Genomic DNA, 72089 nt, shown 5'->3' with positions numbered 1-72089 from the left:
AGACATGAGTCCCTTGCTCACTGCTCCATCAGGATTCAAGCAAGCCGGGCCGTCAATGGCTGAAATGCCAGAAACCGGTCCCCGGAAGCTTGTCTCCTTTCTGGTGAAAAATTGGCTTGGTAGTTTGGTCTGCCCTGTTCCCATGATGCACTGGGCCAGGGACAGACTAATTTGCATATAGCCAGGTTCTGAGCTGGGATGGGGCAGTGAGCTAAATAACGGTGATGGATCAAGCCCTGATCTTTGGACTGGGTAAGAGTGGTCTGCTTAATTCAGACACTCTGTTCATCACCACCCCCTTTTCTGAATCGTCTGCTAGACAGCACAGCAGAGGTTACCATAGTGCGGGAGGCTCTGCGTCCCTGTCTGGAGGCGACAGCTACTGATACATTCATTACAGTAGAGACTGCAGACACCCAGGTTGCCCCCCCCCCCGGATAGGCTCTATGAAATTATTTTCCAAATTGGAAGTGAAATACCTCATCCAATCAAGGTGGTTTTCAGGGAAAATCTAACCTTCTCGTATGACATGTTAGCGGAGGCGGATTGGCCTCCACCCTTTGTGTTAGACGCTTCTAGAGGGGAGGACGGGATACTTCCGAGTTTTTCGCGTTACATCCCTGAGAAACATGCAGCAGAGTGGGCTTTGGCCCTTGCCCCAGTGGTGTATCATAATCAGGTGGGTTGGGATGTTGATTCACCGGCTCATAAAATACCTGTACTCTCCCACAGCCACAACAGCAATATCCAATCAGACGTGAAGCAAAGGTTCACGTTTGTGACATTCTGACACAGAGTATCAAGGAGTGATTGAATTGTGTACATCAATGATGAATAATCCTCTCTTTACTGTATCAAAACCTGACGGTTCATATCGGATTGTACTGGATTCCTGAAATTTGAATAGTTATTGTCGCACTTTTGCAATGCAAAACACACACAGATCTGCGCTGGTGAACAATCTTGTTCGTAAAAAATACAAAACTACACTTCATATTTCCAATGGTTTCTACAGTCACAATCTCGCTTCCGTGACTTGACAGCATTTACTGCCGTCGGGAATCAGAAAAATGTACGCGTTTGCCTATTGGGTATAAGAATAGCCCTGGGGCATTTGCGGCACTTATTGAGTCCTTGTTAAACGACATAGACCCAGATGTGTTCTCGTACGTGGATGACATTTATCTGACAGACCATGAACTTATGCCGCATCTTGTCCGAGTCAACAGGATTATCTTGCCCTTTGCCGACTATGGATATAAATGTAATTTTGCAAAATCGCACATCGCCCATTTGGCAGTACTCTTTTTGAGCTACAAGCTCACTAATGAAGGAAAGGGCTTAGCACCACACTTCTTAGAGAAATGTGCACAGTTGCAACCCCCTTCTACACTGAAGAAATTTCAGCCCTTGCTGGGATTTTTGAATTTCAGGAGGACATACATTTCCAATTATGCCCAGCGTATCAAAACGCTTTATGCATTGATACAACCTACTTATTCTTCAGACAGCTTGCTTCCGGAACATACCTCTATCCTACATTCTTTGCAATCAGACTTGCTTGCAACAAACAACTTATTGATGTGTTATAACACCACCAGCCTGGTAATACGCATAGTTTCGGGGACAGTCGGTTTCACTTACTTGACGTTCAATGCGAGAGACAATACCAATTGCATACAAATCACATTTATAAGATCAGGGTAACCAGGGTGTGCAAAAATGGGATTCACGCTCTCGTCTTTGAGACCCAATTTGTTGCTTGAACGTGGTTTTTGACATTATCTGATAGACTTTTGCCTTGAAAAAGCCTCTGGACGATTGGCCTTTTGGGCGAAACACGTGTCGGCTGTTGCTGTGTTTTTCAACATTAACATGTGCATACAAGACAATAATGAAATTATTTATTGTTCAACACAACCTATTTCTTGGATACAATAATTTTTCCTAAAAATCATTGCAGAAATTTAAAGGTTACGAACCTCCACCAACTCCCCACAAAATCACATTTATACACTGCAGCTGAAATGTGTTTTTTATCTGTTGAAAAAATCTCGAGGGCACTACAAATGGAGATTCTGAAGGAACGCTCACTGGCGCAAGGCAAACGCATTCTTATGGTTACGCCCTTTCCTGCTTTGAAAGCTGTGACTAAGGCGAGTGTACCAAACGCGAAGGCACTACACCCCCGTTGGATATAATGGGCTACTTCTTTGACATCAGCTGATGGCACGTTTATCTTTGAGCCTGCTCTTCAGACACAGGAGTTTTTACAGTATGATACTAAGTACAGTACAGTACAGTAGGATACTCAGGAGTAGTTGTGCGCGTAATAAATACACATATAACATAACATAACATGAACACGTTCATCCTCCTCCCTTGTCTCTGCTTCCTCTACTTGAGTACGAATGCATCATTTATATCGATGGCTCGGCTCAACCGGCCACGGATTCCAAAAAAGCTTATTCTGCGGCTTGCGCAATTGCTGCTGGCAAAATTGTTAATGGAGAGTTTAAGTCTTCCATTGTGCACACTCAGACACTTGGGGACTGTACGGCACAATTGGCGGAGCTGCGTGCTCTTGTTCTTGCTCTCAAGTTTGCTGATCCAAATGTGAATACTCTTATTGTGTGTGATCCCTATTACTGTGTCCAGTCTTTAAATGACAACTTATTCTTTTGGTCTCGGAATGACTATCGAGACTCTAAAGGCAGCGTTATTAAGCATAAAACGCAGTGGGTTTTAGTGGCAGACCTTAAAAAACATCTGCCCCTCACACATGTTATACATACTCTTGGCCATCAGCGTGTGGGAGCGCATGATCTTGGTAATTCTTTGGCTGATGAAGCAGCCAAATCTGCAGTAGCCACGTGTTCCGTAGCAGCAGTCACAAGATCCATGACTAAAGTAGATAATGATGTTCATGTCAGCGGTAGCTGGTACGAGGGAGGGAACTGCTTGTCCTCAGGGTTTCCCTTCAAAATACTCTTATCACATAACTCCCGAACAGGTTCCTTATGCTATGATACTTGCAGTTGGGGATCGTCTGATTCCCAACTTGGACCGCAGAAAAGCGCTGATCAAAGCCGCTTACAAAGGCATTGCATCAGCACATACCGGTGTGTCGGCGACCATCTCTATTTTAAAGCAATGCTACTGGTGGCGTGGTTTGTATAGACAAACCCATAATTATGTACTTTCTTGTGACATTTGTCAGCAAATCAAGCCATCTACGGTCTCACGTCCACCACAAACACAGCGGTGCATTTCTAATCACCCTTTTGGCTGTGTATATCTTGATCACTGCGGTCCACTCTCTTCTGATACAACGTCTAAATATATATTTGTTGCAGTTGATTCGTGCACTAGATTCCTTTGGGTTTGGCCACAACACAGGACTGACGCTCGAAATGTCATCAGGGATTTGCTTGTCTTTGTCGGGATGTTTGCCTGTGGCACCTTCCATTCTGACCAAGGTCCAGCGTTCGCCTCTTAAGGCGTACAAGGGTGTGATGTAGTCTCTGGGGTGCTGGTGCAGTTTTCGTCTCCATACAGGCCTGAGGGCAATTCAATTGTGGAGCAAATGAACTGTGACTTAAAGCAATCCTTAACAGCAAGAGTCTTAAGTACTGGCAGGAACTGACTGGCCCACTTGTATGCGGTTGAACATGCACTTAATAATCTCCCTAGAAGATCTCTGGGTGGGCGGAATGCTCTTAGCAATTAAAATGTTTGTGCCAGACCTTGATGGTCTAGACGTTGTGGCGGGTGCCGCAACCTTTGACGAAGATAATCAGTCTACTGTGACCTACAAAAGACATGTGACAGCTATGCAACTGAACATTTACCCTCTTCCACTGATGCAGCACTGCGGATTCCAGTTGCCGGTTGGCTTACTATAGTCGGAGATCTGGTACGAGAAAAGTTGGAGAACAAAAAATAATTTGGTCCCTCGTTATCGTGCACTAGTTCCAGTGCTTGGACTGAAGGGGTCTTGTACAGTCATTTTACCACCATTATCTGGTCGCAAAGACAACAGATACATTTCAGTGGACAATGGCATGTTACACAGTGCGGCTGATTCTGAATAGTGTCACACCTGCTGTTTCGTGCAATGCAATTTCATTGGATCTGCTGACTTTGTTGTCTTCCGCTGATCCTCTTGTGGCTAAGGAACTGATGGACCCTGTAACTGACCTTTCACCTGTCCGACCTCTATCTTCCACTATGGATGTCGAGTATACATATCATTATGATGACTCCATGAGTGAGGTGCCAATCAGTCCTCGACAACATCTTGCGGACCCGCGCATCCACCTCCAATTAATCGCCCAACGAGTGGTTACTTCGGAGATCAGGCCAGCCTCTCTTCTGCCTCGTTCTCCTCGCCATCCAGTTTGGCAGTCCCACCGCCTAAACAGAGTATTTTCTTTTCTTGTTTTGAAAAGACTTACCTGGTCCCTACATTGGGTTGATACTCATCCTGATTTTCCTCTTCACGTTCACTGGATTTGTGACAGTATTCTTTTTACTCATCAATGGTCACTATTTGCCAGAACGCTCTGGTGTGAACTTGGCCGATGGAATTCTGGCCCCTCACACATCGTCCCATATCATGAAATGTGATCAGACACTTGTGAACATTTCAGCATTCCCGGCTGTAGATGGCATAGTTTGGGACAAAGTAGCCTTCGAAATACACGGTCTGACCGAGGTACTTAGGGTACCATACGTGTTTCGCGTCTCATTAGATGTGGTAACATGGGACATATATTCTGACGATAGGGATGTGCAAGCAGTACATGCATTGTTTTCAGATTTAAAATATTATGCTGCTTTTAATGCTGAAGATTTGTATTTAAAATCCGCCAATTATTTTGCTATCAACATATGGGCATAATTTTTTACACAAAACAAACATGTTAAGAGCTGTGTGAACATTGCTCTACTCCCGTGCAAGGGAGTTCTAAAACTCCTGGAGATAAATGCACTTATTTTACAGATTATGACACGTGTAATCCGGAATCTTATTTCTTTAAACTTTAATTGTCTTCACAATCCAAATTTATAATGCCCCACACTAAATTGATTTATGCCAACTTGTTTAGAACTACATTGGCAACACAGGGTTATGATCACTGGAAAGAAACCATGGATTCAAAATCGATCTGGGGCACGAAGCTTTAGAAGGTTCAGAGAACTGAGGCTTTACGTTGTGCCTGCCTCATCCCAGCTCAAATTTTATTTCTAAATGATAAAGTGTACCAGAGCACTTGTTTTAGCCTGGCAACTGTCAAAAATGTAAATACCCCATCCATTCCATCCTTAGTGGAATATGACGATTGGCTCACTCAAACAAATTATACTATTGAGACATTGCAATCTTTGCTTCGAATTGACACTTTCAATGTCTCTGAACTTGATTCTTTCGGGTGGTTGGTGTGGCAAACAAATTAATATGCATGCCAATTGCATTTTTATAATGTTACACGGGGCTTCATTCAGACTAGACCTGATCCTCGCTATCCCCTCACACATTCGGTCACCACATACTCGGTGGGTAAATTACGCCAACAATGGTTGGAACATTCCACATTAACATCAGTGATGCAACATCTTTCACTCTTGTCGAATGACATCAATCTGGCTGATTTCATCTTAGGTCCTAGGAGTCCTAGAGCTAAGAGATTTATTTCTGCCAAATACAATGAAATTTGGAAACTTTGGCAAATGGAAGCCACCTTTCGTCTGCGCCAAATTGATCAAGCCAATTTAGAAAAAGTCCTTGCGTGTTCGACAAGAGTATCAATACACTTTCATCACGCATTTATACATTGGATGACATTGTTTCATCTGTTATTGATATTGTTCAAAGTGATGTATCTGTGTTATATCATGGTCAAAATCAGTTAAGGTCTGTTATGCAATTTGCTTGCACATTGCAAACTCTTAAAATGGGAAAAGTACCTTGGGATTATTTGAATGCCACTGACTTGTTTTTGCCTTTTAATCTAACGGATAAAGATTTATTTCCATGAAAGATGCTGCATATACAATCTTGCATTTTGAACAATTAGAGCCCTTGCCATTCTCGGTTGGACTCTGCTGTTTGGTTAATTCATGGCGTTATCTCTCTCCCTTTCTCGCTGTTTCACTTTAAATCATGCCTGCAACATTTTCCACTTGGCCGTTTGAACCACTGGTTAGTGCATTTCTATATGAATTGTGGTCTCTACCTTTCACTTACAGATGTCAGAGGGAAGGTAAGGACGTTTTTCTTACAGGGGAGGACTGCGATTCCACAGTAGGAAATCCCCTGGTTTGCAAACACGTTAAATTGCACGGCGCTTATAATGTGTCAGCGCCCAATCTTGCTTGTTTTTTAAAAGGAACCCCAGTACCATCAATAATTCACACTTTTACATTGCTCACTAACGGCAGCTATCTTATATTGAACAACCAAGACTGCTGTGGTTGACGGGCAGGAATCCCGTATTTAGTAACGGTTTCCCAGCGTGTAACTTGCTGTAGCAATGTGCTTCTCCACCCCCGCATAGGAGTCTATATAGTTCCATTTGGCCTTTCATTCCGACTTTGAAAACAGATTTCAACAAGTTGAGGAGGCTCCAAGCGATATTATTCCAACAAGTGGTAACTCTCACTTCGGCCCAAGAGACCTTGGAGTTACAGGTGGCTAGGAATTCTAGTGAGACACAGTCCATTCTTTACACTAACCTCCCACTTCATTTTGGGAAGCTTATACATCAAATATTTAATGCGTCTGACACTAAAGGCCTTGCACATTTTTTTAAACGTGTGGGATCCGGCCTTGTGACTTCTTTTCATATTTAGAGTAATACCGGCTTTTATTCATTCTATTTTTTCCAGCATCTTTGGAGGGTTCCCCTTAATATTGCCGTTAGGTGGTGGAATCCTGCTTCTTCTCTTCCTGCAACGCAATGGCTACTCATCTTGTGGTAATACACAGACCAAGCCAATTGCAGCTGTACTGTGATCGAACTCAGAAGGTTTTTGGATGCTTGCCATTAGCAACGCATGGCGTCAGTTATGGATTAACTTTTGCTTTGCCTACTTTACTTGCGTGCAACCAGTGTTTTACTGTCAGCGATGCCCCTTCTATTGGGCAATGGATATATGCCTCTTCAGCACATCATGTCCAGTCCCGGATTTTATAAAGTTGATGGGTCCCTTAGAGACTCATGACCAGGCTTGTCCTGGGGATGGCCGTATGGCGCGTGCCGCTGCACTTGGAGTATTAGCTGAATGGGATGTCTGTGCAGCTGCGCAGAACGTCCTGCACCGAAGTTTCATCGAATATCACACAAGTTGCCCCCTTATGCTTTTAGAGGCATCTCATTATGAGGAGCACTTTTGTTCCTTCAACTTACTTAATTGGATGGCATCCCTTTTTCAACAAACAATAGGGATGATCTTTTGGAGGGAATTGCATTCCTCGGTTTACACACCTTGATGGATTGACCACCTCCTTCATAATAACTCCTTCATAATAACTTTATTATCCCGGAGACAGCTCTCTTTCAATTAGCAATAATGACAATATTGAATTATTATTTTTTTATTCCAATTGGTTTTTTTTTCTCTCTCAAACGCTTTGAGCTCTGCTTGACTTATGAACTCTGTTTAGGTCTTTTGTCTATGTCCTATGACCTTACCAAGGGGAGGGTGTTATATGGCCAGTAGGGACATTGTCGTCATTGCTAAGTTAGCATGAGCTTTGCTGCCATGATGCTGCTTTTGCGCACGTTACTACATGACTTTGTTTTCGCAAGACTCGGTTTGTGCCTCTCACATGAGAACGGGCTGTTTTTCGCGTTCTCTGCTTTTCCTGGAGTTTAGTCTGAACACAATGTGAAAGGTCGATAAACAATGCTCCTTGTTATTCTGTTCTGGTCAGTCCTTAGTACCTAGACATAACATGCTACATACAGCTGCAATACGGAAGACTCGTGCTTTGCTATTCCTGGGTTGCATGTTGTTTTAACAAACTTGGAGAAAGTCATTCCATGGAGAAGAGCTCCGCTGTTCCTATGATGTAGACCTTACATTCAGGCTTTAAGGTATGGAGTCTGCTGTCAAAGTCCAGAGATCTGCCTTTATATAAAATAAACTTCTTCTAGTCAAGGGGAGGGTGGTTAGGCTTAATTGTCCTTTATCCACAGCCTTTATATAATGACTTACCCCTTTGTACTCTATGGTATTGTAACAACGCTAACTGTGCTGAGTTTATGCTTTTTGCTGCTGGTAGTGGCTTGTATACTGTATTGTAGATCACGATAGTTAAAATAAACATTTTGAACTATTTCGGTGACTGCCTATTCTTATTGTGGATGAGTGAGTGAGCGAAAGAATACGTCTTGCTCTTGCGATTCCCGAGAGAGTTGGGAGTGTTGTGTTCTAGGTGGTCTATTCATTTGTAGCTTTGTGATATTTGGAGGAGAATGAATGAGACACAATAGCTAGTCTGTTTGGGGATTTTGTGTACTAATGTGGTAGGTTGGTACACCACTATACACTGAGGTCCTGTTTTCCTGCACATAGTTCTGTGTATGTGCAGAATCCCTGCAACAGATACAGCCCCAGTAATAAAAACACACCACTGTTAGAAAAATCTGACAGCCAGAGAGGACAAACTGCACAACCTATTGTGTTTCCTGTCCACAGAATCAGAAGCAGGAATGCTGAGGTTATTACATGGCTACGGACATCCTACGCGTAGGAAAGGTTTCTCTCTCTGCAGGGCTTTGGAATAACCTTCTTCCTTTGAGGGTGCAATGTGCATCGGGAGTACTGGGGAGGGATCTCTGGCAAATACAAGCAAATTGTGTGCGCTTATTTGTAGCAACACGTTACAATGCTGCCTTAGTTTTTGAGAAATACATTTTTAGGCACATACCAGGAGTGTCGCTTGGAGTTGAGGAAATGGAGTATTATTGGAATCTACTGTCAGTAACTGCATTTGTCTTAATCTTAATATCATTTTTGTTCAAGGAAAGCCTGATTTGTTTTACTTTATTGTAATGTTGAATACAATGGATAAACACACCCATAAGAAGAGGCATTGTTCTCATCCTCAACTTCTTAAGGTAGCAGATCGGGTTCTACTCCTCCCCTGCGTCCAAAAAAGAAGTGGGAATTCATTTAGGAGGACTATTAGAGGAAGTTAATTTTGGAGCCTCTTTGAAGAAAAAAGGCAATACCTCTGAATGAGGGACCCGGGAAATCATTTCTTCTTATCTCTCGGATCAGATTTATGAAGTGATTCATCAACTTCTCCCCCTGAACACAAAAGAAGAAACATGTTTTTTTACCCTAAAGCATCTGTTTCTTGCATATAATGCTGTAGATTCATATGCTCTGCATACTCCTGCCATTTAGTGCTGGGCTCGGATGTGAACAACGTGTTTTTCTTTGAAGAAGTCTTTCAAGTCACAAGGTGTTGTGACTCCTCTTATGACTAGTAATGCGCATGATCATCAGTTCCACTGTTAGATTGATGACCATGCAAAAGTGTGTATGAAAGGTAAAGAAAGTAGAGGAAACATATACATATCTAAACATATATCTGCAACAGACCAAGGCTTTCCGAGAGGAGGGTGGGCGCTTCTGAATCTATAGTACTACATGCCACAGATGCTTGCAGGCTAAGTAACATTTTCAGTTTGTGGCACGTGTAGCTGTACATATACATGCTCTGCATAGACTGTAAATCAGTTGTCTCCTAAAGCGGTGGCTAGCCAGAGGATGTTGCAGAAAACTGAAAGACTGTACATGGCATAGCCCATTTGTAGCTGCTGATGAGCTGGGACAGCCATACAGTAGTGGTTAGTGAACTGATGTTTTGTGGAATAGGTAGCAGCCTAACAGATGTTAGCTGATGGGATGTTTCCCAGAAAAGCCTACATGCCGCTTTCTTGCAAGTAGAATGCGGCCTGGGTGGAACAGACAGTTGACATTTGGTTTTGGCATAGCAGGTTTGGATACACCTGCCTAGCCAGCACACCACTCCTGCTTTAGAAATAGCCCTACCTTTGTGCAGCTTAGTGTGGAGGACAGACAGCTACTGAGTAGTGCGAAAAACTTTGTCTTATAGATGTAGTACGAGGGCCCTCAACATCTAGCGTGTGAAAATCTCCCTCAGCTACAGAATCTGGGTTATGAAGGAAAAACACCAGCAGTTCAATGGTTTTGTTGGGGTGAATGGGGGAGTCTATCTTGGGCAAAAAGTTAGGGTTAGTCCTGAGGACTACCCTGTCTGCATGAGGCTTGAAAAAGTTCTTCCAGGGTGAGTGCTTGAATCTAATTGACTGACATAAGGAAAGTAATAGCGACTAGAAATGCTAGGAAGAAACCGATGAGGGCAGGAGTGGAGGGCCTCGAACGAAGACACCGATGAGTCTCGCAAGAACTACACTGAGGTTCCAGGATGGGGCTGGAGGTAACGTAGGAGGTATAACCTTTTTCAGTCCCTCCACAAAGGGCTTTAGTGACGGGGATTCTAAATAGTGACGTCTGGCCCCTGTTCTGCAGATGTGCAACCACTGCCGTCAAATGTAAGCAAATAAAGGTGTAAGTATGAGTGTTGTAAATGCAGAAGATAGCAGACAATGTCCTGCAATGCAGGCTTAAGAGGACCAAGTGCTTGGGTAGGAATTAGTGAACGAACATCTCCACTTTGAAGCATAGCAGGTTCAGATGCGAGGACGCCAAACTTCTTCAAGTATGGACATGTACTCATATGGCAAATTGAGATACCCAGGCTTTAAGAACTCAGCAGTCAGATTGCTTGGTTGAGCTGCATGGGGTTGTGATACCTGACGGTACCCTGGTGCGGAGTTAGAAGGCCTGGCCTGTTGGGGAGCTTCTTGTGTGGGACTACTGATAACTCAAATAGGGTTGTGAACCACGGCTGCCTGGCCCACGTGGGAAATACCAGGATGAGGTTGAGAGGGGGGCTCTCTTTGCCTTTGGACCACGTACGTAAGTGAGAGGCGGAAAGCGTAGGCAAATATCCCTGACCAGTTCATCCATAGCGCATAGCCTATTGGTCTGAAGGTATGGTGACCTGGAGGCAAGGCTTGGGTATTTGGAGTTTTCTGCAGTTGTCAAGAGATCTATGCCGGGGAAACCCAAATGTTGGAAGTACAGTAGTATGACTTGGGGGTGGAATTTCCACTTCTGGACTTATTACCGCATCCTGCTGAGCAGGTCTGCAATCTAGTGGTCTGCTCCCAGAAGGTACTCCGCTAGCAGGTGAACCCTATGGTGGATCGCCCAGTGCCAAATACTATGCACCAACTTGGGAGAGTGTGTGCCCCCATTTTAGAAGCTAAAACATGGCAGTCATGTTGTCTTTTCTGATCAGGACTGTTTTGCAATATACATGGCAGTAAAAAGCTTTGAAGAGGGAATGAACTGCCAGCAACTCCAGGTGGTTGAAATGGAAGAACTGCTGAATGGACTTCCATTGACCCTGGACAGTCACATCCAGCAGATCCCCCCAGCCCGTGAGAAAGGTGTCTGTGGTAATGGTCATCTGTGGTATTAGGTCTATAAAGGGCCTACCCTGCAGTAGGTTGGTGCTGTTCCACCACTCCAGAGAGCAATGGATGCTGGCCCAAGTGAACACTAGATCCTCCCATAGATCTCCCTTCCCATTACATATGATCATTGAGTACTTAGGCACTCCTGGTGCGGACAAAGATGTAATTGTGCGTGGCGATGCTGGAGGCCATTATGCCAAGGAGGCGCATCAGCTCCCTGACCATTAACTGGCAATTTGGCTGAAAAAGAGGCAGCAGGTGTTGGAAGGCTTGGACCCTCGCAAAGGTATAGCCAGGGATAGCTTTCCCAGTGACTGGATTGAGGATCATACCTTAAAAAGGGGAGATTTGCCCACATTGATAGTGGAGACAAAATTGTGGAGGAGATCTGATTCCCGAATGCAATCTATCGGCCAATCGTCAATGTATGGAAATACATGGTCACTGCTCCTCCTGAGATGAGTGGCTACCACTACAAGGCATTTGGTTTAGACTCTGGGTGCTGCAGTTACTCCGAGTGGGCTGGGGATGCTCAGACGTGAGTCCCAGGCTCTCCACACCACTGGAGTCAAGCTATTCAGGCTGATAGCCAGAAACCGGTCCTTGGATGCTTGATTCCGGTCTGGGAAAGACATGGCTTGGTAGTTCGGACTGGACTGTTCCCATGAGGCACAGGGTCAGAGCTGATTTGCATATAGCCAGTGTCTAACCCAGGGTGGTGTGGAGAGCAAAAAAATGATGGATTTAGGCCCAGATCCTTGTATTGGGGTGAATGTATGACATTGTTCTACATTCTGTCCATCAACTGTGTTTTTTGCAATTTCACCCCGAGTGGGCTGGGGATGCTCAGATGTGAGTCCCAGGCTCTCCACACCACTGGAGTCAAGCTATCCAGGCTGATAGTCAGAAACCGGTCCTTGGATGCTTGATTCCGGTCTGGGAAAGACATGGCTTGGTAGTTCGGACTGGACTGTTCCCATGAGGCACAGGGTCAGAGCTGATTTGCATATAGCCAGTGTCTAACCCAGGGTGGTGTGGAGAGCAAAAAAATGATGGATTTAGGCCCAGATCCTTGTACTGGGGTGAATGTATGACATTGTTCTACATTCTGTCCATCAACTGTGTTTTTTGCAATTTCACCCCGAGTGGGCTGGGGATGCTCAGACGTGAGTCCCAGGATCTCCACACCACTGGAGTCAAGCTATCCAGGCTGATGAAGGCTGATAGCCAGAAACCGGTCCTTGGATGCTTGATTCCGGTCTGGGAAAGACATGGCTTGGTAGTTCGGACTGGACTGTTCCCATGAGGCACAGGGTCAGAGCTGATTTGCATATAGCCAGTGTCTAACCCAGGGTGGTGTGGAGAGCAAAAAAAATTATGGATTTAGGCCCAGATCCTTGTACTGGGGTGAGTGTATGACATTGTTCTACATTCTGTCCATCAACTGTGTTTTTTGCAGTTACTCCAAAGGGCAGAATTTTTAATTGAAAGTGTTGTCCACTTCCACAAATCTCAAGTAGCGGCGATGGGCAGGGTGGATTGGGATGTGGAAATAGGGGTACTTCAGGTCGAGGGTGATCATGAAGTTACCTTGCTGGAGCAATGGGTTGACATCCTGGAGAGGGACCATGTGTAAGTAGTCTGACAGAATGTACTTATTGATGGGCCCGAGATCAAGGAGGGACCCATCTTTCTTGGGGACGAGAAAGTATAGGGTGTATATCCCTTACTCGTGATGGTGGCAGTGAACAGGACCTACAGCACCTTTGATCAGTGAGTGGCATGTTTACTTCCTCCTTGAGGAGGCACTGATGGTCACTCAGGAGGGAGTGTCTGCGGTGGTGTGATTAGCCGTGGAGCAGTGAGCTCTATGCAACAGCAGTATTGCACAATGGACAGGACCAGTTGGTTGGAGATGATTTGTTGCCATTGAGCAAGGAGCCCAAGTATGTGGATCCTGACTACTGTGATCAGGGGGATGGGAGAGGGAGTTAATCCTTGTTGGCAGCAGTTCCCTTTGTTGCAACACCTCTACCCTTGCCTTTTGAGTTGTTCCCCCTTTAGGCACCCCTGAAATAACAATTTTGAGGTTTACTCCTGCTGCTGTTGTCTATGGTAGGAGGAGGAGGAGGCCTTCGGAGAGGTGGTTTTGGTCCCATCCCGAAACTGTTTGTGGGGAAAGAGCCCACCTGTTGATGGGGTCTGGAGAGCTCCCATCGCCTTGGCAGTGTCCATGTCTTACCTTTATCTTATACTAGCAGCCCGTCCCGACGTTGTCCGGGTATGAATTTCTGCCGGCCAGTAGTATATTGTTTTGTAGGATTTCGTTTTGATAGCATGTCTTATCTGTGACAGGCCTGTGAAACGCTCCGATTCACAGTGCACTGCTGATGCACGTAAGAGTGCGCGTTCAGTAGTTTATGAACTCGAGTTTCCCTACTTTAGTTTTCCTTGCAATATTATATAGCGCGAACTTGACAACATGGCATGAGCACAATTTACATTACAGAAGAACACATTCATTTGTGGTAGGCACGGGGAGACAAAGCGATTTGCCTGGAATCACAGGATGTTGAGCTGATGCCGAGATTCGAACGTAGCTCCCCAGCTCTAAAGTTCGCAATTATAGAACCTGTGGCGGGAGGTGTGTCTAAAAGTGTATGTCGGTGCTGGCCATCAATGAGAGAGTCCTGTGCATTTTTCAAATCGGTGGTGAAAAAATATGAGTATGTTGCTGGAGATGTGGGCCGCCGTGGCACCAATGTACTTACCGGGGGAGGGTAAACACCCATTATTCCGCAACTTTCTTTCCCCATGCCATCACTCCGCATACTTTCATTACGAAAGTACCATGACTCCGCAATGCCATTATAACGCATGGCATTACATTTTATATGCTTTTACCACGCATACATTTACAACGAAATTCGTTGTAAATGCATGAATGGTAAAAGCATGTTTTTTTAAATATTTGGATAAGGTAAGTATGGGTATAGGGGTATATGTTTTGGGGTACTGAGGTATATGTTTTGGGGTGTTTGGGTATTTTAAGGGTTCAGATATAGTTTTGGGTTATGGGGTACAAGGGTAGTTTTAGGGTTTAGGGATAGATATGGGTTTTGGGGTACAGGGGTATTTTTAGGGTTCAGGGCTAGGTTTGGGTTTTGGGGTATAGGGGTATTTTTAGGGTTCAAAGGTAGGTTTGGGTTTTGGGGTACAGTGGTATTTTAAGGGTTCAGGGCTATGTTTGGGTTTTGGGGTACAGGGGTATTTTTAGGGTTCAGGGCTAGGTTTGGGTTTTGGGGTACATGGGTATTTTAGGGTTCAGGGGTAGGTTTGGGTTTTGGGGGTACAGGGTAATTTATATGGTTCAGGGGTAGGTTTGGGTTTTGGGATACAGGGGTATTTTAAGGGTTCAGGGCTAGGTTTGGGTTTTGGGGTACAGTGGTATTTTAAGGGTTCAGGGCTAGGTTTGGGTTTTGGGGTACAGGGTATTTTAGGGTTCAGGGGTAGGTTTGGGTTTTGGGGTACAGGGGTATTTTTAGGGTTCAGGGGTAGGTTTGGGTTTTGAGGTACAGGGGTATTTATAGGGTTCAGGGCTAGGTTTGGGTTTTGGGGTACAGGGGTATTTTTAGGGTTTAGGGATAGGTTTTGGGGTACAGGGTATATTTATAAGGTTAAGATGGGTTAGTGTTTAAGGATGTTGGGGTATTTTAAGGTGTAAGGGTGGGTTATGATTATGGGGTGCAGGGGTATTTAAAGGGAGCAGGGTGGACACCCGGAGCTGGAATGTACAGAACCCGGTAAGAAAAAACAATTAAATATTGGGCACATCGCTCGGTTTTTTCCGTAATCCCGCCCCCCGCCCCCAGCACACGATATGAGACATGGCATGAAGGGCAGAACGTACCACACGCCCCCAGCATTTGTCACGCCCCCAGCACACGCCCACAGCACAACGCAGACACGCCCACAAGGGACTACTTTGCTGGCACGGTTCTTTTACCTTTTAAATGTATATGGTGGGCGTCTGCATAGCCTATGTCTTTCGGCTGCAACTGCCCTTTCCAACGCTGTATTGGGTGTTGTGATTGGTGCTGTGGTTCCCGAGATTACCCGCCTCAAAGGTTTGGCCTCCCTCTTTAATATATTAGTATAGATATAGATAGAATCTAGTATCTGATCCACGTAAGGCCCAAAGTGGTGTTCCCCATCAAAGGGCATGTTGATCAGATGTTGTTGGAGTTCTGGCTTAACGCCAGAGACATGGAGCCAGCAGATTAGGATGCAGGAGTTAATACCCCTGGCAGCAGTGTTGGCCGCATCCAGGGAACACTTGATGGTGGTATTGGAGATGGTCTGGCCCTCAGGTACCAGCTCCTGAGCTCTTTGCCTATACTGTTCTGGTAGATGTTGCATTAGTTCTCCCAACTCATTCCACTAAGCTTGGTAATACCTCGAAACTGCAGACTCCGAAGTGCCTTCTTCTTCTTCGATGTCTGTACCGAAGATGCCGGGTGTCGTTATCTTATAGATAAGACAGGAGTATAACCCATAAACCAAGCCAGGACTGGGTAGGTAAGATACAATTATCACACAATGTCCTGAAAGGTAAAAGTCAATAGACAGTTATAACTAGCATGCACATAGCATTGCTTCGGTGGACAAGAAGGAGATTACTCATTTTTTTGAATCCAAAGATAATTATTCATCTTTTTATTGTAACATTCATTTCATGGTTGGAAATACACAGTAAGGAACAGCACTGCATAGAATGTACTGACAACCATACGACACTTGGTGCAACAAACGTGGGTGTCGTTATCTTGGCGTTGCGCCATCTTGCTCCGAGCAAGTCGCTGGTCACGTTGGTACCCGAGGCACATCTTGGACCAGAATGCGAGGCAGGCGGAAAAACATATCTTCGTACATACAGCGGTAGTAGTGTATACAGGAGTCGCACATCAATGATTATACATGTAAACTGGGCTACCAAGTATAAAAAACAATCCAAATGTATCAGAGAGTAAGAAAATATCTAGCGGTGCCACGCAGGGTAAGTTGTACCCACTACCTTAGATACATAAACACACAGGGAGCTAAAAGATCACCGTGAAATAGAATACGACAAACATGAACCTCGGCACTCAGGAAAATTTAGACTTTCAAATATATGACCGTAATAAGTTATTTTCAGCAAATCTAAAGTACAATGTGTCACAGGAAAACAACAGAGATAATTATACGGAAATGGCTTTCATTTATTTTGTACAAAACGTTTTTTGCAGGAAAAACATATGCAAGACAGGAAGGAAAGGATATCTTGTCGTGCTCCGATGATGAGCAAAGGTTTGAGACGAGTGGTGAACTTTTCATGAGTATTTGGAGTGGCACTGTAGACAATACTGAAAGGGGGCCCTTTCCATCACAGCATGTGCATTCTCGAAGCGGGTGGCTGAGGAGAAAGGCTAAATGGGCCAAAGACCCAATGAAGCATCAACATATATCCCGGGACAAACCTGACAGGACCGAGAATGATAACTGCAAAAGTGACTGTTTCATGCCAACGGGAGTGGACGCACAGGAAGGCACGGATGACAAAAGCTGCGCGGCACGGACTCAAAGCTTCAGCGACACAGAGCCAAACCCAATGGCAGAATAAAACAATCTAACAATAGAACTGATGGTCATGCCTAAAATAGCAGTCATTGGAAGAGTCACAACACCTCATGACTCGAAAAACTTCTTAGAAGAAAAACAAGTTGTACATGACTCACCCAACAATGGATGGCAGGTGGCAACACAGCTATATTAAACGGGCATTTGCATGGCCGGTGGGTCTCGCCTTTGGGACCTTGTAGGTGTTTTGCCATGCAACAGTTGATGTTGTTGCACCAGGAATATTTTGCTGGATAACTAAACGCTTGTGGGGTCCCAGGGACGAGACCTGTTGGCGGTGACAAGGCTTGTTTGTTTTGTTTTAAAATTCACTATACTTGGTCTTCCTGGTCAGTTCTAGTAGTATATTTTCTTATATGCAATGCCCAGTTATTTATATAGCGTTCCGTGCAGCCATTTAGCCGATTTTTAAGCGCTTTAAACAGATTCATGGAGTAATAAATTCATTTGCCCAGAATATCACAATGCAGTTAAGAGGGGAAGCCGGGATTTGGAAGTACATTTTCGGAACTGAGAGTCAGAAATGTACTCATTGGTTGAGTCCTTTCCACACAGACCTCTAAACTTTTGGCTTCTGAAAATCAAGGAAAGGCTGTCCATAATTCCAAAAAGATGACAAGAAAGTAAGTTAAACAAATGTTTCCAAGGTCATGGGTATCGCATTCCAAGGAGGGGTCAGGGATACTGGGATCTTGGGCTGTGTAAGCTTGTGGAGAAGTGTGGTTCACCGATTAGAGCGGCAGACCCTGAGGCAGAGGTCTGGCCCGGGACCAGGGTTCGATTCCCGCCTCGGCAGGGTCTTGGGCTCAATGTCCACGGACTCGATAATTCTCATCTCGGTGCCTACTCTAATCATGGGTCCCACTCTGCAACTCTGGGCAATAGCTTGCTTAATCTCCACAATGGCCCTGAAAGCGCTAGGATGCCTGGCCTCACCTTGGGGGTGCCCAGTAAGGGGCATCTCACAGGGAAAGCCAGGAAGGGTTCCACAGCGGTATACAGCGCCAGGATGCCTAAAAGGTGATAGTGCTCTTTACAAGTATACATACATTTACATTTGTGCAAGCTTGTGCCTTCCTTTGGCCAGTTACATTACATTCATTTATTTACAGGGCACTCTATAAACAATAACAGCAAAAAGGCAATTGAAGTGAAAAAAAATTAAAGGCGTTGGTTCAGGTGGCAGAGGAGGTAACATTCCTTGAACACTGTTACTCTGAGTTTAGTTGGCACTACCTACAGACTGTCATTAGCATCATACCTGGTAAAGAACAACAATGGTATATTTTGGCTGTTTGCTTTCACATGTTTAATATTTCAGACACCCCTGCCTCCTGCTACAGGTCACGGTTATGTTACTCGAGTGTATGTGTCTCTAGACTTGTCCCGAAGTGTCTTTTTTTGTGGGTGGTCTGGACGAATAGCTGGAAATAAAAAAAAATCAACTCAGTGGAAAAAAAAATGTATGGCAGGAGTATGCAGAGCGTGTGTATCTACAGCTACACATGCCATGAACAATATGTTTCGGAGTTATTGGCTCACATTAAAGGCAATGTGGGTTTTCTAGCAGAGGATGCTGCGGCATCTTCTAAAGACAGTGTTAAGACAGGTTTAAAGAGGTCACACGGTGTTGGTGTGCCGATCCATCAAGTAGTTTTGGATGTTGTGTTAAATGAATGGAAGGATCCAAATAGGATTCATCTCCATAGAACCATTGCAAAGTTATTTCCATTGGAGGATATGAAGGAGAAGTTGCCTAACTCAGTACATATCCCCTCAGTTTTGGCCAGTTTGGTGGCGAGACCATCTATGGCTGAAAAAAACATTCTCAGGGAACCAGCTTAAAAAGGTGTTGCAGATTTAAAAGAAAGCACATTTTGGTGCCCATTTGGCCCTTCGTTCTGGAATTCATGGGGATTATATGACCCAGTCACCACATATTTAAAGCCATGCAGGATGGAAATCAGTGTCCTGATTGGCTGCAGCAAACGGAAGAACAAGTTGAGCTGCTGTCAGACATTTCTTTTGATGCAGTCAGAGCTTCAACATTTGGATTTGGGGCAACTGTGGCGGCTGCTGCCTTAAGAATGCTTTTCCAAGGCTCTCATCTCTTTGGAATGGAGTTAAAAGACAAGCGTCAGAGAACATTTAGGGAAAGAAAGCATTCATTTTCATTGCATAAGCAAGTTTGTTTGGAAAATTTCTTTCTAAATGGAGACTGCAGAGAATCATTCCATTGGTGCAGAAGGATTTATTCTTAGCAACATTGGACCTAATGGATGCATACCTGCATGTTGCCTTATTGAGAGCTCATCAGAAGTTCCAGAGGTGTGGTGTTCAAGCCCATCATGGACAATACAGCTGTTCCGCTCGGCCTATGATCCTCACCAAGGGTGTTCCCCAGAGTTGTGACTCCGACTGTAGCATACCTTCGTCTGCAGGGATCTCTAGATTCTACTACTTGGACAGCTGGCTACCCGGGCAACATCAGAACAGATGTGGCATCAGCAGGTACAGAACTACTCAAACCAGCATGGTTTCTTGCCTTCTGAAGTGTCAGTTACAGCTGACAATGGAACCCATCTTCAACGGAGCATAGGTTCAATACTTACCAAGACAGTTTGTCTTCCCAAGGAAAACATCCTTCTTTTTCAGAATCCAATAACTCCTTTGTCTCTAAACTAAGCTCCACTCTCCAGGTGGATAGATTTCCTTTTTTCAATTGGATTTTATTCCCCTTTTTATGCTAGCAAAACAGAATACATATTACAGCATGAGGCGGAAAAAAGAAAGCCATTATATCGCACACAAAAGCAAATATCATACAACATTTCTCAGAAATAAACAAATAATCATGACATAGTAATATTCTTTTTTCCTAATCAATAACAAAGAACACGGACAGGGAAAGAGGGTCAAAGCTAGTTCAAACAGAAAATTTCAATTACCCCAAAGAAGACATCTATAATCAGTCGAGCTTCCACTGAATCCTCTGCCGAACAGGTGCCCAAATTTTCATGCCTTGAGCTCTTTTTTTAAGACCCTTCGTTCTATATATAGCTGCTTTTATTTATATGAAGCTAAGAGGCGAGCTCTCCAGGTATCGAAAGAAGGGGGAACTGGATTGATCCATTCTTGGGTGATACATGCTCGAATTATTGCCATACATATAAATAATTTTAAAAAATTCGCAATCGGTAAGGTATCAACAGTTACCCCAATTAAGACTAGTTCCCCTGTTAAAGTAACTGTGGACCGGAACAATAGTGCCAAAAATGTCTGAATTGCAGCCAAGAATGGTGATAACTGAGGGCAAAAAAAGAACATATGTGGTGCATCGGCTGCAAATAGCCCACATCTGCTGCCCGATGTACCCACAGTCGATCCCCATTTAGAAATTTTTGAGGGCGTATAAGTCAAATAAAACCATATAATGCTGTGTACGTGATCTGCCTGTAATCAGAATGGAATTCGCCAATGCAATGGATTCCTCTATCTGGATATCATTGCTGCCCAGCTTTTCTGCCCATCTCATGCAATGAAACTCTAAATCATCTAAACATGCAGTGATAAGCAGGTTATAATAATAACCTATCGATTTTTTAGAGAACATGCTATCGATAAGAGGAATCCTACACAGCCCAGAGCAAACCTGCGGTTGTAGAGTATTAAAGAAACTATGAATCTGGAGATACTTAAAGTAATTCTGGGTTGTTAAATTATACTTATCTATAAGCTCCGAGAAAGAGATTAATTGATCATTGTGCCACAAATCACCCACGGAGTAAATTCCGTAGTTACGCCATTTTGTCATAACATAATCTTGAAAGACTGGGGGACAGATGCTAGAGGATGTTAAGGGTGTATATAACAGGATTTTCTGAATCCCTAATTGACGTTTGATTATCTTCCATACCCCGTATGCAGCTTTCAAGGTCTTAAATTTAGTTTTTTTATAGTAGCTTGGCTCTATATTTTTAAGAAGACAACCACGGCATTCCTATCCCAGTGCGAATTCATAAATTGATGGTGAGTGACTCACTGGAATATGTGCCTTTCCACCGATTATCAGGGGACAAATGAACTGTACTATGGCTGCAAAATAATAATACAAAAATTGCGGGATTCCCCATCCACCTCTGGCCTTTGGTAGAATCATCTTCTTATGTGATCTACATTGATGTTTATAGCCCCACAAGAATCTGGCTGCCATTCTTTCTAATTGTTTGAAACAACTCAAAGGAAATTCAAGAGGAATTGTCCGAAACATATAGAGACATTTTGGGAGTATGATCATTTTTAAAACGTTGTTCCGACCAAATAAGGATAGATGAAGGTGATCAATGCGCTCAAGCGAGGAATTTGCTTTTTGAAGGTCTGTATTTAAATTTAACTCTGGGATAGCAGAGACTGGAGATGTGAATTTGATGCCCAGATATGTCGCTACTGCCACTGTCTTAAGATGTGCGGGAGGGTTCTGACCCACAAATAGGATTTGGGTTTTAGATATGTTCAGTTTGTACCCTGAAAAAACACCAAACTGAAGTGCCAGATCCTCTATTGTTGGCAGTGCCCTCTGGATATTGGTTGTAGTCACTACTATGTTATCCGCATAAGCGAGAGCTCTATAACTGGTACGGGCGACTTGTACAGGAGCTATATCCTCTGCTTGGTTCAGTTTGTTAAAAAAAATATCGATATAAAGGGCAAACAGAAGTGGTGAAGACGGACATCCCTGTCGAGTACCTCGTAAGATAGAAAAAGAGGCATATTTTTTAATTCCAATTTTAATACATGAAGTAGGTACAACTTGTGAACGAAAAACTGCCACCTGTTCAGCTAGCCTCGTGGCAAAGATCTCATACAGCCTGGATTTGTGTATGGCGAGACTAGATTTGATCAGTGTCTTGCAAGGAGTTAAAAGCTATAGCAAGTTTGGCTTCCCACTCCTGCACTGCCTTATAATAGGAAACGAGTTTATCCCGGGAAGTTCTTTGCTTATTAATAGAGAAAGACAGAGTCTCCCCGCATACAGCAGCTTTAAAAGCGTCCCATACCATTTGGATTGATGCCGACCCTCGATTGAATTAAAAAAATTCCTTTATCCAGTTAACCCCTTCGACGCTCATGACGAGCTGGGCTCGTCATGAGGTAGCCTCCTCGCACGCTCATGACGAGCCCAGCTCGTCATGAATAATGGGCTTTACAAATTTTCAGCGTGCGGGCGGAAATCATGCCGCACGCATGCGGTTAACCATGTGCTCGATATATACAGGGTCTGCCAACAATTTACGCTCAAATGACCATGGAGTCGCATTAGGTAAAGTGGCCATCTCTGTCTTAATCTCTATCAATATAGGATTGTGATCCGATGTTATTCTGGGGTAGATCTCATACCTGATATTACTAATGAATGTAGAGGTGACAAAAAAATAGTCCAAGCGTACAAATTTATGATGAGGGGCTGAGAAGAAAGTATAGCCCAATAGAGTAGTACTTTTTGCAAACCCAACATCAGAAAGCCCGAATTCGTTTACTAAACCTCTTAATGCTTTATAGGTCTTTTTCTTTAACCCAACCTACGTCAAATCAGGCCGGATATCGAAGTCTCCCTCAAGATGGATATTGAGATCTCCACTAACTATTAAGGGAGCAGGCCAGCCAGCTAATTCTATACTAAGAAAAGTTATAATGTCCGGATCATCCGAATTTGGACCATAAATCGAACAAATAGTCCAAAGATTGCTCTCTATAGAAATTTCCATTACAATCCATCTGCCATACTGATCAGTTTTTATACGTTTACAGCACCCCAAGCCTCTTTTCATGAGAATTGCCACCCCCTTTGTAGTAGTACCTTGACGAGTGCACCCTAGCACTTGCATACCCAGATCATTAAGCCATTGTCTATCATTCCATGTCAGGTGTGTCTCCTGTAAACAGAGTAGATCTAACCTCATGCTCTGAATTATTTGTGAACATATGCCTCTTTTTTTCTTATTATTCAATCCACAGATGTTCCACAAACATATCCTTAGTTTACCCATAATTAAATTTTAATTGATTAGTAAGCAGTAACTCAAAAACATCACCTCTCACTAAATTGACCTGAAAAGTCCCTGTCACACAAGAAATAAAAATACTAATCACTTCACATGCAGTGCTTGTATTAGAACAAATGATTCTGTAATTGCTTGTCCCACCACCATACCCCCCCAACCTCCCTTTAGAACCTTCCCTCCCCTCCCTCCCCTCCCCACCCACCCTGAACCCCACCCACAAAAGGCAAAGGGACTGAAAAGTCCCTAAAGATGATGGCCAGAGAAGCATAGTGCGTCTCACTGTTCGCTTCCCACCTTCTTACAAATCACGTTGGTCCACCTCAAGAGCTAAATAATACTGGCGCAAATACAGAAGAATACAGAATAAAACCCCCCTGAAAAAATGCATTCACTGATTCAATGCCCAGTCACTAGGTCAGTTCAGGATCTAAACAAAAAGAAGGAAAGAATTACATAGCAGCCAATAAGCCCTTTGCTGCACTCTCCGTGGTTGGAAAATATGTTCTCTCCCTATGTATTATTTTGAGTTTTGTGGGGTTATGAGTAAAAGCTTGAGCTCCCTTGGCTTGGCTGTTGGACTGTGGCATGGCAGTAGTCCGGACGGACAAAGAATTCCACTCCTTTCCCCTTTCGTTTTCGGTCCGGCCTGGCCAAGTCATACAGTGCCTCTCGAGCAAAACATTATTTAAGCAAATTAGTATGGCTCTTGGCTTAATATTGGAAGCAGCTCTGGCATTCTTTTTCGGTTGAAAGGGGAATATATGAGCTCTTTGGAGCTCCATGTCCCACTGCCACTGGGATAACTCCGGAAAAGCTTCCATAAAGAGCTCGATGACAAACTGCCCGACATTAGATCCCTCATTCCCTTCTGGAATGCCCAGGATTCGTAAATTGTTACGCCTAGATCTGTTCTCTAAGTCGCCCAGTTTCCAGTTAACATCCTCCCTTAAGGTTTCCAAGGAAGAAAGCGGAGACTTTTGCTGTGTCATCACATCTTCAATTGCGGATATCCTTCCCTCTGCTTCGAGTACTCTGGCTGATGTTTCATTGCAGGTTTTAACCACACGTCTCAAATTGTTTTGAAGTTTTCGTACTGCTCCTTGCGTGCGCAAATTCTCAGTTTTCGTTTCCTCTCGGTGTTGGAGCATAACTTGATTAAAACCATGATCTATTGACTTGGTAAGAGTATTCTGCATCATTCAGAAACTCTGTCCATCACCACCCCCCTTTTCCAAAATCGGTTTTATCCACACTATGTGTGGGAGGGTATACTCAGACGTGAGTCCCTTGCTCATTGCACCATCAGGATTCAAGCAAGCCGGGCTGAAGAAGGCTGTGATGCCAGAAACCGGTCCCCGGAAGCTTGTTTCCTTCCCAGTATAAGAATTGGCTTGGTAGTTTGGTTTGCCCTGTTCCCATCATGCACTGGGACAGGAACAGACTAATTTGCATATAGCCAGGTTCTGAGCTGGGATGGTGCAGTGAGCTAAAAAACGGTGATGGATTAAAACCATGATCTATTGACTTGGTAAGAGTATTCTGCATCATTCAGAAACTCTGTCCATCACCACCCCTTTTCCAAAATTGGTTTTATCCACACTATGTGTGGGAGGGTATACTCAGACGTGAGTCCCTTGCTCATTGCACCATCAGGATTCAAGCAAGCCGGGCCGAAGTAGGCTGTGATGCCAGAAACCGGTCCCCGGAAGCTTGTTTCCTTCCCAGTATAAGAATTGGCTTGGTAGTTTGGTTTGCCCTGTTCCCATCATGCACTGGGACAGGAACAGACTAATTTGCATATAGCCAGGTTCTGAGCTGGGATGGTGCAGTGAGCTAAAAAGCGGTGATGGATTAAAACCATGATCTATTGACTTGGTAAGAGTATTCTGCATCATTCAGAAACTCTGTCCATCACCACCCCCCTTTTCCAAAATTGCATTTGAGAGCATACTTTACTTACCTGTGTCAAATCCTGTTTTGTTCTAAAAAATAAAGCAGAAGTATACCTTTTTTATACTTACCTAAATGGTCTGGATTCAGTCTCTGAGTGTGCGCCATCAATCTTGATTGAATACAATAAATAGTTAACACACCCTCTGGATAAGCCTAACTGCTCGTTCACATTACCACAAAGAGAGCGGTTAGCAATTGTCAAATTTAGCCTCTGCCAGACCTCTTGGACTCCCTGGATGGACTCTGTGCACACTATACCATAGTTTTCTATTGTATATAGAAAGCCAGCTTCCCACGCCCAGCTCACCAGCTCCATCTGGTTTGCCCTGGACCCTGCTGGTGGCTTCTTGGCGATTGAATCCTTCAGAACTTCTTCATAAAAGAACTAGAGGTTACTATGGGAACGCTTCCAAACCAATAACTCCCATCGCTACCGGTCGGATTCAACTTGCTGGTTTGCCCCTCTCAAAGCAGCTTGATTTCTAGAAACGTTTTTAAGTCCCAATGTGGAAGATTGCACTGCAACCATTGTAAACAGCACCATTGAGCTCTCTGTCTGATTTAGCCAGAAGCAGCCCTGCCAACAAGCAAAATCCTCCAGAACAAAGACCAAGTCAGAAGGTAAACTATTCACCAGGACAAACCGGTGCTTGTATCTGACAAAGATCCAACAGTCTGCCTTAACCTCTAATTTTCACCTGGTCTAGCAAGACCACATATCTGCAGTTCAAGTCTTGCACTTATTGGCGCTAGAAAACTCTCAAACTCCTAAAAATCATATCTGTGGTTTCCCAGATCGAATTTTTGTCATTATGGAGCCAATTTGTGCAGTAAAATGTATGCTGTTTTTATAATTTGGAGTGGGGTTTTTATTATGTAGTGGCTTTTACTTTTTGGCTGTTTTGGCACTGATTAAGGCTTTATATCTTCCCCTTTGAATTAAGCCCGACTGTTCTCTGTTTCAGCTACCCAGGATTGAGATAAGGTTTAAATAAAGTAACCTAACTGGAACTGATGCAGAACATTGACATTTTTTCTTGGTCTGATATCACAACCACCCCAACTAAAAGGATAATGTTACCCAGAAGCATCTGTTCTTGGTATGTAGATCTGTAGATTCACATGCTTTGCATACTCCTGCCATCTACTGTTGGGTCTGGATGTTTGCAAGTTGTTTTTCTTCTAGTGGAGTGGTGTGGCTCACTGGTTAGAGGCGGCAGACCCGGGAGCAGAAGTCGGCCCGGGACCAGGGTTCAATTCCCGACGCGGCAGGGTCGTGGACCAGGGTCAGCGGACTCGACAATTCTCGCCTCGGTGCCTACTCTAACCTGGGGTCCCACTCGGCAACTCTGGGCATTAGCTTGCCTAATCTCCACAACGGCCCCATCAACGCCGGGGATGCCTGGCTCCACCTTGGGGATTCCCAGTAGGGACCATCCCACAGGGAAAGCCAGGACGGGTTCCCCAGCGGTATACAGCGCCGGGACGCCCCTTTGCTGGGGCAGCGGTGCGCTTTACAAGTATACGACATTTAACAAGTCTTTCCAGTCACGAGGTAGGCGACTCCTCCTTTCAGTGATAGTGCGCGTGGGCATCAACTCCATTGTTAGATTGTTTTCGCGCACATGGTGAGAACAGAGTTAGCGTAGAATAGAGATGTCCATGCGTATGTATGTAAAGTAGGAAAACTGCAACAGGTATAGATACCCGGGGAGGCGGGTACGCACATGTGAATCTACAGCTCTACATGCCAAGAATAGATGCTAACTGGGTAAGTAACATTATCGGTTTGAGGCAAGGGAGCTGTAGATTACATGCTTTGCATAGACTATACAGCAGTATACTCCTAAAGCGGTGGCCAACCTGTAGCTGTTGCAGTTGTTTGAAAAAGGACTGCCTGGCCTACATTAGCTTGTTGCTTCGCTAACACAGCTACACAATACTGCTTTGTGAATGTGTGCAGTGCAGACCATGTGGCTGCCTTACAGATGTCAGGTAGCGGAATATTCCTTAAGTAGCCCCTATTTTGCGGGTGGAATGTGCTCTGGGGTTATTATCAAAGTTCTTTTAGCTTTCAAAGAACAAGTTCGGATACATTTCACGATCCGTCTTGCAATGCCTGATTTAGATATGGAATAGCCTTTATGTGGTGGTGAAAAGCAACAAAAGCGGTTTTGTCATGCGAAATTCTTTTGTTCATTCCACATAATATAGTAGAGCTCTTCTAACATCTAGTGTGCGTAGAGCCAGTTCAGCTACAGAATCAGGTTGAGGAAAGAACACAGGTAGCTCAACTGATTGATATGAAAAGCAAAAACTACTTTAGGAAGAAATATGGGATTTGTTCGAAAAAACACTTTGTCTTTGTGAAGCTGAAAGAAAGGCTTTTGTATAGTTAATGCTTAAAGTTCACCAACTCTCCGTAGCGAAGGGATTGCAATGAGCAAAGCAACCTTCCATGAGCAGAATTGTAATGGACACCTGTGCATCAGTTCAAATGTTGGACCCATTAGCCTTGTAAGAACTATGTTTAAGTTCCATACTGGTGCAGGTGGAACTCTTGGTGGTATTACTCTTTTTAATCCTTCCGTAAAGGCTTTAACCACTGATACTCTGAATAGAGATAAGTGTGAGCTATTTTGTAAGTATGCAGCTACTGCTGCTAGATGCAAGCGAATGGATGTGTAGGCTAGTCCAGATTGCTGTAAATGTAAGATAGCAGATGATATTTTGCACCAAAGCATCAAGTAGACTGATATAGTTACGATAAATAAAAAAACTGTTTGCATTTTGCTGCATAACATGCCCTAGAAGCATTTTTTTCTAGCCTCTTTTAGGATATTCATACAGTCTGGTGGTATTTGTAAATAACCAAACTATGACTTCAGGAGTCAAATCTCTAGGTTGAGTTTTTGGGGATTTGGATGCTTGATTTCTCCATGGCTCTAAGTGAGGAGACTGGAGTTGAGATGCAGCTTCTGGTGTGGAACTACCAAGAGCTCTAGCAGGGTGGTGAACCAAGGAGTGGGAGAGGTGGAAAAGTGTAGGCAAATATCCCAGACCAGTTTATCCATAGGACACGGCCTTTGGAGAGTGGGTGTGGGAACCTGGAGGCGAAGCTTGGGCATTAGGCGTTTTGAGCTGTGGCGAACAGGTCCATGTGAGGAAATTCCCATTTCTAAAAGTAGGAGAGAATCTGGGGATAAAGTTCCCACTCGTGGAATTGGGGTCTCTGGCTGCTGAGAAAGTCTGCAATCCGATTGTTTACTCCTGGTAGATGTTCTGCCAGGAGATAAAGCTTGTGGTGTATAGCCCATTTCCAAACGGCTTGTGCTAGGCGTGACAGTTGGAGAGTGTGTGCCCCCCGCCCCCCATTTCTGTATATAGTACATAGCTGTCATGTTGTCTGTGAGGACTAGGACAGCTTTGCCTAGGAGGGGAGTTTAAAAAGCTCTGAGCGCTAGAAACACTGCTAGTAGCTCTGGGTGATTTATATGGAGACTAATGTACTTTAGACTCCATAACCCTTGGATTTTTGATTGAGTAGGTGAGCACCCCAACCAGTTAGCGATGCGTCTGCTGTTAGCACTGTCTGTGGACAGTCTTTGGATACATTTGGTAGTGACGACCCGCTATCATGAATCTGAGGTATTTGCGATGAGCGGGATGAATTGGAATGTTGAAATATGCCTCCTTTAAGTAAAGGGTCGACATAAGGTTGCCTTGCTGTAGAAGTGGGAGTACTTGTTGAAGTGTCACCATGTGAAAATGCTGACGGCATGTATTAATTTAGTTCTCCGCGGTCCAGAATAGGTCTCATGGAGCCGTCCTTTAGGGGAATTAGAAAATACGGGGAGTACACGCCTGTTCCCTTGATATTGTAACGGTGCAAGCTCTATGGCTCCTTTTAATGAGAGAGACTGGACATCCTGTTCCGAGTAGGTGTAAATGTTCTGGTGACATTTTGTGAGAGTGTGGTGGAATGTTTGGAGGATAGTTGGTGAGCTCCAGGCAATACCCATGTTGAATAATTCCTAATACCCATTTGTCTGTGGTTATTGATTGCCAAATGGGGAGGAATTGTAGAAGACGTCTCCCCCCGACAGATGTTAAACGATCGGGGGAAGTGTAGGCAAGTCACTGCTTATTAGGGGAGGGGGAATTACGTGTTGTGGAACCTTTGCCTTTGTTACCTCTATATCCTCCTCTAAAGAAGCCTCTTGTAGAGGAAGATTGATTGTTGCCTTTGTACGAGGTGGCAGTATTATCTGAGGACATGGTCTTCAACCCTTCACGCTAGAAGGAGCGACGAAAGGAGCCACTATTAGGAGACTGCAGAGATCCCATAGACTTTGTCACTTCTGTATCTTTTTTCCAATTACTTATCTACTTCGGGCCAGAAGAGATGTTCCTTGTCAGTTGGAGTATTCAAAATAATTGCTGGACTTCAGGTTTGAAACTAGAAGCCATGCATGCTTCTTTAGTAGCTCACTAGTGTTTATCACTCTAGCTGCGGTGTCAGCACCATTTAAAGCACATCTAATTGACAAATTGGTGATGAGCTTCCCTTCCTGCACTAAATCCTGAGCTTTCGCTTTGTGCTCATCTGGGAGATATTGGAGCAATTGCTCCATTTTGTCCCAGTGCGCTCTTACCATACCCAGCAAGTAGGGCCTGGGTGTTGGCAATGCGCCAATGATTTGCTGCTTGGACGGCCACTTTTACCAGAGGTGTCTTAAAACTTTTGACTCTTTGTCTGGTGGAGGCATCCCCTGTAGTTTGTGAATTGGCCTGTTTACGGTATTAGAGACAACCAAAGAGTCTAGTGGCAACTGGCCTTTAATAAAAGCTGGATCAGAGGCAGAAGGCTTATATTTTTGGTCTATTCTGGGGGTGAGCATACAAGCACGCACAGGGTCTTTGAAAATATCATTGGCATGTCTCATCATACCTTTGAGCATTGGGAGAGTCTGGCTAGCACTTATTGAGCATTCCAAATAAGAAATCTTCCTCTCGAGATTTCTCGTGTAACTGTACTCCATGATATTCCGCAGCTTTAGCAAGTAATTCTAGCTATCCCAAATTGTCGTCAGGAGGGGAAGGCTTGTGGGGTAATGATCTGGCCGGTTATCTGTGGGTGAATCCGTGTTGACGTCCTTCCAGGGATCTATCAGTAAAATATTGTCTCAGATCCCAGCAATACACGTCCAAACCTTATTGCGGAAAAAAACTATTTAACAATTGAGTCGATATCCATGTGCACTATCAACGAAAGGAGTCCCTTACCCCATGACTGGAAAGATTTCTTAGAAGAAAAACAACTTGCAAACAACTGGACACAACACTAGATGGCAGGAGTTTGCAAAGCATGTGGTCTACATCTCTCATGCCTCGAACATCCACGAATATAATACACTTTCCACAAACTAAATGTAGTCCAAAAAGGTGTGGGAGGTACCCCCTTACTCTGATTGCCAAGCAGAATGTTCTTAAGAAATGAACAGACTGTGGATTGGTCCAACGGCTACCAGACAAAAATGTAAGACTCCAGAATAATTCTGACTGGCTCAATAACCTTGTATGGATTAGCCATTTCCTAAGGGTGTAAAACCATCTAGAGAAGAAATAAAGCGAAGAGATAAATTCTTGTAAATAAGGTGCTATCAACTAAGCTACAAATAAATTATGCTGTGATGCAGAATGAGCGCTATGCAAGTTCTAATTAAAAACAACAAAATCTTATTAAAGCATACGGCCACAAAACGCATTCAATGCAAACATTCCATCCTGGTTATCTAATACACAAACATATTCTCCCTGCGAGATTCTGAAACTGGAATGACAGTTAAAGAAGCTGGTTAAGAAAATGTATGCTACTGATGGGAGGGAGAGGGGGTTACAAATTGTGGGTGGATAGCCTAGAGAACAGCTGATCAATGCAAAACACGAAAGTCATGGGCTCAAACAGAGGTGCCAATAATTCACAGCTAAGCACACCTGAGCAGCAGACACATGCACCATATGGTCACACAACTCAATCACTGCCATCCATTTATGTAACAGAGATCCCAGTGCATACAGGCTAATGTAGCCTGGTAAGGCAACATGACAAGAGTAACTATTACCCCCTTCCAAAAACACAAGAAAGAGACAAGACCTAGAGGATTGCCGCTAATACAAAATAACTAACCCCTATCTTGCTTTGCAGAAAAGGACAAAATAATAGATTAACTAGTCTAACAGTCATGGGCAGGGGAGCTACTTAACACAAAGAGCAAAGTAAGGATTCTGCAACATCAGAGACAAGATCATAAGCAAAATATGCAGAAGAGGTCATTACAAAGCAGTGAAGTAGTCCAGGATTCTCTTATGCCAAGTGCATTAACAAAGCAAACCAGTAATCCTGAAAGATATGCATCATTTTTCACCGACTTAAGCCCAGAAGCCTTGAGAAATTTCCAATGCAAAACTCCTAAATTCTGCAAAACTCAGCCATGCATTTTAATTCATAAAAACCTAAATTGCACAAAACTTAACAGCCAGAGTGGCATACCTTTCAATCTCTTCACCTTTACCAAACCCTTCATTTTCACGTTCAGGCCCCTGAACAGAGCACGAACGCAAACCTTCAGACAAGTCTAAAAGTACTGCATGGATTCATCCATTCATTTTTTTACAGACGCACACAATACTGTGGGCTCCCTCAAGCAATGCTCGGAGGGATAGTACCTAAACAATGAACGTTGACTGCAGTAACACAAAAGCAACAGCGGGACGAAAAGTTGTAGGTGACCAACCTCACAGGCTCATTTAAAGTGCCCCTTATAGCAGTAAAATCCTAGCAACTGAAATTACAGACCTGCAGGAGTAGATAGGCTTAACTCACACCTGTACGTCTCTACAGATGCCTCACCCAAAAGAAAACCCCATCATATCAGAAATTCAAGCTGATTAAACAGGAGGGTGCATATATAGTGGCCAGGACAATGCAACCCATGACCTTTCTTCTAATTCTAAAAAATCAAATACATGAACACTATTCGGTGACTTGCGTTAACTTTGGCTATCCTGTGTCCTTAATTACGTCATTTGCCAATTTGCTCCTGTCTTGCCACTGCTATATTTGTCCAATTTACCTCAGAGAGCAAAATAGCAACAAGGCAAAGTTCCACAAGTACGACTCAAAGAGAGGTAACATGTAATTTGTGGTCGTTTAAAACTAGAGAAAAAAAAGTTTAGTACATTAATGTTTTTCAACATGTAAACTCCAGAAAAAATGCCCGTAATGTGGCTAAAAGATGGGAAGAGTGATGAGGGACTAACCACACTACAGCAAGGGAAACAGAACTAGCCACTCACAATCGTGCTCATGTATGCACTTGCCAATCAAAACAGCACCCTACAAACGTGGTAATGCCACCAATTCTAAACCTATAAAAATAAGAAGAAACTGAATAGGCACACTACTCAAACGAGAGAAAAGGGAGTTTTCACCTTCACAGCACAATGGCTCAAGGCCAGAGGTACTGCTTTACCTTCTTGCATTTTAGTGCCGCATTTCCCACCTACCACAAACTAGGCATCAACTGGTTATCAGCCTTCTTTGACTGTTAGACCTTGTTACAGAATCCTGCCTAAAACACACAATATCGAGAGAAATCCACTTTTTGTTGCATCTTTATTTTTCGATTGACATAGTGTAGAGATGTGGCTAGTTCTGTGCTTTCAGTCCTCCGTGGACGCTCTTCAGTTTCCAGCCTCTGCCTGCTGGGCTCGCAGGAAGCTAGCCTTTTTCTGCGCCACTCGATCTTGACGCTGGCTGCGAGACAACTTTGCCCGATTCCAGCTGCATGCAAAAAAAGATGCAGGTTAGACACTACTCATTCACACTATGGAGCACCATTTACTAACGGGGCAGTTAAGTTCAGCACTCCCCTCAGCCAGTTCACTACACAGCCTTAGGCGCATTACTCACCGTTTCACCTTCACCTCCTTCGCGGGTTTCTTCTCCATCACTGGGTTAGAGCGGATACCAGAGTGGGCCGTCTGGTACATTGCCTCCATCTGTAGGGGTCAAGACCAGAGAGAGTGACCCTCAAGAGCTTCATAGTGGCACAAACCACTGACACGTTTGTCCCATCTCACAGTTTAGATGGCTACACAGTGTCACTAAACATCATCATACCGGGGGAGTAAATGACTAGGAATGAAGTATGCGCTGTGTGACTCTAGACGACAACAGTCAATAGTACCCAAACCAGCGAGTGGTTAGCCCACAACAAGCAGTGCCAGCAAAAATAGGATTAACTGCGAGACACAGATGCGTCACCAGAAAAGCCACTCGTGTGGCAGGCCCAAGCATGCCAGGGCAACTGAGTGGATATCAGGATATACAGTAATAGCAGGTGTGTGTAACTTGCCTTGAGCTGCGCCTTCAGGTGTGTGGAACCAGTATGTTTATTGGGACTCGGCTGTGTGCAGAGTTAAAAGCAGTGAGTAGCTCTATCCAAGCGAATGTGGTGCATGAACCACCACTTTTTAAAACTCTTGCCATCGGAGAGGAAAAATGGTTTGTGTCAGAGGTAGGAGAATAGAGAGACAGAGTAGACATGGGGCAGATGTTCTGTGCAGAAGGCCCTACCTGGACATACAGGTCCAACCAGAGACAATCCAAAATGAAGATACTCATGAACACTCTCTAATTTTCCTTGCACTTATGCTTTATGCCCTCGGATAAGAAGGGAAGTAGGGTTACTGGGTGACAAGGGCAGCCAAGGTAGAGGAGTTACAGGACGATAGATTGAGCCAATCAGCAAACGTGAGGACCTGGCCTCAGCTAGCAAGCAGGGGTGGGAGACTAACGTGAAGTAGTTGCAATGTAGAAACAAGCATTGGCATAGCCAATAGGTCTCGCCTTTGGGACCTTATGTCTTTAGCCAGAACTTTTGGCTATGTTGTAGAGCATTGTGGCTACTGTGCATCATGTTGAAAAGGAATAATAAAAAGTGTGAAGCATTTTTGTTACCTTTATACAAACCAAGACGACATTATATACAACTGAACAACCTGATTAAAAACATTTTTAACATAAAAATGTCTTCTAGCTTTTTGTACTTGCACTGCTGGTAACTTCTTCCTGCTTGTGGCCATGCTGGTTTGCTATAATTTTTGTGTTATGGGGAAGCGGGACATAAATAACAGGGGAGTGGAGGTTGGAAAACAGTAATTTAATTAGAACACAAGCAGCGGTTTGGTGTGTAATTATGTGGTGTGTATTGGAAATGTGTGGAGTTGAATGGTGTGGCCTGGAACTGTGGTGATGAGTGAAATTATGCTTAGTGAAATTGTGTCCTGGTGTGGAGTGCATTTATTTTGATTGGTGGTATGTTGGTTAGTTGCATTGAGTAGAGTGCAATTATGTGGTACTGAGTGGTATGTGGAGTGTATTTATGTTGCATTGAGTAGAGTAATTATGTGGCATGTAACTATGTCGCAGTGAGTGGCATTTTGTGGAGTGTTTTTATGTTGCATTGAGTAGAGTAATTATATGGCGTATAATTATGTGGCACTGTGTGGTATTATGTGTAGTGTATTTATATTGCATTGAGTAGAGTAATTATGTGGTGTGTCACGTTGTGGCACTGAGTGGTTTTATGTGGAGTGTATTTATGTTGCATTGAGTAGAGTAATTATGTGGTGTGTCACGTTGTGGCACTGAGTGGTTTTATGTGGAGTGTATTTATGTTGCATTGAGTAGTGTAATTAGGTGGTGTGTCATTTGTGGCACCGACTGGTATTATGTGGAGTGTATTTATATTGCATTGAGTAGAGTAATTATGTGGTGTGTCACGTTGTGGCACTGAGTGGTATTATGTGGAGTTTATTTATGTTGCAATGAAGGAGTGAAGGCAATGGTCAAAGATGGGCTACAGCGACTGCCTGAATGGAAAGCGCAGAACGAGAATGGTACAAGAATGTGGCTGTGCAAAGAGTAACAAGAAGTTGTTTGGCAAGAGAGTGTCGGAGGCTGCGACAGGAAATGGATAGAAGTGACAGCAAGAGGTTTGCAGAGAACGGACTTCGAGAGACTGGGCAAAGAGGGACCGGGAGAGTTGAGTAGTTAACAGAAACAGGGGAAACTGCCTAAATTAGGACAGAGATATCTGCTAAGAAAGGAACAGGAGTTGGCAAGATAAGCATGAGGCAGCCTGACAGTTTTGAGGATTAGATTTGGGGGAATCCGGGGCCTAGGAGTTTTATCAAACCAGATAGGATAGATTGTGTGTGATCACAGGCTCATGGGCAGTACCTCGGCTGGGCAATGAGGGGCGGGCATTAATATATTATTTGCATATGCACTCAAACTCTGTTAGAAAATACAAGGACTTGTTTCTGAAACGACAGAGCTCAAAATAAAAAAACCTGTTGTGTGGGGCGAAATGTGCATTTTTTTAACTCTGCTCTTCACATCTCCAATCAACAGTAATATGCCATCTTCAGACATATATGAAAAGCAGAAGGCTCAATACACTGTAACCGGCAAGCCTGTACCAGACACCATGGCAAAAACAAAACAAGAGTGGGACAACCCTGCATAAGCAAAAGAAAATACAGTGAGGTAACTTTTAGTCATCAGATTAGGGACATTTAAAGTCTTTAAAGACGATTCAAATAAATCCTGCCCAAGTATTATGGTGCTGGAAGTTTATTCAGTCATTCCTGCTCTTTACCTCGTAGCTATTCGAAGTATTGCGTACACGTTTCAAGCAGTATAAAGTCAAATCTCTACTTCCTTGCTAGTACAAGCATTTGCAATGCAATAGGTCTCGCATTTGTGGGAGTTAGAGCTATTTGAGTTGTAAATGGCAGTGTCTTTTACGGTTGTGTTAACGGAACATTGTGCATTCAAAGCACATTGTAGCCTTCCTTCCTATATTGGAAGAGGGGAAAAAACAGCGGACACTTTAAAAGCAACAGATCCAAGGCTGCGCAGTTTAAAACTCAGAGAAACCAATGTAAAGTTTTGTGATTTTGAAAAGGAGGTCCGGCAAAACAGCGCGTTTTCCGTACACACGTTATTATTTGTGTCTTAAGCTAGCCTTTCCCATATCTAAGGGTGCACACACAGATAACTAGTGTGTACACACACACGGGTTATTATTTGTGTGCGTCAGCTGCTCTCGGCGATAGATCTGCCCTATTACTACAGAGATAGTTTGCAGTTGCTTTTAAAGTATTGTGCTTTTATGGCCTGGGAGACCGAGTCATCAGCTTTAATTTAATTACTCCATGTTAGTGCGTTATAGCAAGACCCCGGCTGTCGCTCACGTCTCCTGTAGAGGGCGCTCCAGACCACATCAGCATTGCGTGGTGGGAGGCGGGGTGTCCAGTAACTGGAGCTCAGAGAAACCCAACAGCTGCCACGGCATGCTACTCAGAACTGCACACACCAATAGCAAAGTGCATAGAAACTCAAAAAAGATTACTCTTTGCTTGCAGGCCTATACATTGCAATGCAGTATTGCTTTTTTACGCTGCCCACTCATATGATAGGTAATAGGCACTGCCTCTATCACTTCCTGTTCACATTGAGGGGTGTGTGCGCTGGATCTTGCACTGCCTGCCATGCTCACGAGGGGTGCAAACACAGCATCTTACACTGCATGCTTAGCGCACGAGAGGAGCAAATTGCACTGTAGGCACTGTATCTTGCTGTGCATGCTCACCGCTGGAAAGCTGTGCAATCCCTTGGACACAGGCACTGCATATTACAGTGTCAACTTACAGCATGCTTCTGAAGAGGCATTGCGTCCTACGCTGCTTGGTCACGAGAACCAACGTGCAAACTGCACATGGCACTACATATTTAGCTGCCAGATCACATGCATGAGATAGTCACGCTACAGTGGGGATCACACTGCAACTAGTCATGTAACCTGCTCTGGTGACGGCGTGAGTTATGCGCACTGCACCGGAGACTGCACCGTGTGATTCGGCACTGGAGGCTGCACAGGGTAAGGTGGTCTAATGGAGAACGCATGCAGTGTAAGATGCAGCGCCCACAGGTGTGCAAGCCTCGCACGTTAAGATGGCAGTGTAGGATGTCAATCAGCAGTTAGGCGCTCACCCCACTGTCTCACCAGGCAGGGTGTGCACCTATCACTATCTCTACACTGCATCGGACGCTCACTTACTAATTAAAGACCTATTGGGCGCTATATCGTGTAAATAAATATCAAACAACGTCAATAGCACTACACTGGATCACTGCACGAAGCCACTGCTTGCTCACAGCATGAGATGTGCAAACTGCAGTGTAGGATGCTGAATGTTCCACTGCCTGGTGTGACAGTGGGATGTGCGGATCACTAGTGAACGCCATCTTAACGCGCGAGGCTTGCACACTAGTGGGCGCTGCACCTTACACTGCATGCGCACTCCATTAAACCACCTTGCTGTATGGGCACCACATCTTGCACTGCTTCCCAAGGCATGTGATGCGGAAAGTGCTAAATAGTCAGTGAACACGCTGCCAGCTCACAGCACGAGACTTGAACACTGCCCTGAAAAAAAGGCGCATTTAGCACATACTTGTGAGCAGAACACGTGCACTCTGAACGAGAGCGCTGCATTTTATGGCGCGTCGCTATAGACGGAGACCCGGACACTGCGCTGGGGCACTGCACTGTGTCTTCCAAAGAGACTCCGCAAGCTAAAGACACGCTGTGGGCGTGCACATCTCCTGTCCGGGCAGGCACGCAAGCAGGAGACCGGGAGGGAACAAACATGCCTCCCTTGCAATCAAAAGCAAGGATTTTTCACGTGTGCCAATGAAAAGCATGGGTGGAGCTTCCACCCCACTTCCATAGCAAAAAAGACGACAATAGTCTCGCAAGTGAGAAACGCATGTGCTGCGTCGCTTGGCAAGACCTAATAAATGATTATGTAAACTGCATGGCTACTGCAGTACAAAGACAAAAATTACTGTTAAGTTAACATGTTTAATACCAAATATTTCCCAGAAGTCCACTTTAGAGTGCAGTGTTAACGAACCACAGTAACAAAAAGTACTTTTTCCACACAGATTTCTCCTTCGCTGCAAACCTTGTATTAGTGCATTTTTATATTAAAATAATGTTACCAAAATTTAAACAACATGTAATGCATATGACAACTGGTCACTTTTCATGCATGTTTAATCTCCGAATACGTGCACACCTTTAAAGGTGCTCTCTTATTCCTGTGTTAAAATCTCTTGATAACAAGCCTCAGGCAAGAGGAATTTGCCATGTGTAGATTTTTACTGAGAAACATTGTATGAAATCGATTTTTTAAATTTCATCTGGAGATGTGCAAAATAATAAGATGCTCGTCACGCAGAACAGGGCTGTGGTGGAAGCAGGTCTTGGGGGAATAAAGATGGAATGGGCAAAGATGACGTAGTTTATGACTGCCTTATGGTCCTGTGTACCATATCTCCCGATAAGGTGCGTAGCTTGCTTGGTTTTGAGATGGTGGTTCCTCGTTTGAAACATTATTGCACAGATGAGCATTTCACGAAGGTATACTGATCTCTACCTTTTCATTGGGCGGAATGTTGTGTTTTACATGGCGTGAAAGAAGGAAAGCTTGATGGTCAAAATATGAACTGCCTGATTTCACTAAGCATTGGTGAGAGGTTTAGAGCCACTGTAAATGAAAGGTAAAAGTGGAAGCTTCAAGATGAAATTCTCAGCTACAGAAAAGAAGGCAACAATGGATTGTGAGCATTTCAAAAAGATGCAGGACATGCTGTGATTCTGTGGACTTCGAAGAAACATTCATTTCTCGCTGTTCGAAGGTAATTTGTGCTATAGTGAAAGGGTGATTTCCAATACATTATCATGTTGGATTTCTTTACTTCTGCTCAAATAAGGAGTTCCTTGACCGGGAGACTGCCATAAAACATCAGGTCAACAAGCCTAAACTGTTCATGCAGCCCGGCGAACAGCAATAACCATGAGAATATGAATGGACAGTCCATCAGGGCTTCTTCTCGTGCGCGGTATGAACAGAGAGGATGGGCGAGCGCACAAGCACGTAGCCAACAGGATCACCACTATTGGGTGCATCATTAAATGGTATGTTGTGGGTAAATGAGTCTATGGCGTCTTTTAAATTGGACTGCCTGTGGGGTTTGATTTAGTGTGCCAAGTGGTGTCTTGGAGAGGTATATATTTTCACGGAAAGTGAGATTGTGGGAGACGAAATGTGAAACTGACCAATTGTTCTTCCACCTTATGTATTCACCATGATTTCATGAGCCATGCAGCTGCATAAACTGTCTTCTGCATGTGGGCATGAGGAGGGGAGGGTAAAGTCACTTTATACTCGTTAGCTTCCACTGTGTTTCCAAGAACTGAAGGAAGAGGTAGATAAGAAAGAACGTTAGATGTTGAAACAGCACGCGTCCTCTCACTGAGAATGTATTCATGCTTTGCTAGGATTCTTGCTTGAGTTTGTATAAAGCTTAACTTACGACAACAACTGTCTGCATACATGCTGACCCAGCTATTTCAATGTATGCCAATATAGTCCAAACAGCAGATCAAGATTGTGCCAGCTGCGTCTGGCAGAGAATACTTGCAAGCTGACCGCTTCAGACCCCTCACATGTGAGCTTAAATAAACATGCCCCCGCTTCTGGGTTTGACTGCGGTCACTCATTAACAGACAAATGTCCTTGATTTGCGCATTCACAAAGTGATATGGTGAGCTTGGTGATCTCAACTAAATGGCTCTTATAACAAACTACATGTGAGAGCTTTGTTACAACTATTGTGTTCTATTGGAGATTGTGAATGTTTATTATATGGGACACGTTTATGAGCTCGGTAAGATCCAACTATTGGGACGATTCAAGCTGTGTCATGTGCGCGCGGTGTTCATTCTAATGAGTTCAGTTGTCTGTTATTCAATGTAACATACTTTCGAATGTACATGGACTTCTTAGGAATATTTTCTCAGCACCACCCTAGGCACCGCATGGAGTCCTGTAAAGCGGAGTGTCTGGTGTGTTGTTTAAAGTTGGTTACCCAACTATATGGAAATTCAAAACTGTGTTGGATGGGTGATCAGGGTTCTGTAAACAGTTGCATTTAGAGTTTTATGTTGGTAAAATGGCAATGCTGCTGCAAATGTGGCAATACCCATTTATAGGATGTACCTACACGGTGATGGATGGATATGTGCAAGACGCTTCGCCTGTTTCCTGTCGCATGCAGTGTACAGGGGTCTAAATTTTCTACCCACCAAGATCTGGTGCAGGTTAGCTCTCGGGAGAAAAGCACAGGACAGGCAATGCAGACGCAGATCAGACAGTCGATTGCGCCTGTACACCAAACACTTGCCATTGTTGTTGACTTGAATACTAGGAGTATGGGCGAGTACAATTCGGTTGCTGCTGCACAAGGCCATCTTAGCTTCACACTTACCATGTCAGCAGCGACACCATGCTTCATGTATTGTGAGAACTGCTTTTTGAAGAGTTCCTCGTCGTCGTCTGCCAGCTGCTTCATGTAGTCGCTCACATTCTGCCCGTAAATGTGGCGTCGGTGCGTGTCTGCGTGAAACTCCTTGCTCTCCGAGTCGTAGCCAGGGAACCTCTTCATGCTGCAAAAACAGAGGAATGTGTGAGGCCCCAGCAACCCAGAGTGAGCTTAGCAAATATCATGTACACAGGTACTCCATGGATACCTGTGTGGAATGGAAAGCCCTCCGTCCACTGCCCCTTTCATGACACTGAAGACCCTGTTCCCAGTCGAGGTTCTGGTCAGCCCAGCATCCAGAAAGCAGGTAAAGGCACCTGGTTGGCCATCAATATCCTCAACATTGTACTCATCCCCTGTGATCTCCACCTGTCCCTCGTACACCTTGTCCAGTCCAAACTTATTCAGCAGCTGAAAAGACAGGTGCAGGGCATCGATTAGAGCGTGGTCACACCAGTACTTTGAAGGGAAAATGAACAACAGACACAAAGACAAGCAATGCAACTGCACTCAGACAATCTACTAAAGGACATGGATGCAGGCACACAAACAAATGACAGCAGTAGTCTACATGTAGGGCCTACTAAGGCAGCAGTCGCTTGCAGGTCACCTAACGCGGGGTGGACATATCTTATGAATGTTTAAAAGCACAAGCACGATTCACAGACAGGACGACAAGAAGGCGATTTCTCTTTGGAAACGGTTCAATCCAGGCACCTTGTGTGCAGCAGGGATGTACCACAGGGTGAATTGACACCAGCAGTCTCTGTGCTGACCAAAGAAGGGTTAATAGTGTCAGATAAAAGGATCTACAAAAGGTGCAGCATGCAAAACTAGCAGTATAGAGTCTTACCCTGCGGGCCAAGAGCAGGCCAGTGCAATAAGCTGCTGCATAGTTGGTCAGCCCGACTTTCACGCCATATCTGGGGAGCTCATGAGAGTAGGCAGCGCTCACAATCATGTCTCCCTCAATTCTGGCGAACGCTATCTGCAGAGGGAGAACAAGAAGTACAGAACTTAATGCTGCAGTAAACACAGAGTGAGACCAAGTTTTGCAAAAGCACATATAGGCCTAAGAATGAGTGCTGCCCAAACAACACACCTTGTGAGGTCTTCCTTCAGTCAACACACACAGAACCAATTCAAGCATCTTTTAACACACTCATGCATGCCTTCGCTACCCATCGATGCAGCACTCAGCTCACTGGATTTTAAGGTTGCATAACAAAGATTTAAGAGTGTCAGAAAGAGAACTCTTTTACGGCCTAACAAGCATGAACCACCCTGTAAATAAAAAGCACAGCATTCCTGTGCACTTAAAACAAAGACGATACAATGTACTGAAAAGTAACACAAAGTAACGTTTGTTTATGACCTTTATTTTCCACACTGCTCTTTGTCCCTCCCATTTCTTTCCTTCTCCTCCTATGCTATGTAATTGTCTTTGCCAGGTTCAGCTATCTGCACCATGTTACTCTGCTTTTAGCCAATGTCCAACACTTCGGGTTTTATTTACCTTATGAAACACCTCCATAATTAAAAGCCTTTCACACCATACATAAAATATTTCAAACCACAAAGTTTGCTCTGTTTTCTTACTGCTTGCATTGCATTGTGCTATTGCCATTATCACATCATGTGAAGTAATTTTCTACTTCACCGGTGTACGTGGGACTCATGGACCAGAAGAGAAAGGCCCCTTGATCCTGCACAATCCCACCCAAGGATCTACAACCAAAGTGTACTAGAGGGTTCAACCACTGTATTGCTTTAAGTGTCTTAAGGAATGAATATGCTCAAACATTCTTTGAAAGCTGACCGAGTACCTACACAGACCCACACCAGCACAAGTGGCAGACAGAAGAGCACAGACGACTGGACTTTCTTCAATAAAGTGGTGGCCACCAGTGCGGTGCTGGGCCCGTACACTCTCCACCACCTTCGAGTTGCCATCCCTTGCTCATCCATACTTGCTTCCCCACCTCATGTGGCGCGCACTTCCGGAAAATGTGGGGAAGGGCTCCCCGTAAACAACCTGACTGGCAAACAACGCAGGAAGTATGAACGGTCCTGGCCTCCACTAACCAAGAAATACTCTGCGCATGCTGCAAGAGATTCAACAGGCAGTCATGCAACACACACCACTTTGTTCCTTGTCACTACTTCCTTCCTCCATCAACTGGAAGGAAATGTCCACATAAATTCAATTCACAACTCTGAGATGCGCGCCTAGAAAGACTACATGCCCCCAAATTCCCTTTAAAGTACAGAGTGGAGACATGTACAATTCAAAATACAACTGTGAAGACACTACAACCAGCTTTATGGGTGTGTGTAGAGACATGTACAATTCAAAATATAAAGCCAGCATTATGGGTGTGTGTGTGTGTGTGTTAGGCATAAACCCGCCAAATATAGTAATATAATACGCAGGCATAGATCACTGCCTCGCTACGTGTTCAAACTGAAAATAGGGAAACTGCATCAACTGAGAAAAAGAATACACACCCTAACAAACATTACTACTGGAAGCACATCCATACAGACTACACCCTGGGGTCGGGCGCTTATTCTTGTGCAGAGGGACCTTGTGGCACCAAACAGCACCAGTAGTGTTGAGTTTATGTGCCATGCAAAGTAGTGCGTCTTCGATTGTATCTCAGTAGCATTAGATGTGAAGTTTTGTCCAGAATTCATCAAATTACATATTTGTAATTTTCCGAGTATGTGCATCAGTTATGTTTATATTTTCATAATGTGATGCCACATGACCATTCCTTTACATTAATGTTTTACTGTATTTATGGTTTCATTTTTCTACATTTGTCCAATGTGATTGGTGTATGGAGGTACATGGTTTTATGTCAATTTTTTACATTAATATTATTGTTTTAATATTTTTCTTTTGACTATTTTATTATGAATATAAGCATCTGCAATGTTCAGTTACAAAACCATTGTATTTATGTTTTGGGGATGTTTTTGGGCTGGAAGCGTTATTCCCTCCCTCTACTAATGCACGTCACTGCCTTGCAGTACCATTTGGTGTGTAGCTTACGTAAAGGCTTAGCTGGAGTAGTTGTGGATGTAACTTTGGTGAATTGCAAATGACTTGCCATCTGTCGTTTTTTGTATTTGCAGGCCTCCCCTTAGCCCTTCTTTGATTTCCTTTTTCCTCCTCCCATCTTGTAGGGTATATATATATTTTCCAGCCAATCACCCATACTACTCCCACATCTACAATTAAAATGTAGAACTAGGTGTAGGGTCTCCTACGGAATCACAGCATAAAGTTTTGCACACAAGATAGGAAATGCACGTGCATAGATCTCCCTTGTATGATTATGCATTGCAGCGTATGTGAAGTTGCACTCCAGCAATACTACGACAGACACTAATGCATTTGTGACTGGGGACCATGGTCTGTTAATAGCATTCTGACTGGAGCTGTTCTTCGGGTTTCAGCCAAACAAGACATTTTACCCTTCCTCAGAGCAGATTCTAACCAAGCACTGGCAAAGCCAACATTCGGGGCTTGACAAGTCTGCACATTTTTCTATAAACAAACAGAAATTAAATGAGTAATAGTAATAAAGATGTCACAGTCTAAAGGTGGTGTGGATATTTTAAATGACCCATCACATAAATAAATGATGTTTTAAATGACCCATCGCATAAATAAATGATGTTTTAAATGACCCATCACATAAATAAATGATATTTTAAATGACCCATCACATAAATAAATTATGTTTTTTTAAAAAAACATTTTAAAAACATGAAATGAAAGCAGAAGTAAAATCAGAGCTTGCGCGTACCAGCCAATTAACTGGTGTTCTACTTTCTAGGTGGATGTGCAAGTGCAAGGATGAAAATGCTGTCATTCACAGTGAAGAAAACCAATGGTTGAAATTTGCTGACTCAATGATCTACTATGCTATAGGACATCGTGGTGAACCACAATTTGAATGCCACTACTCCAGTCCAATGATTGAAAAGGGCTGAGCGAAAGCGCCACTCCCCAAAGTCTGCACGGCCCGCAAACTGTGCCACAGCACACTCCACAGCACCCGCGACGACAAATTGGCAAGAGTAAAACACTGAGGTGACCAGAGCGACCCCATCATGGCCGAAAATGATGACTTCTTCACCCCCCCCTCCCCTGCTGAACTTTGACTTACTCTTCCCGTCCAGGACTGCGCCTAGCCTTATGCGAACATCTGCAATTCTTTCTTTCCTCCCCGCTCTACTCCTCTCCACTTACCTGCTACTGACCTCTGCCCTCACCTTGTCCTGGCCCTAGTCCCCACCCTGCTTACCCGTGAATTTTCCCTTGGCATGTGAAATCTAGCTATTTTGCCTGATGGAGCTACCTGGTTTAGCTATAGGGGAGAAAGGTCGGGGATTCGATCCTTGGACGTCACCTACCCAGTCGGTCTTCAGCCAGACTTGCTTTCATCTCTCCTGTCATCTCTTCCCACATCCTCCCTCTATGTCTCTCCTTCTCCTTCTCCATGCTCGTTTTATGTTTCCCTTGAGACCGAGCTATTTGGCCAAAGCCCAGTGGAGCTACCTGATAGCTATAGAGGAGATTGGTTTTGGGACTCCCCCTCGACCTTCACCTACCCAGCCCGACTTTGGGCAGACCTTTCTTTGTCTCTCTGCTGTATCTCCCCTTACCCTCTATACTCCACTTATCTCATGCTCTATGTGCTTGTTTTTCTAGCAACTGTTGTAAATTGAAACGGATGTAATCTTGTAATTCTGTTGAACCTCATGTAAAGCGCTCTGATACCTCCGGGTCTAGCCAGCGCTATATATAACTCTTTAAATAAATAAATAAAAACATTTCCATATATGCAAGTAATTTTTATGAAGGGTTGTTTTTGGGAAATCAAGAATCTGGATAAACAATTAAAGCTGTCTCTAGGTCAGCCCTAAAAAGAAGTGGTAGAGAAGTACTGGAAAGCATCATGGTGTGCAAGTCTGAGACTCCCAGTGTTTAGTTGGTCAGCAGTATAATCCAGTACTACCTCTCCATCTGTAGATTTCTAACTTGAAGGAGGCTTGTTGCATGGCTTTGCAGGTACGAAGACCCCTTCTCTACTGACATAGGGACCTTTTGCCGCCTTTGCACTCGCTGTACAGAGCATAGCGACAGCCCTTCCCAGAAGGTTATTCCCCCCCTCTTTAGTGCGTCTCTTACCCAGCCAATGCTACAGTCACTCACCTGGCTAATGATATCCCGGTTCGTGATCCGCACAATCAGTCTGTACTTAGGGGTGTTGTATTTGTTCTTGTCTTGAATGACCAGGCGTTTCCGTGCATAGTAATCAGTCTTTCCCTCTGGGGAGGCAAAAAGAGTTTTGGGAGGTCTCATTTTTCGGATTTTAAATGCCCCCAAAAATGAAGAGAAAACGAGTATCTCCTACCATCGAGTGTGTGCAACGCACCCCCAAAGTCGTGAGCAGGCGTGGAGGCATGAACTGCACTCCACTCAGGGGAAGGTCACAAACAGGCATGCTGACAATATAGTTTCAATATAAAGCGAATGCACAAGTAACTTACAAGAACTTAGGCCAGAACCATGTACAAGTTCAAGCATCACTGAAATAGACAAACCTTTGTAGACATAAGGTATGTACATAGAGCCTCTGCGCAACTGTAGGCTTCATAAACCACAACCATGCACCCCCCAACCCCGATTGAAGCAAGGTTCAGAGACCAGGGCTTTTAAAGGAGGGCGCGCGGCATCCACACTGCACTTACCTCTGCGACGACGGAACTTGACCTGGTACCTCTTGAAGTAAGCCTTGCTCTTGACAACTTTTACAAACCCCTGTGGACAAAAGAGATCCAATGTCATCACCAGCCTGTGATAGCTGCACTTGGTAATGGAAGACGCAATGTATGAGGGGGTCTGAGGTTAGAGGAGCGTGCCTGTGCAGAACCCCTCACTGGGTATTCTAGGTATGAGCTGACCAATCTGGGCTACAAGAGGGGACACACAGCACCTGGCCTTATACTGACTGGACATTGACAACTTGCACATTGCTCTGATCACTGCCTCAAGAGGGACAAGGATGTATTCTAAACACTGGCCCGACAGACAACCCATCGCCACAGACATTCTGAGCACTGCCCGGACACAGAACCCATCGCCGCCAACATTCTCGATCCACTCCCAGCAGGTCTCCTGATTCGCCCTACATGTCCTCCGCTGTGCATTTAAAACCTGCTTCTGCCGCTGCTCTCGCTGCCTGTAAGTCAGTTGCACTCTGCATGTACAAATAAGCCAAAGGAATGCCATCAACTTGGTCTCTTTGCCTGTAACAACCTTATTTGCCCACTGCTCCCTTCTTTATTTATTGTGTTCATGGTTATTTTGCTTTGTTGTGTTGTACGCACTTTTCAGGAGCCTGCTTCTTTACCGCTCCCTCCACCCAGCACCCCTCCTTGGACCTACTTAATGGAGGCTACATCACATGCCCGTTGCAAACGTTTCCAAAGTCAAGCCCATCTGCACCCAGTGCCATGAACTCTGGCCCTCGAGTTGCACAGAGATACTCCGTCGTAGAACGCCGAACCCTGGATCCTGGGTGCATTGACGAAAACTGCTACTGCACAGCTTCACGCACCACCAGTGGACCATTCTCCTGCCAGCACTACCACTTCACCTGCAACACAAAAACAACCAACACCACCACAAACACAACTGTGTCCACCACGCTGACAGAGACCGCCACAGCACCACTCCAGTGCATTTTGCTCAATGACCGATAGGGATGCAAGCATGCCCCGGAGATCTGGGCACAACATCATCCCTCCCCGCAGGCGTCATCTTCATCCTTGAGACCACGCTGAACCCCGCCTCTGCGCCAGACATTGCCACCCCTAAAGGCTACAAGACAACACACCGGGACCAAACAAACAAACATGTAGGTGGAATTGGACTAATCTACAAGGACACCATCCTCTGGATGACCTCCTCAGGCGACTAACCTTTTAATGGAGCATCTTAACTTCTCACAGACGGAAAAAGTACCATAAGAGGCACCCTCTCCTACAGACCACCAGGACCACGTCCCAGCTTCTGCAACGCCATCACGGACCTCATCGCCCCAATCGTCACCAACTTCGAACGCTACATCTTCCTAGGGATCTTAACTTCCACCTCAATGACCCCAGCGACACCAACACAACTGATTTCCTGGAAAGCATGAGCATAATTGGCCTCAAGCAACTTGTCACCAACCATTCCCGCATCACAGGACACCCGACTGACCCCATCTTCACCTCCAGTGGCAGTCAAGTTTCACCACGTCTCAGCTCACCTGGACCTACCACTACAGTGTCCAGTTCACGCGTCCAGTTCACCATCTCTGTACCAACACGGCACCATGCTCCCCCAGCTCCACAAGCAGGAACTACAAGAAGAAATCAGAAGACCAGTGGAACAATGCGTTCCACTCCCACCTCTCAGACACAACATCCAACCCAGATCGGGCTGCGAAGAACATCTCCCAGAATATCACAGATAACCATTGCCCCTGCCAAATGTAAAGGACCTGCCAGAAGAGCCAGCTGGGTCACCACGGAACAGAAAGCCAACAAACAGCTGCCAACAACTAGAAAGGAAGCAACGCGTAAAAAAAAAAAAAAAAAATGAAAGTGTGAATTCGTGTAACGTAACTGGTGCTATGTAAAGCGCTCTGATAACTGATTTGGTTTGGTTCTAGTTCGTGCTATATAAAACTCCCAAAAAAAAAACGTACCAGCAAAGTTACAGGAGACCACACCGCCTTCAAGACAGCACTAAACCAGTACCAACCACAGCCTGCTGAAAGAACCAAAGAAAAACACCCTAGCAAACGGCATAGCAGCCATCACAAACCGCAGCAAGGAGCTCTTTGCCATTGTGAAGGAGTTATCCACCCCAGCAGCCAACGAGAACAACATCGCCCCCTTCCCAAGAACTGTGTAGAACCCTGTTGGTCTTCTTCCATGAAGATATGTAATCTACAAAAACCTCAAACCTCAAACCCCCACCGCCGTCAGCATCAGCCTGCTCACACCCACAAACAAAAACTCTAAACACCTGCTCACCCATTAGGATCCTCTCACAACTCATGCCACAACGTCCATCATGATCTGTGTGGACTCTGGTGCACCCAGAGACCCCAGCCCCCACCACATCTTCAACCTCTAGAGCAAGACGACTGGCGATGAGCTCAAGAAAGTTCTGAACACCTCCATCAACTCGGCCTACTTCCCCAAGGACTGGAAACACGCGGAAGTGAGGCACCTCCTGAAGAAACCTACCACCAACCCAGCAGAACCAAAAAGCTACTACCCATCTCTCCGCTCCTCTTTCCAGCAAAGTTTATTGAGAAGGCAATCTCCTGGACCCCCATCAATCCGGATTCTGAGCCAAACACAGCACAAAGACAACCCTGATCGCAGCCGCTGACGACATCAAGGCGACCCTGGACTGCGGCAAAACCTCTGCGGTGACCGCCCGGACTTGCTCCAGAACGGTCGCTCCCTCCCTCACTCCCTGATCCCACATCCTGTTGATGCTGCAGTTCGCTTTGGGTATCGTTATCAGCGCTGTATATCTTGTGTGTTTGTACATTAGTTGACTGGCTTCGCAGCTCGATTTCAAGAGCTTTCAGCTGACCTTCATTTACCTTTAGCGCCGCTCGCTCCGCTCTGCATTGATCCCACATCCTGTTAGTGCTGCAGTTCGCTTTGGTTATCATTTTCAGCGCTGTGTATCTTGTGTGTTTGTACATTAATTGCCTGGCCTCGCAGCTCGATTTCAAAGAGCTCTCAGCTGACCTTCATTTACCTCTAGCGCCGCTCGCTCCGCTTTGTAGCGCGACATTTGCTGCGGCTCCCTGTGCTTGCTAGCACTTTGGCTGTTTTCTAGGCGCTCGGTCCATTTGCTGCCCCTACCTCACTTTCCCTTTGACCCTCCATTTTGTTTGTGTTGCTGTTCCCTGGCACGCCCCTCCTCCCCGCTACCGCCTCCCAGCTGCTGCCCCTCCCACCCTCCGCCCCCCCACTTTCCATGTTAGACAGATGTCCCAACGCGCAGCGTCCACGCCGAAGGTGCGCCAAAGGTAAGCCCGTCTACGCCCGTCCGCGCCCAGCACCAGACCCCCTGGTCCCTGCCGCTCCCAACCCTCTAGAGTCACATATGATACCGCTACTCTCCTCGCCCTCAACCCCGGACGCACCCCACTATGCTGCGAAGCTTCCCCAGGACGTACCCACGGCCCATTCGCCTGCCTCTCCTGCAAGTTCAACTGCTTCAGGACCCTTACCAAACCCACATCCTCCACACACAGCTCCGAACTCAACAGCCTGAAATGCATCCTACTGAACACCCGCTCGGTCCACAGACATGCAACAGAACTCTGGGACCTAATCGACACTGCGTCACCTGACATCGCCTTCCTTACTGAAACATGGATGAACGCATCTTCTGCCCCCGACATCGCCATAGCCATACCGGACACTTACAAGATCATTCGAAAAGACCGCACCAATAAAACAACTGGAGGAGGCATCGCCATCGTCCACAGAAACACCATCAAAATCACAACCAGCTCCGACGACAATCTTGCAACCGCCGAACACCTCCACTTTCAGATCCACACCGACCCCAGGACCACCCTTAGAGGCACCCTCATTTACAGGCCTCCAGGCACCTGATCACAATTCAGCGACGACATCACAGACTTCATCAGCCCGCACGCCCTCGCCTCCGAGAACTACATTCTTCTAGGAGACCTCAACTACCACCTTGAAAACACACTCGACAACAACACCACCCCCCTTCTGGACAACCTGTCCAATCTCGGACTCAAACAACTTGTTGACTCCCCCACTCACACAGCCGGACACACGCTCGACCCTATCTTCACCTCCAGCAAGCACATCTCCTTCGATCGCACCACAGCTCTCCACTGGACGGACCACAGCTGTGTTCACTTCAACTACAAAACCACTCTTTCCCACAACCCATTCCCCGGAGAAAATGGAATAAAATTACCACCGACCAACTCCTCACATCACTCAACCAAAACCCTCCCACCCTAGCAATGGATCCAGACCAAGCGGCCTCCAACCTCAGGCAATGGATTACCCACAGTGCGGACGAACTAGCACCCCTGAAAAAACACCAGTTGAAATCGTCCAGCAAAAAGGCTCCCTGGTTCAATGATGACCTTAAAAAATCCAAGTAGACATGCCGCACCCTGGAGAAGAATTGGAGAAAAGAACCAACCCCTGACAATATGGCCTCCCTCAAGACAGCCACCCGCAAACACCACCAACTGATTCGATCCGCCAAGAAATCAGCATTCAAGGACCGTCTCGACAACAATTCTCATAACAGCAAGGAACTCTTCAATATCGTCAAAGAATTCACCAACCCTTCCGCAGCATCCAACGACATCACTAACTCCCAAGACCTCTGCGATGCGCTATCCTCCTTCTACAACAAAATTGTAGACATCCACAACAGCTTCAAGAATACTCCCAGTGAACAACCCACCCCACCCCCTTCAGATCCCACCCCTCCAACTAACTACCTCAACTCCTGGAACCCAATCACCATTGAAGACACCATTCGCCTCATGAACTCAATCCACTTCGGCTCGCCCTCTGACCCCTGTCCCCACTACATCTTCAACAAAGCTGACTCCATCATTGCTCCCCAACTCCGCGATGTCATCAACTGCTCTTTCCACTCTGCCACCTTTCCAGAAATCTGGAAACACGCCGAACTCAGCGCCCTTCTGAAAAAACCCACAGCAGACCCCTCCGAACTGAAAAACTACCGACCCATATCCCTCCTCCCTTTCCCGGGCAAAAGTCATCGAGAAAGCCGTCAACAGCCAACTCGCCGCCTTCCTTGAATCCAACAACTCCCTGGATCCCTCACAGAACGGCTTTCGAGCCAAACACAGCACCGAAACCGCCCTCATTGCGGCGACCGACGACATCCGAGCACTCCTAGACAACGGAGAAACAGTTGCCCTCATCCTACTCGACCTCTCCGCCGCCTTCGACACTGTCTGTCACAGCACCCTCATACAACGCCTCAACAACATCGGCATACAAGGAAAAGCCTTGGACTGGATCATCTCGTTCCTAGCCGGGAGAACACAGAGAGTCCGACTCCCCCCTTTCTACTCAGAGCCCACCGAAGTCATCTGCGGCGTACCTCAAGGTTCCTCACTCAGCCCCACCCTCTTCAACGTCTACATGAGTCCTCTCGCCTCCATCGCACGTCAACACAACCTCAACATCATCTCCTACGCCGACGACACCCAGCTAATCCTTTCCCTCACCAAAGACCCCAACACCGCCAAAACCAATCTTCACGAAGGTATGAAAGAAGTAGCCGAATGGATGAAACAGAGCCGCCTAAAACTCAACTCAGACAAAACGGAGGTGCTCATCCTAGGATCCTCCCCCTCAGCTTGGGACGACTCTTGGTGGCCTTCCGCTTTGGGATCAGCACCCACACCCACAGACCATGCACGTAACCTTGGCTTCATTCTAGACTCCTCTCTCTCAATGTCCAGACAAGTCAACGCCGTATCGTCCTCTTACTTCAACGTCCTTCGCATTCTCAAAAAGATCTTCCGCTGGATCCCCCTCGAGACAAGAAAGACGGTCACCCATGCACTGGTCACGAGTCGACTTGACTATGGCAACACACTTTACGCCGGAATTACAACAAAATTGCAGAAAAAGCTCCAGCGTATCCAAAACGCGTCAGCGAGACTCATATTAGACATCCCGCGCCAAGAGCACATCACCGGACACCTAAAAAACCTCCACTGGCTTCCCGTCAACAAGAGAATTACTTTCCGCCTTCTTACCCACGCACACAAGGCCCTTTATAATCAGGGACCCGAATGCCTCAACACCCGACTGTCCTTCTACATTCCCACCCGCCAACTAAGATCATCCAATCAAGCCCTCGCCGCAGTCCCGCGCATCCGTAAAACCACCATGGGTGGCGGATCATTCTCCTTCCTGGCTGCCAAGACCTGGAACTCACTCCCCACCCACCTTCGCCTTACTCAGAACCACATTTCCTTCAGGAAAGAACTGAAAACCTGGCTGTTCGACAAATAGTGAACCCCTCCCTCTAGCGCCTTGAGACCCTCTGGGTGAGTAGTGCGCTATATAAATGCCCGAACTTGAACTTGCTTTTACTCTTGGACCTATCAGTTGCCTTCAAAGCAGTCGCCCATCACATTTTGATCAACGGACTTCACCACATTGGAACTATGGGAGATGCATTCAAACGGATCACCTCATACCTCACCGGAAGAACCCAGAGAATCAGTCTACAACGGTTTACTTCAGAACCCAAGAAGATCATCTGTGAAGTGCCCAAAGGATCGTCCCTCAGCCCCTAACACGTACAGGACACCCCCGCCGACACCATCAGATCGCATGAACTCAACATCATCTCCTATCCAGATCATCCTCTCACTGTCAGAAGACCCCCCACAATCAGAGCCAACTTCCAAAGATGAATGATAAATGTCGCTGATTGGATGAAGGATAGCTGCCTCAAGCTTAACTCGTACAAGACTGAGGTCCTCTTCTTTGGGAAAAGCACCTCGCCTTGGAACGACACATGGTGGCCTGCTGAACTCGACCCATCGCCCACCCGCAACCTCAGTACCATCTTGGGCGGCAAGCTATCTATGAAAAATAAAGGTAAACGCAGTCTCATCCGCCTGCTTCTACACCCTAAGCATGCTTCGCCCGCGTCACCAGCAGGCTGCACCATGGGAACACACTCTACGTAGGAATCACCGTACACCTACAGAAAAGACTACAGACAATACAAAACTCAGCAACAAGATGATTTATTGCCCGCCCCCCCCCCCATAAGACGAACCCATATTACACAGCACCTCAAGAACTACACTGGCTTCTGACCCAGAAGAGATACCAGTTCAAGATGCCAAGTCATGTACAACGAAGTACCAGCATAAATCAAACACATGACCTTCCATCAACCTACTAGACACCTGCCTGTATCCATCAGGACTGCCCAACGCTACTTCAATTTAGTAAAGAGTTGAAGACTCCCCTCAATAATGAACACTACATCACAAAGCATTAACCGTCCACAAACCAGTTGCTTTTCCTACCAACCCTTGACTTTATGCTTGTCTTGGACCCTGTATAGCGAGCAATCTGCTGCCTTTTTGCTAGGGATGTGCTATAAAATCACCACGTACGTTCATACATCTACACCTGGGTGAAAATACCAGGTAATTGCGGAAATTTCCAACACACTACATCCAACTAACTAAATCAGGCAACAAGACTGAAACATGGAGTGATGCCCCTTAGAGTACATGGGTGAAATTGCCCGAGTCCAAGGCTGAGAACAGAAGCCAGCTATCTGCATTTCAGGAAGCAACTGACACCTGTACTTTTCAGGGAGGCACACGAAGGAGCAACTGTACGTCATTGGGTGGCTCTGGAAGACTAAAGAAAGGACATTTCCTGGCATCCAGTTAAAGTAGACAAAACACCTTTTGTAAGCTTACCTAATTATCTTTCCTGACTTAACTCCTCAAAGTAACTAATAGTTAACAACCTGGCACTATACAAGAATGACCAAAAACAGACCCACTCATGTCCTCAAGCGGGCTAACACTTTAAGCAGGCTCTTTAACCATCCCATGAACCTGTGTCAATTCATTCCAACATATGTTAGCGTTTTACTCCTTTAGCATCCCTACCACAGCGTGATCACCTTAAGAGATTCATCGAAATACTCCGTGTACTGTCACTTCACAAGCTCTTCACTGTGCAGCTCCTATAATGCGGCCCCTCAGTATGTCTCTTAACAAGCTCTCTCCTGCTAGCTCCTTTAATGCTGCTCTGTCACTTCACATGCTCTTCTCTGTGCAGCTCCTTTAATGCTGCCTATCAATATGCAGTCTCCTTACGAGCGCTCTCCTGACAGCTCCTTTAATGCTGCCCAGGGTACTGTCACTTCACAAGTTCTTCCCTGTGCATCTCAGTTAATGCGGCTTAATGCGCTGCCACTTTAAGCGCTCTCCCTAGTGCAGCTCCATTGAGGCTGCTCAGTGTACTGACACTTTAAGCGCTCTCCCATGTGCATTTCAAAGCTGAGTACAGTCACTTTAACCCTTATATACCTATACCCTGGGTAGTCCTTTCATGCTGCTCCGGGAACAGTCTCTTTAAGCCCTATACCCTGTGCAGTCTCTTTAAGCCCTAAGCCCTGTGCAGTCTCTTTAAGCCCTATACCCTGTGCAGTCACTTTAAGCCCTAAGCCCTGTGCAGTCTCTTTAAGCCCTATACCCTGTGCAGTCACTTTAAGCCCTATACCCAGTGCAGTCACTTTAAGCCCTATACCCTGTGCAGTCTCTTTAAGCCCTATACCCTGTGCAGTCTCTTTAAGCCCTATACCCTGTGCAGTCTCTTTAAGCCCTATACCCTGTGCAGTCACTTTAAGCCCTATACCCAGTGCAGTCACTTTAAGCCCTATACCCTGTGCAGTCACTTTAAGCCCTATACCCTGTGCAGTCTCTTTAAGCCCTATACCCCGTGCAGTCTCTTTAAGCCCTATACCCTGTGCAGTCTCTTTAAGCCCTATACCCAGTGCAGTCACTTTAAGCCCTATACCCAGTGCAGTCACTTTAAGCCCTATACCCTGTGCAGTCACTTTAAGCCCTATACCCAGTGCAGTCACTTTAAGCCCTATACCCTGTGCAGTCTCTTTAAGCCCTATACCCTGTGCAGTCTCTTTAAGCCCTATACCCTGTGCAGTCTCTTTAAGCCCTATACCCAGTGCAGTCACTTTAAGCCCTATACCCAGTGCAGTCACTTTAAGCCCTATACCCTGTGCAGTCACTTTAAGCCCTATACCCTTTGCAGTCTCTTTAAGCCCTATACCCTGTGCAGTCTCTTTAAGCCCTATACCCTGGGCAGTCTCTTTAAGCCCTATCTACCATGTACTGTCCTTTAATGCAGCTCAATCCCTTAAGGCACTCACTCACCCATGTGGATCTGAATTTCAGTTTTTAGTCTACTGTCACTTTAAACTCTCTCCTGTAGCAGATACTGTCTCTTTAAGCCTTAGACCCTGTACAGCTCCTTTCCTGTTGCTCCTGTAGACCCCCTCCCATGTGCCCTTAAGTTTAAACTGTACCATCACTTTAAACTCCCCCCTGTCACTTTAAACTCCTCCCTGTCTGGGGTAGTCACTTTACCCCCCCCCCCCCGTCTGGGGTACTGTCACTTTAAACTGGGGTACTGTCACTTAAAACTGGGGTACTGTCACTTTAACTCCCCCCCCCCCCCGTCACTTTAAACACCCCCTGTCCGGGTTCTGTCACTTTAAACTCCCCCCATCACTTTAACACCCCCCCCCCCCCAGGTCTGGGGTACTGTCACCTTAACCCCCCCCCCCTCGTCACTTTAAACTCCCCCCTGTCTGGTGTACTGTCACTTTAAACCCCCGTCTGTCACTTTAACCCCCCCCCCCGTCACTTTAAACCCCCCCTGTCACTTTAAGAGCTCTTCCTCTTCGCGAGCCCGCCCCCATCATGACCCCGACGGACAACGTTGACAATCTGCCTCCATCCCTCGGCATCCTCCGTCGGAGGCGGCCGTGCCCCCTCCCCGAGGGCCCGGGGCCCCCGCAGGCCCCCTCCGGGCCCGGTCCTGCTCACCATTTTGCGCGCCTGGACCGATCTGCCCGGGACTCCTCAGGTAGCGACTTCAGCTGCGGGCCGTGGACGGCCGAAAAGGACCCGCCCCCGGCGCGCGGGCCGGAAGTAGGCTTTTGCCGTACGGAAGCGCCTGATGGGCGCCGCCATGTTGGGACCACAGCGCATGCGTTAACTAGGGGCTATGCCGAGGGAACCTTCCCCTCTGAAATAACAAGTACGCGTACCACACTTTAAAGATGATAATGCGCGTCCTGTCGCGGCGGCCACCTTGGGTGGGTGTCAGCCACAGCTCACTGCTCTATTTAGGTTTCGCTTAGAGGCAGCTCTTCGTTTAGTATTGTAATTTGATCGTGTATATTTGCATTGGAAAGCAGCATGTAGCAATTTGTGTTATGGCCTTTAGAGATGCAATGCCAGGCCTGCCAACTTGAACACAAATTTCACCTTATGAGAACAGGGCGGGGCCTTGTAGGGGATGGGGCCTCCTGCAACAAGTACCTATGAGGCCCTTTTGAACCCAACCCCTCCCCAAGTCCCTCATCCCACCCAAAAAAATGAAACAAGCATTGGCATAGCCAATAGGTCTCGCCTTTGGGAACTTATAAGTAAAAAAAAAATGAAGTGTAATTCTTCACATTTACTGCATCCTAAATACAAAGTAAATGTAAACATGAAGTCTTCGACTTCATTATTTTTTTTTTTTTTTACAAGGTCCCAATGCGAGACCTATTGGCTATGCCAATGCTTGTTTTACATTGCACCTGGCGATGCTTTAATGTGTGCGCACAGAAGCACACTGGTGCATGCATGCTTCTGTTTGCATATGTTAGTGCATTCATTTTTTTGGGGCCAAATCTTGTATTTTTTCAGAGTTCAGATGTGGTAGTTAGCAGTTGTTAATGGTTTTTAAGATAATTAAAAAAAAGTTGACTTATGAAGATCCTAATTAAGGAACTTGCAGTACTACTGTTTTCCTACAGGGTTTAGTTGGCCTCTTCTACCAATTAAACATATGAACATTGTTTTCCAAAGAGTCTCTTTAGTACCATTCTCTGATCCTGCAAGACAAAATTAAACCATTTTTGTCATAAATCTGTCAGCCCTTCCAGAACATCTTTAACTATTTGTGGCACCCCCCTTAATTTCTCCAGCCCCCAGAGGAACAAGTCCAGTGATGCGAATCACGCCTAATGGGTTTTACCTGCCAAACCACCTCTGAGGCGCTACCCTGCACTGTACTTACACAATCTCTTGACCTGCACCTATTAACAGTACTCTTTCCCCCAGACCCTGCTTTCAAAACAGTAATTGCAAGTAAATGAGGCCCTTCTGGCTGCGGAAATTATATCTTTACACATTCATAAAGCCGGCATCATCAGCTACCGCCATGCACTTAGGTCTGAAATGAGGCCAGCTCAGTGCTTTGTCCCCAGCTGTACGTAAACGCCCGCTATGAAAGCGGGTTTGTTTATGCGGGTGTAATTCTGGTTGCTGGAACAACGTGTCCTTGATGTTTTGAAATGTGGTGAATAGCCGCGTTTGACTCGAATGAAAAACGCCGGGATGCAACAAGCCGCTGCAAAACCCCAAGTGGTGGCAACTGGTTTAATTGAAGAAGTTTTGTGCTGTGTGAGCCCGAAGCTGTCAAGAAACACGCAAAGGTTCCGGTTTCAGCTGCACGTCGTTTCAAGATGAGAGGCTGTGGCGTAACAAACAAGGAGGGAGGAGGAGAAGTCAGCCACAGCCCAAAGAGAGGGAGCGAGCATACCGATAAATTACGACGCGCACTCTTGTGGAGGTGGGGTGGAGAGGACACACACAGTGAATCCCTTGCGGGAGCGAGCAGTAGCACCATCTGTTTTGAAGACAATTTCTAACAGATGGGGCCGCTGCTCGCTCCCACAAGGGAAACGCCAAACGTGCACGCATTGCAATAGAAAGCAATGCAAGACGTGCACGCTTTTAGCCAAAAAGCTGATCGATTCCAAAAGGTCCCCTCCTATGCAACGCATGTGCGCTCCGTAGGCGAGACCTAAAAAGCTTGCTGAGGCTGGTGCCGATCTCCTGGGGTGTTTTCACATCCCTTAATGGACGTTATGTTATAAATTTATACAGCGCACAAATACCAACAGTGTCTTGGTGCTTACAGTCTGGAAGCAAGCTGAAGCACTATTCTTAGAATAGCCAGATCTTAATGGCCTTCCTGAAAGATGTCAGAGAGGGAAGACTTCTGATAGTAATGGGGAGGGTGTTCCAGAGCTTTGTGGCACAGACTGTGAAGCTTCAGCCACCCCAATTAGATGTAAAAAATCATTGAGAGAGTATCAGTTTAGCCCCTTCTGACAGAAAGCATCTGTTTGGAGAGTACCAGTGCAGTGACCCCCTCAAGAACTGAGGACCGGTACCGTGTAGTGCCTTATATGTGTTACACAAGGCCTTGAACTGAATACACCCCTTGACTGGCAGCCAGTGCAAACCCCGAATGTTGTCTCTCACTGATCGAAATTTGGGGATCCCCAGGAGGAGACTTGCAGCCACATTTCGAATGATCTGAAGCTTGTTTAACTGCTTCTTGGGTATACCGAGATATAGCCCGTTACAATAATCCAGTTTGGCAAGGACTAAAGATGTGCCTATCGTTTTCCTGCTTTCTGCTGGGATCAAAGGTAAACATTTCTTAATTGCTTTGAGTAGATAAAAACTGGATGAGGAAACTGCCTTGACTTGAGCTTCGAAGTTTAGTTTCTCAACTATCACCAAGCCCACATTTTTAGCTTTAGGGGCCGGGATAGGTACTGTTCCCAGGTCGTCCGGCCACCAAATCTGAGACCAGCTGGGGGAGTAGTTGCCAAACAGGATTATCTCAGTTTTTCCTGAGTAAGTTTGAGGCTGTGCAAGCTCATCCATAAGTCGACTGCTATCATACAATCTCTAAATCTTTTTACTGGAGGCAAGATATTTTTACTGATAGGACAATTTGAGTGTCATCCACGTAGGATGTTACTGCCATCCCGAATGACCTAATTAGTGCCGCCAATCCAGATATTTATACATTAAAAAGTGTAGGACTCATAGAGGAACCTGGAGGAACCCCACATGGGAGAGTAAAGGGCGGAGAGGCTCAGTCGCCCAAGGCAACTGATTGTATCCTATCAGATAAAAAAGAGAAGACCAGTGCTAGTGCCTTTTCTGAAATGCCATGAAAATTCAGACGGTTAAGAAGCATCTTGTGGTCGACCGTGTCGAATGCTGCTAACAGGTCGAGCAGGATAAGAGTCGTCGCTCCTCCTACGTCCAAAACTGATATGATTTCGTCTGTAGCCTTTATTAAAGCTGTTTTGGTGCTATGTTCTACCCTGAAACCGAATTGGGACTCATCCAGAAAACTGTGTACATGTAGATATTGTGTGACCTGGTTATTCATGACTTTTCCACTAGTTTAGCTGGAAGTGTAAGACGCGAGGTAGGCCTATTGTTACTTGGATCTAATTTATCGAAGTTAGATTTTGTTAAAATGGGCAAAATCGAGGCCTTTTTCCAAATGGAGGGAAACACACCTTCTGCGAACATTGAATTAAAAATTGAAGTTAAACTCGGGCCGAGGATCTCAGGAGCGAGTTTGAATATCGCGGGAGGAAAAGGATCATCGGGAGAGCCGATTTTGTTTTTAGAATAAGAGTAGTTATTTCATCCACTGTTACTGCTCTTAATTGTGAGAAAGTGGGAGCATTCGGGCATTGTGGCCTTACAATATCAGAGGTGTCGGATCTAACCCTATTATCAAAAGTGATATAGATTTGTTCTACTTTATTTTGAAAATGCTGCGCTGGTGAGTTTCAAAATTCCTGAAAGTGCTCATTCCCCTTTCATTCAGGGAGTGTGGATAGTTTAGTCACTACCCGAAAGAGCGATTTAGAGGAGTTTTCTGCCTCCTTGATTTGGTTAAAAAATTAGAAAGAAAATTCTGACAAGATCAGTTTTTCGTAATCAGCTAATAGGATCTTGGCAAGTTCATGTTCATTATAGTTTGTTCTCCAAAATCTCTCCTGTCTCCTACACTCCTGTTTTTTTTTGATCTAACAGTGTCTGAAAACCATTGGGGCTGAAGGGTGTTGCTTGAGGTTGACGTCAGCAGCTCAAAGCCTCACCTCATTCCCGATCTGAGAAAATGGGAATTCAAGCTGGGAACAAGCAGCAGGGGCTGAAGGAGGAGGTGGGGCCCAATGACCTGGAGGAGCCAGGGACCGACGAGGAGCTGATGCTGCTGGAGTCCGAATCTGGGTACCCCCTATGCGAGCCTCTGACCCCTGCAGCCTTCTTCCCCTGTAGCACCTTCCCACACCTAAGCCACTCACTGCTGGCCGAGCAGATGAGCATCATCGGAAGCCACAAGAAGAGCGTCAACATGACCTAGTGCTTGCTGAGTTTGTGGGCCGGCAAAGCGAATACCGGGGGCTGGATTAGAGGCTGTGGCCTGGGGGACTGCACTGTGCAAGGACTGTGGACTGATTGCGGGGTTAGGGCTGGCTGCCGGGGCTCTTGGATCCATTTGGGATGTACTTCGAACTTACCAATCAGTCAATATCATAATGCTATGCTATATAATATAATTATGCTATTTCTATATTCTTTGCGCTCACTTCCTGACAATACTTTGTGCTCACTTCTCAACAATATTGGCAGATTATATCTAGATGTTAGTTTAAATTGCACATCTTTTGTATACAACATTGTAACGTTTCCTTTTTGTGTTTAGACACATTAATCTGTTTCATATTTTATATGTAATTCATGTACTCTGAAGTCCTTATGTAATGTTACTGGTTCTATTGTAAAGCACTCTGACACTTTCGGGTAAAGTAACCTCTCTATAAAAACGCATAAATAAATAAAGCCTCGGAAAATGAGCTGAAATCCACAATTTTCCCTCCAACCATGTGATATTAGCTCCTTACCGGGTGACAGTGTAATGAGAGCCAATATCGTGTCACACAATGGCACTGTGTACGTTAGCAGGTCTGAACTGTGTTATTCAGGAGGCCCTTTTTGGTTGAGCCTAGACAGTGCTTGCGCTGTCTCTCTGAGACATGTAGTATAAACTTTGTGGGCTTACAGCCCGCCCATTGCTTTTCATTTGTTTCAGTGGCCTTTAAGGATCCTTGCTTCCAAGAGGTTAATCTTTCCCATTTGTCCCTCCTTTTCCTCCATTTTTAACTCCCATAGAGCACCGCCCCATTACGTGTAGCTTTCCACTTCTGTCCATTTAAGCTTGTTTCTGCCACTATTTTTTTTCTTTTGTTTCTGCATGTGTTTGGAAGGCTATCTGTATGCACAGCTGCCCCCCCTTCTTTAGATTTCAAGCGCAATTGAAAACATGTGTGTAAATATTGTTCTTATCTTGTTTTAATTTTTATTAGCTAGCTAGCTAGCACTCCTTCCATTTTCTTTTCTCATCAACGCCTGGGGTGTATGGCTGCTTAGTTTACATTCGTTGAGCATCACGTAAATCTACTTTCTAAGTTTCTTCCCCTCTGAGCACTAACTTTGTGGAATTACAACTACTGTACCAGCTGCTTGCCATTACGTTGTAGCTAGATTCAACAGAGTACCCAATGTGCTGTTTAAAGTAAAATTCACTGAGCAGCAAAGTCCTGCTGACAGTATGCACAGATTAAAAGTGAGCCAGGGATCCGATTGTCCTCCGACCAGCCTCAATTTAATACAGATGCCTGTTTCAGCGTGGCTGAGCCCAACTTTCCTAATTTCGTGGTGCCCAGTCTCCTTTTCCAAACGAACTTAGACAACTTACATCTCCCCAGCCACGCGTCCCTGATACTGATCACCCCACTGTACCTGTAGTGTTGACTGTGCAAAGATAGATTTGTACTGTACCCATCCTTGAGAGCTGGCACCACACTCAGTCGTGGGCATGTTAGGTTGCCTAAGGTGCCAGCCACCTGCCTGCAACGACTCAATGCTGTGAGAGAGAGAAAAGTGCTGTGTAATGGTGAGCATGATTTTTTCACAGTCGCCTTGCTCCTTCGGATCACTGACAAAATATCGACCTTCAAAATATCGACCTACAGGAACATCGATGCTGAAATATCGAAGGCAAGAATATCGACATCCCATCTACAACATGGTAAGTACAAAAATATCGAAAAAAATATATAGATGTTAAAAATATCGATGTTAAAAATATCTGGGTTTTTTCCTGTAAAAATATGAATGTAAAATAAAGTAAATAACACTAATATATAAAATAAACATAGTTAAAAATATCTAATAATATTTAAAATGAATAAATATTACATATATAATAATAATATTACATTAATTAAACATATACAAACAATATATAATATATACTTACTTAACAATAAGTTTTAATAATTATTTTATTCATTTATAAATTAACAAATATTATAAATTACAAATACATCTACAAACATAAAACAAATCATAAATAAAAAGTAAATAATTATTATTAATTAATTAAAAAAATACTTTAAATATTTTTAAAATTAATTATATACTACATTATCTAAAATTATACAAAAAATATCAAATAGCTAAATAAATACAAATACTATTCAAAACCCATAACTAAAAAAAATACAGTAATAAAAACGTTGTATAGCATAGAACTTAAAATGACCATTCCCACTCCAGAGAGCGCTACATTGAGAAGCCATAGGATAGCGTAGAGTTAAAATTACTATTCCAACTCCAGAGAGTGCAACAGTAGGGAAAGCGTTGGATAGCGTAGGGGTAAAAATTACTATTCCAACTCCAGAGAGTGCAACAGTAGAGTAAGCGTTGGATAGCATAGGGGTAAAAATTACCATTCCAACTCCAAAAAGTGAAACAGTAGGGAAAGCGTTGAATAGCGTGTGGGTAAAAATTACTATTCCCACTCCAGAGAGTGCAACAGTAGGGAAAGCATTGGATAGCGTAGGGGTAAAAATTACTATTCCCACTCCAGCAAATGCAACAGTAGGGAAAGCGTTGGATATCATAGGGGTAAAATTTACTATTCCAACTCCAGACAGGGCAACAGTAGGGAAAGCGTTGGATAGCGTAGAGGTAAAAATTACTATTCGAACTCCAGAGAGTGCAACAGTAGGGAAAGCATTGGATAGCGTAGGGGTAAAAATACTATTCCCACTCCAGAGAGTGCAACAGTAGGGAAAACGTTGGATAGCGTAGGGGTAAAAATTACTATTCCAACTCCAGAGAGTGCAACAGTAGGAAAAACGTTGGATAGCGTAGGAATGAAAATTACTATTCCCAGTCCAGAGAGTGCAACAGTAGGGAAAGCGTTGGATAGTGTAGGGGTAAAAATTACTATTCCCACTCCAGAGAGTGCAACAGTAGGGAAAGCGTTGGATAGCGTACGGGTAAAAATTACTATTCTAACTCCAGAGAGTGCAACAGTAGGGAAAGCATTGGATAGAATAGGGGTAAACATTACTATTCCCACTCCAGAGAGTGCAACAGTAGGGAAAGCGTTGGATAGCGTAGGGGTACAAATTACTATTCCCACTCCAGAGAGTGCAACAGTAGGGAAAGCGTTGGATAGCGTAGGGGTAAAAATTACTATTCCCACTCCAGAGAGTGCAACAGTAGGGAAAGCGTAGGGGTAAAAATTACTATTCTAACTCCAGAGAGTGCAACAGTAGGGAAAGTGTTGGATAGCGTAGGGGTAAAAATTACTATTCCAACTCCAGAGAGTGCAACAGTAGGGAAATTGTTGGATAGCGTAGAAGTTAAAAATAACAATCTTATAAATATTTGTTGTCAATAAAATAATTAATAATTTAATTTTTTTTAAACTCTACATCATTTGCAAATACCCATTAATAATTATTAAAAACATAATTACAATTAAATAATTAATTAACAATAAATTAACAATATATACCAATAAATATTAATTAATAAATATTAGTTACCAAATAATAAATATTGAACACAAAAATATTTTTCAAAACTAAAAACATAATTACAATTGAATAATTAATTAACAATAAATTAACAATAAATACCAATACATATTAATTAATAAATATTAGTTAACAAATAATAAATATTGAACACTAAAATATTTTTAAAACAAAAAAACATATTCATGATTACAAATTAATTAACAATGGGGGGAGGAAAATCAAGTTCTTTCCAACCTGCAGTATGGTTTTAGATCAGGCAAAGGGACTGAGGAACAGTGCTTGAATTTGGCCCTACTCATTTCCAAATATACCCAGGCCAAGAGCGGAAAACTTTATATCACCTTTGTTGATTTAAGCTCTGCTTTTGACTGTGTAGATCATGAGTTATTATGGGAAACACTCTTTGATATGGGCATTGACGGTCAAATTTTAACCTTCATCAAAGAATTATATAGGAATGCAGGAGCTAGGGTGAGGTTTGGTCGGCGGGGGGAGTGTTCGGATAAATTTCCCATTCTGAGGGGGGTCAGACAGGGGTGCATATTAGCACCCCTGTTATTTACCCTATATGTCAATTCCATCGGACAACACCTCAGAGATTCACAATATGACTACCCCTCCATAAATGGGACACCTGTACCAATACTATTATACGCCGACGATGCAGCGATAATGTAACGGACTAGGCTAGGATAACAGAGGGCCGTGGTTAAATTTACCAGCTTCATGAGGGACAGAGGCCTAAAATTGAATATTTCTAAAACCTACTCAATGTCCTGTGGGTCAGGGACTAAGAGGGTGCCTTGGCCAATTTTCTTAGAATGCAAGAAAATTGAAACAATAGATAGGTTTTGCTATTTAGGCGTAACCTTTGACAGGAGGGGAAGTTGGTATCCTGCAGTGATTGCCAGGAAATTAGCCTTCACACGGAACATCGGTGCCCTGAGTAATGTCTCCGCAAAATTAGGTGGGAAACCGGTAAAGGAATTGATACACATTTATAAAGCTAAATGTGTATCTACAGCTACAAATGGTGCCGGGTTATGGGGGGTAGAGAATGCTCAGATGATTCAATGTTGTGAGAATCAGTTTATTTGCCATCTATTTGGTGTCTCTAAATCTGCATCAACTTACATGACACACATTGAAGCAGGAATCCCATATATCTCTGACACCATAAGGATTTCCCCTACATTGCTGTGGCACAAGGTCTGGGTCACCAAGGAGACTACATTAAATAGAGACCTAATAATTGATTGCCTTGCACTCTATGGTGTAGCCAACATTAGATGGTTATCCTATGTTAGAAACATGTTCACCGAGATAGGCCATCCAGAATTCTTCGACAAGCCAACTAGCATGGAAGGGATATCGAGAGGCTTACTGAAAAAGATGGTTCCTGACCATTTAGCAAGTGTTAGATGGAATCTCGAAAAGAAGAAAAACACAGTCTTCAGATACCAGGAAATCACTCATTATGAGGGGTTACAATATTATCTTACCTTGCCCTTAAGTCCCTACGCCCGTATGCTGTTGACTCGCCTTAGATTAGGCACCTTTTTTCGCCTGGTCACCTTCCCTGTTTGCAATAATTGGTCTATGGAAAATCTATTATGCCCCTGTGACAACACCTCATCACAATCAAATATACACTGAGAGTTGTTCTGCAAATTCTATCAGGGATCACGAAGGGCTTTCTTGTTACCTGTCCTTAAGGCATGGGGGATTCGCACTTGTAGATCAGCTTACGTGAAACTACAACAGTTAGAAGACGATGATGTTATTTTTTGTAGTTTCCAGTTTTTTAAAACTTGTTATTAAATTCAGGAATACCATGTAATGTCTTTGCAATACACCCATGTTTGATGAAGTACCAATGATTTTTTATCTTATAAGATTTTATGCGTAAAATTAGGACGCTTTTTATAATAATTGTCTGATCAAGCTTATTTTGAATACTATGGAACATATTTTAAAAATGTATCGGATGATTGTATTATGCTTTTATGATTTTTAACTCGAAAATCGAATAAAGGTTGTTTTGATTTGATTTGAATTAACAATGAAAATATAGAAAACAATACATTTATTTTTAAATCAAAAAATATTTTAAATGAAACAATAATTACCAATTAATAAAAATGTCTTTCCAATAAATAAAAAGTAATTAACAATTAAAAATCTGAATTATCAATTAAAATAATTAACTACCAATTAAAAAAATTAATTGCCAATTAAACAATGTTATTACCAATTACAAACATTAATTACCAATTAACAAAATGAATTACCAATTAAAATAATGAATTACCAATAAATCATTAATTAAAAATAAAATAAAAATCAATTCCAAAAAAAAAATCATTACTTAATTACAATTAAATTACTTCCGACCCAATTCCCCTAGAAACCCACAACCCGCTACAGAACTTCAACACAAAAATTAATTAAAATTAATTTACAATTACTAAAAATTAATAATTAATTTACTATAATTAAATTACTTCCTACCCTATTCCCCTATAAACCCACAACCCACTCCAGTACTAAAACATAAAATTAACTTAAAATTAACATTATTATATTAATATATAAAAAATAGTACACATATAATTTAAAACAAATAAAATACTTAACAAAAAACATATAACACATACATATAAAATACATAATAAAATACTTAACAATAAACATATATCGATATTGGATGTATGACGTTATAACGCATACTTTTACTCCGCAGACCATTACAACGCGACTTTTACACCGCATACCGTTACAACGCATAGCGCCTTGGGGCGCTGGATAGTGGTAAGTATAATTTACTATTCTAACTCCAGTCCCCGTGGACCCTAGGGAAGGTGTTGGATAGTAAATTATACTTATTCCCTATCCTAGAGCGCCCCCCAGCGCAATGCGTTGTAATGGTATGCGGAGTAAAAGTCGCGTTGTAATGGTAGTGCGGAGTAAAAAATGCGTTGTAACAGGTGTATACCATCGATATTAGTAACATCGAAATTAGTAACATCGATATATTTGATATCGATATTACTAACTTCGATATTACTTACATCGATATACATTTTTTTGATATTACTTACCTTAGGGTCGATATTCTGTCCAACGATATTCTTGACCTCGATATTCTCCACCTTCGATATTTCCAACTCGATATTACTGTAAGTCGAAATTTTGGAATCGATATTTAGACTGTGCACCGCTCCTTCAAGTCCTCGTTTTAGATTCTGTTTTGTTTAAAATCAGGTACAAGGGCACGGTTTTCAGTAAAGTAAAAGACGTTAAAGAAATGTTCACTTATAAGCTTGAAAGCCACACAACAATAGCACCGGTTTTTAATTTTGTAAAAAGTTGAGCTTTAGTTTGTGGATAACAACAGGGGCAAAACATGGGGTCTAGTGCTTTGCATTTCCGCCCTTTATGCAGCCCCTAATTTAGACTGAAGTCTTTGAAAGTATGTGAGACGTGAGTCTCTGAAAAGGAACCTTCCCCCCTTTTCACCACCGGTGAGGTTTATCCAGTCTCAGAGGTCTTTCGTGTCACCTCCACTTAGGCCCTGCTCTACTAGCATTTCTGGTTCTTTGCTTGAACACAGTTGGTTTAGTGACGCCATCTCACAATTTATTAGAAGTATGCAGGGCAGCAATGACTGTTGTGTAGGTGCAATCTGCATGTTTCAAGTTCAGAACCAAAAAAGGCCTACTCAGCCTATCACCCTCTTGGGGATGACAACATGGCTACCATCAGTTTCAGTGAAAGTTACACCTGTTTTCTAAAGTGCTCAGAAATAAGGGGCAAAGAGGTATGAACTGTCGATAAAAATAAAACGTGTTAAGAAGTTATCTATTTGTAGCAGGAGGGCTATCTCCAGCCTCCACCAGTAGTTATCTGGCATTGACATATTGCCTAGAATGAATGAATGACTATAGAGCACATGGCTACTCAGGAGTGTCCCGCCACCCCAACCCGTTCATCGCCATGCCACGCCACTCCGCACAATGCCACTCCACTGTACTCAACGACACTTCATGTAACTGCACTCCCACAACTCCACTCCACTCCACGAAATGCCACTCCACTCTACACATGTGCACTCCATGCAACTGCACTCCACTCTGCGCCACTTCGTTATATTTAATGCACTTGTAAAAAATGGCTGGCAGGATATCCCTCACTTTATGATAGGGTCTCCACCCGCCAAACTCTAAATGCAGCCCTTACTTCTCTTTAGGAGGTAGAGTTAACCAGTTTATAAACATCTTCACTTAGATTGAGTTTTGGATGTAAGGTGCATCCAAGTGATTTGGCGAATGGTGCTAACAAACGTGAAATGACAAGCAAGGAGATGATGTTCAACCATTCCTGACCAGGAGACTTAATTTAAATCCTGGCTTCCATGTACAACCAAATTGTCTTATCTTAGTTAAATCACGTTACTAATCGTCACTTTTGAGAGTACCTTCAAATATTTCAATTTAAGATAGGCCCTATACAAAAATACTCTCTTGTATGTACTATAATAGCATGTAATGTTGCTCCTTCTATAACAGTGATATTGGCCGTGATGAAAAGGCAGCTAACATTTGGTTCACTCATGGCACCAAAATCAGGATGGGCGTTCATAAATGTTTCTAAGTTTATAATAAGTTAATTTACTACACTGAAACTCTTACCTAAGCGGCAGTCGCCTGCGCGCCACAGTCTCAGAGGTGCAATGTAGGTTGCATGTAGGAAATTAAACTGGATGAGTCTGCGTTTTGCAGAAACGACCAGTACTCATGCAGACATGTGTACATCCCTCCAATTAGGGTGTGGTGTGTTTTGAGTTTTATAACAGAACCCTTTGGGTTCCTAACATACTTCATAGAGTTGCGACATAGGTGTCAGAACGGAATGTAATGAAAGCTTGTTTTAGAATGTTGAGTTTGCAGTTACACACAGTTGAATAAAGATGTGTAATATTAAGTTCAGCGTGTGGTATAGTCATTGACAAGTACCCAGACCGGGGAGGATGGTAAAATGGTGATGAGTTAGGGGATAAGTAATGCGAAGAATAACTGTGCTCTCTCAGAGAGTTTGTCGTGGTCCAAGCGAACCGCTTGTGTGTGCCACATGTGTCGTTATCAAAGTACAGAATCGAAGTTTCAAGCATGTGGATTTAAAACACAACTCCAGCCACTGTAAAGCAGAAGAAGACAACGGAAGCATTGCAAAAATTCTATACGTCGATGGTCGAGAACCTGCTGGTCAGGCCATACATAAAGGTACCGCGCTGCACTCAAGATAAAGTACATTATACGGAGCGATACTGCAAAATGAGGTTACATATTGATATAGGAAAAAGATAAAAAAACGCAGTAACCAAATACTAACAAAATACATAGAAACACTGGCTGACAGTAAAAAAGAAGTATATTATCATTGCACTTACCAGAGCCTCAGCACCGGACAAGGAGGCCCAAGAAGAGCCACGAGGGTTGTGCTTATTGAGATGTGCGATACCTGAAGTGGCCCGTCACCAAAGCTGACAGGTGATGGCTCAGAACAACTCCACAGGTCTCCAACATGTGAAGGGGCTCCAATGGAGACCAAGTAAGAGGTCACAGTTTCCTTGATTGTCCATGATAATTCTGAAGCCGATCCGTCGCAAGGCCTCAGAAATAAAGCAAATGAGCAGGCTCAAATAGACAGCCACCTGTAGTAGAAAGAGCTCCAGCCTCAATGTCAATCTCTCCCATAACTATTTACCAAGCTGCCTCCTCCTTGAAACACCACAACCAAAAAGAAAAATATTGGCGATAGATGGACTGCTTGGATAGAGACATTTGATAATTTCATTGATGTACTTGAATAGACTGATAACCAAAAGTTTACCATGTATTTCAAATATCTTGCTGGTGATGGTGTGAAAGAAGTCATAAGGAAAATGCTGCGAACTTACTAAGAAATCACATACTGTCAGATTAAAGAAGTGCAGAATCTCAAATTCAATCCAGTACCAAATTATCCATTTTTAGTTAAGACAGATGAAAAGTTGATGAAACCTGTTGCACGGATATGAATGTAACTTGAAGAAATGAAAAGACGAGGCGTTTCTCAAAACAGGAACAAGTTGGTTTAATGAAACTCAGCGGCCGGGAGAGTATCGGCAGAGTGCGTCTGAAGAAAGTCTCTCACTGTACAAAGTTTTGGCCGATAATATATAAATCTTGTGGGAGCAATAAACCAATTCTGCCTTCTTGAAAAAGTATCTTTGTCATAAATAACAAGTTTGGGCATCTTATGAGGACACAGATGGCTCTCGACCTCATGGAGAACTTGTGTGGGTCAGTGTGTACGTGTCCAGATGCCTGGTGTGTTGAGCGCATGAACATTATGTGTGGTGTGCATGTTGTGTCCTGATTGGCTGAGTGTTTCTATTTACATGTGGCATCTAGATTTGTGTTTGTTTGGGGAAACGGGCACATGTTTTATTGGGGCCAATTTCCTTGGACCTGTTTGTGGTGCAACAATCTACCTGTGGGATTGATCAGGGTTTTCCCTGGGTGTGTGTTTATCTTAGAGCTAAGTGAGACCCCACCTGCGACCTGTCACTTGATAGGCGTGGGTTGGGGTCGCAGGGCTTGATGAGGAGGTCATCTAGGGTGAATCCGATAGCAATGATACAAATTCTTTAGAACTTCTACAAATAATGTGGCAGTCAATTTTTACCAACATTCTCAATATTGTGTGTGCAGTTGTCATAGCATGCATTGACATTGTCTTTACTGATATTAACATTGTTCTGCGAACTAGATCATGGCGTACATTGACACTGTTTCTACTGGTGTCAACATTGTTATGTGTGCAAAGATTAAGGCATACATTGACATTGTTTCTACTGGAATTGACACTGTTGTGCTATGAGAGATTATGGCATACGTTGACACTGCATTTATGGGTATTGACATTGGTATGCGGCATAGGTTACGGCATATGTTGACATTGCATTTATTGGTATTGCGGTTTTCGGGCCTGCACATATCATGGTGTACATCAACATCGTATTCACCCATTCAAACAAACTATTGATGAAGTTGTGGAGAGACTCGATACACTCATCAAACAGTAAGTTCAATGAGTTTAATGATGAAGAAGCAATGCGTCTGAAAAAGTTACTGATGGATGCTTGTCAGACTCATTCAGACAACATACGCTGAGAGAAACTCTTCGGGCCTGATTAGGATTTTGGCGGTGCTGTGCTGGCTTTGCACTGGCACAGCACTGCCAAAGCTGTGCATGGTCCGCCCACCAGATTACGAGTTCAACTCATGTCTGGTGGGCTTTTCTTTGCCATTCCCACTGCGGTGCCCAGAAAACAGGCACTGCAATGGGAACGCAAAATCAGTTCCAGCACGGCATGGACTGTGAAGTCCGTGGCATGCTGGAACTTGGGGTTTATGCAAACAGGGGGGCACATATTGAGCTCCCATGAATACATCCCCATGGTGGCTGGGGCATGAGGGCCCTCTAGTGCCCCCTTTATTTCCCCACCATCAGCCATTTCATGGCTGACTCAACAC

At 44.3% G+C, this 72089-nt stretch overlaps 1 protein-coding gene across 2 annotated transcripts; it reads right to left on the bottom strand.

The window, feature by feature from the left end:
• Positions 1-32938: 32938 nt before the first annotated feature.
• LOC144754087 (large ribosomal subunit protein uL18B-like) lies at positions 32939-56710 on the bottom strand. 2 transcript variants are annotated; one of them, XM_078641642.1, is made up of 8 exons: positions 56561-56710; positions 46575-46644; positions 46036-46151; positions 41659-41793; positions 41014-41216; positions 40752-40929; positions 33255-33343; positions 32939-33125 (listed from the first exon to the last, which is right to left on the bottom strand). In XM_078641642.1, exons 1-8 carry the CDS (start codon positions 56561-56563, stop codon positions 33026-33028), a joined length of 894 nt encoding a protein of 297 aa, XP_078497768.1. In that variant the 5' UTR covers positions 56564-56710; the 3' UTR covers positions 32939-33025. The 2 variants fall into 2 exon arrangements, with proteins under 2 accessions (XP_078497768.1, XP_078497769.1); XM_078641643.1 differs by lacking the exon at positions 41659-41793 and having other exon boundaries at positions 56561-56697.
• Positions 56711-72089: the final 15379 nt, after the last annotated feature.

Source organism: Lissotriton helveticus, chromosome 5_1, assembly GCF_964261635.1.
Source record: "Lissotriton helveticus chromosome 5_1, aLisHel1.1, whole genome shotgun sequence".
Classification (NCBI taxonomy): Eukaryota; Metazoa; Chordata; class Amphibia; order Caudata; family Salamandridae; genus Lissotriton; species Lissotriton helveticus.
This window is presented reverse-complemented; position numbering and strand designations above follow the sequence as displayed.

Bases quoted from the DNA above. Each gene is read 5' to 3' on its own strand.
- LOC144754087 (XM_078641642.1), bottom strand. The intron at 41,794-46,035 runs GTGAGTGACTGT...CTCCCTCTGCAG, and splicing joins ACCGGGATATCATTAGCCAG to ATAGCGTTCGCCAGAATTGA. The intron at 33,126-33,254 runs GTGAGTAATGCG...TTTTGCATGCAG, and splicing joins AAGGAGGTGAAGGTGAAACG to CTGGAATCGGGCAAAGTTGT.